Source organism: Octopus sinensis, unplaced genomic scaffold (genome assembly GCF_006345805.1).
Source record: "Octopus sinensis unplaced genomic scaffold, ASM634580v1 Contig07101, whole genome shotgun sequence".
NCBI lineage: Eukaryota > Metazoa > Mollusca > Cephalopoda > Octopoda > Octopodidae > Octopus > Octopus sinensis.
Window position 1 is genome coordinate 503,713 of NW_021829832.1, and position 72,089 is coordinate 575,801.

At 37.6% G+C, this 72,089-nt stretch overlaps 5 protein-coding genes and 2 pseudogenes across 5 annotated transcripts; 2 read left to right on the plus strand and 5 right to left on the minus strand.

Annotated features, from left to right (window-relative positions):
* Positions 1 to 8,978: 8,978 nt before the first annotated feature.
* On the minus strand, positions 8,979 to 10,286 carry LOC115227732. The gene has a single exon (XM_029798474.1). The coding sequence runs from the start codon at positions 10,284 to 10,286 to the stop codon at positions 8,979 to 8,981; it is 1,308 nt and encodes a 435-aa protein (XP_029654334.1).
* A 2,894-nt stretch (positions 10,287 to 13,180) lies between these two features.
* LOC115227733 (intermediate filament protein ifa-1-like) lies at positions 13,181 to 15,226 on the minus strand. Its single transcript, XM_029798475.1, has 4 exons — positions 14,831 to 15,226; positions 14,444 to 14,539; positions 13,864 to 14,081; positions 13,181 to 13,241 (listed from the first exon to the last, which is right to left on the minus strand). Exons 1-4 carry the CDS (start codon positions 15,224 to 15,226, stop codon positions 13,181 to 13,183), a joined length of 771 nt encoding a protein of 256 aa, XP_029654335.1.
* Positions 15,227 to 21,295: 6,069 nt separating this feature from the next.
* On the minus strand, positions 21,296 to 21,840 carry LOC118761066 (annotated as a pseudogene).
* A 1,019-nt stretch (positions 21,841 to 22,859) lies between these two features.
* Positions 22,860 to 29,011, minus strand: LOC115227734 (annotated as a pseudogene).
* A 12,302-nt stretch (positions 29,012 to 41,313) lies between these two features.
* LOC118761067 (S-adenosyl-L-methionine-dependent tRNA 4-demethylwyosine synthase TYW1-like) lies at positions 41,314 to 42,190 on the minus strand. Its single transcript, XM_036498722.1, has 2 exons — positions 41,900 to 42,190; positions 41,314 to 41,868 (listed from the first exon to the last, which is right to left on the minus strand). The coding sequence occupies exons 1-2, from the start codon at positions 42,077 to 42,079 to the stop codon at positions 41,314 to 41,316; spliced, it is 735 nt and encodes a 244-aa protein (XP_036354615.1). The 5' UTR covers positions 42,080 to 42,190.
* A 784-nt stretch (positions 42,191 to 42,974) lies between these two features.
* Positions 42,975 to 43,866, plus strand: LOC115227735 (retinol dehydrogenase 13-like). Its single transcript, XM_036498723.1, has 3 exons — positions 42,975 to 43,110; positions 43,315 to 43,419; positions 43,451 to 43,866. Exons 1-3 carry the CDS (start codon positions 42,975 to 42,977, stop codon positions 43,864 to 43,866), a joined length of 657 nt encoding a protein of 218 aa, XP_036354616.1.
* Positions 43,867 to 65,239: 21,373 nt separating this feature from the next.
* Positions 65,240 to 66,383, plus strand: LOC115227701 (hepatocyte nuclear factor 6-like). The gene is made up of 2 exons (XM_029798453.1): positions 65,240 to 65,897; positions 66,009 to 66,383. The coding sequence occupies exons 1-2, from the start codon at positions 65,240 to 65,242 to the stop codon at positions 66,359 to 66,361; spliced, it is 1,011 nt and encodes a 336-aa protein (XP_029654313.1). The 3' UTR covers positions 66,362 to 66,383.
* The last annotated feature ends 5,706 nt before the right edge of the window (positions 66,384 to 72,089 follow it).

The window sequence follows — 72,089 nt, forward strand, 5'->3', positions numbered from 1 at the left end:
AAATCACAAATAAGAGCATATTCACCTTCAAAACTAAAATATAATAAATTAACCTTCCAATTTGAGATTTAATTCATTCATATGGTCTGTAATGTCCACGCAAAAAGCCAATCTACAAAGCCATTCTGTGTCTGACAAAAGTGGTTCTTTTCGGTTTTTCTTTGTGAGAAACAAATCTATTTCCTTTCTTATTTGAAAAAAATCGTAAAAGAATTTTCCCGCAACTTAACCATTAAATAAGTAATTTAAGTTTATAAATTTTCTCTCGCGTTTCAACAACAAGCGGGCCAGATGCCACAAAAAGATATTTACAACAGCCGGGCCAGATTAAATCACATGGCGGGCCGGGGTTTGGAGACCCCTGATCTAGACCATTGTTTCCATTATTTGGGGATACGTTGGACTCCTCAATAATAACATTTGGTTTTTGAATGTATTTAAAGAGAATTGAATAAAACGGTTTTGATTTATTAAATTTTTCTTTTGACACTGCTTAATAAAATTGAGACATCTAATTTAAATTGGTCTTCCAGATTGTACCTGACAGCGAGAAATCATGCAATTATAGTCATATTTGTTCTTTTTATTTTAAGACCCGCAGGATTTTTGCTCTTCTGAGAGACAGCGTTTTTTTTCGAGATAGGACACAAATTGAAGTAGGATGCATTTATTTTATCTGAGATTATATTTCGTTAGTTTTGCGAATTCGGCCTTCTCGGCCGACGAACCGGGTCGACAAGCCGTTTTTTTATATGTACAATAAATCCTGACTGATATCCAAGCATTGATGGAACTTTGTCAGTGCAAATTGAACCGAATTTATTCCAGTCAATAGAATTAATTTCCATAAATTTGGCAACAACAGCAAAAATATTCTGACCTCGTGTACTTCCATCAAGTTCGATACAAAAAAGAAAATCACCAAAGATCTTGTTTACCTCGACAAACGTAAAAAAGAAACCAACTGACAAATCGAAGTTATATCGTTCGATTCATCGAACTGGATGCTTATCGTGAAAGAACTGCTGTTAATATGATGAGCAATCTTAGACAAGATATCACCAGATATATCTTGAATTCTTCGAAAAATTGTATCATTTGACAAAGGTACTTCTTTGAATCTGGATACAGAATCGGAGCCAAGCAAAATTTCGGCCATTGAAATAATAGAAGGTTTTATTAAAAGTTCGTCAGAAGGATGAGATGCCTTATTTTTGCAATTATATAAACTACCTTTAATTTAAAAAAGAAAAACCTCGTATGATGTGCGAACAGTAGGTTTGGTTTGAAAAAAGAGGGAAAAGAGGTTATTTTTGGCGTGGAATGATAACTTTTTTGCTTAGTGGAGAACACCTCAAAGCTAAGTTTTGAATATGGATGAACAGACTCAAGATGCCTTTTTAACTTTGCTGGTTTAAGAGAAGTATTGTTAAGAATGCATGCATTGAACCTAATCATAATTGTTATTGGAAGATTGATATTATGTGAATCCATATTGATTCACACCGGAATCGTTTCTTATCCGACATTAAAACACGTAATTAAAGAGTACAGAAAATTTATTTTTTTATATTTAGAGCATCTTTATGAAAAAGAAGCAAAGACTACATTAAAAAAAATATTGCAAACATAAAATTCTGTGGACCCCGTTGAGAAACGCTGAGTTTGAGCGTGCTATCGCAGGGGATATCCGCTAAAAAGCCATATCGATTCGCGAGTGTCGCCTGTAAATTTAGACATCCGAGACCCGATCATTTGAACGAAGCTGATTGCCTTTTCTCTCAAGGAACCGGACGTCTCAACTGCGAATGGAAGGAATTGGTACTTCTCCACAAGTGAAGAGTACTTCCGCATCTTTTTGCAATCAGCAGTTGTGGCGATTGATCCAGGGACGGATGCGGACATCTAAGTAACCTTTTAGGTTGCAAAATTTGAAATATTTATTAAATTTTTTTTTTTTTTTTTTTTTTTTTTTTTTTGAATAAAAACTATTTAGTTCTTGTTAGGGTCAAACTACTAAGTAAAGTCAACAAACTAATAAATTCTCCCAGCGAGACGGAGGGAACAGCTGTTGCCACGCATGACAGCCAGCAGGATCCTCTGAATGAGGAAAGTAAATTCCCTAGGGTCCTTGGACCGCGAAGAACAAAGATGTCCCAATTTCTTTAGGGAAGTGAGGGTCCCGGAGCCAAAGACGCCGGAAGTCTCGACAACGATTGGCCAAAACCAAAAGTCATCCATCAAAGACGATATTTCCGGCACTTCGAAAGCTCAGCCTTATTAGCACGAGACCCAGCAAGAGAGGCCGATTCGTTGATGAAAGACTTTGAGAAGGTATCCACAAATTATTAAATTATTTTGATAATTAAATTATTAAAATCCTCACGGTAGGTATAACTAATATCATGATTCATGAATTAATTAAAAAAATTTTTTTTAATTTTCAATGAGGTGTATAAAACACTTTCAAAGCTACATAAGTTTATAGTAATATCAGAAGACAGTTCATTTTTATTTCCTAGTAACAGAGTTCCTTTTCAAAATTGCAGGAAATTTATTTTTTGTGGTTTTTTATTGATTGAATCGGACACATATTTTTTATTTTTTTAAGTATTTATTTTTTTTGAGTGACAAAATAATTAATTTAAAGACTAAAGAAAACTGGTCAAAATAAAGCCTTATTATAAATTAACGTCTTTAGTTATTAATAACTAACTAATCATTATAATTATCCTCCTTTTTGGACCGTTGCACTGGATCTGCGTATTCTCCTCCACTAACACTTCATATGAGACACATCTTCCGGCAAATCTGGTGGATCAAGAAAACTGGTCAATCTATAATTTACTAAAAACCCTGAAAACATTTTATTTAACAAAATTAAAAATCAGGTTTACATTTTTATTTATAGTTACCACTTCGCCAAAATCCGTCACTGTACCACATCTGATATTTAGGGAAATAATCATACGTCCAAGCACCTTCACAATTTTCAAAAATGTTATTATTGTAAACAAGGTTCAAATTTTGGCGAAATATGGCATTATTCTGACTCGAACCATAAAAATTGTCAAAATGATAGGGTTCGATGTATTTTTGATACTGGTTTGGATAATCAAAGTAGTAGTCGTTTTGATAGTAATCCGACTCAATGTGATTCATTGAATGTGAGCTCTGCAAATGTTTGCCTGTCTTTCATATTTCAAATAAATATTTCTTTCTGGAGTGCAGGCATCCAAACTTTCTAAAGCGGGCGTTGTGAGAGTTTTCAAATTTTTTTTCTTAGGGACTGAGGTTGATTTGTTAGTTTTGATATTCTTAATTTTGCTTTTTTTATTTTTGATCCAAATCTAGAAATATTTTCATTACAAAACCCGTATTTTCTGTATCGGCAATTCAAGATCTGCAGCTGCTTGCTCACAGTCATTGAGGAATTCATGTTTTCAAAAAAAAATTCCAAATAATTTTTCTGCTCAGGAGTAAATGTATGTCGACGATTTTTTGTAGAAGAAAAATGACCTATAATATAAAAACCAATGCAAGTTTTTGACAATAAAATTTTTTTACATTTATCTATTTCTGTCAGTTTTTGAGTTTTTGTTGAATCAAAAAAATTATTTCTGCCATTTTGAAAAAAATCGTATTCCACATTGTCATTGTGGTTTATTCTGATTGAACTAACAAAAATGCGGATTAAAAAATGACTAATTTTATCATTTGACCTTCAATAAAAATATAGGGATCACCTGATTAATTAGTTCTATGTTTTTGGACGGTGATAGTTATAATAATAATATAGAAATAGATGCTTATAGAAGAATTAACTATTCTTTGATTAGAAAAAAAGACTAGAGCTTAGATATTTTAGCACTGATTCTTAATTAAACAGTCTGTTTTAAATTTAATATAATTTAATTATTAACCCTTTATTAGAGTCATTTTTCTTTGTAGAATTGCTTATGTTCATTGATAGCCACAAATGTTCAAACCACTTCATGGCGAAAAATATCTATTTAACGACAAGTTTTAAGAAAACCAAGGTCATCAAAATCTTGCGACGGAACTATCAACAAAACATGTCAAAATACATAAACAGATGTGTCTCATTCTGGATCACTTTTGTCCAACAAGGAAACTTCCTGATCTCTTTTTTTGCTTAAAAACTTTACTGGAAATTGATCCTCTTGGGATTGGATCTTGTATACCAAAATATTTGCATTTGTATTAAGGAGGTATAATTGTGTACCATTATAAGAATCCTGTAAAGGTTTACATGTCTTGTTAGATATCGTGTAGATAAAGGAAAAGAATATTAGCTCATAAAAAACAGCCATTGAAATTAAATATAAAAATTGTTGGGGTCATACTTGGGGAAAATGGGTATCTTAGAATTTTTAGGAACAAGTATGGCCAGTTTCCTAATGGAATAGACGTTGAATATTCGCTTCTTTATTAATTAACTAAAAACGAGACATTTCTGGTTATGATTTCAAATCGGAAATTTAATGATTTAAATAAATTTGATTAATTTTGTAAAATTTTCCCAGTAGATACATATCAGATAACATGTCTCAAATAAAAACAGTTGAACGTATTATCCTGGGATTCTGAGGTTATCTTAATTTTAAGTCGTGCACTCGTAGCTGCTATCGACTAGTAGAGACTCCTTTTTACCAGAGAGCCACCCAAAGTGTCAGGTTTGTTCACATAAGATATTGACAATTTGTTTGCTTAAAAAACTTGTAAAATTGGAATTCTGTTTTATTATTTGCTAATGAAATAATGACTTTTACAAGTTTAAACTTCAAAGTTCATAATTAAACACTTTGGAAGTTGGTTAGTCGAAATATCTCAAATTATTATGACATTTAATGTCACAGTCCGATAAAGAAACACGCCGTTAATGAAACGCCAATATCAAATTGACAAAAAATCATATCGAAAAAAAGATAAATTAATACAAATCGTCATTGGAAATGATTAATTAGTTATAAATTTTAATAACTGGTTCTGACTGTCATTTGAAATGGTTGTTAACTACTCAGTTTGAGAGCACTCACTTTGATTGGTCTAGAGATAGGAATGTTGTGGCAGTGGTTGGCAAAGATTCCTCTATCTACATCTTGGACGGAAAGGCGACAAAGAAGGTGTCGATGAGACTAGGCATGAAAAGAATTCGGTGACAGGTAATCTGACAGGTGTCAACATCTGTCATGATAAATTGTAAATTTTTTTTTTTTTTTTTTTTTTTTTTTTTGATAAAGACAGTTTATAAGGTAAAGAAATCACTAATTAAGAGGCGGAACCGCAGCCGAGAGGAGGATCGAGGAACAGTTCCCCCTTAGAACTGCGAGAGAGATGCGCTCAAAAAGCCACATCAGTTCACGGGGGTCGTTCCTCGCCCTTCCCAATGACCTTCCGATCTTCGAGAGGAAACGGAGAGTAGACGGGCCAAGTACACCGGAAGTTTCCACTGACACCGGTTCGAAGATGAAACGGTCCATCAGGGAGGCGTACTTAGATGCCTTCTTCGTCTCCGCCCTCTTGGCTGCTGAGCCAGCCTCGACCGCCGACAAGGAAAGACATGATGATGCGTAAGTATCAGAGCATGTCGCATCCCAGACGATTGCTTTCCCGTTCTTGTAGGGAAAGAGTGTGAGACCCCGTCAGGTCTCTTACCATCCTCCCTTAGAAGGCCAGGAGGCTCCAGCTGACAGGGAAATCCGGCTGCTTCAAGTGCATGTTTTACTACGGAATTTAATTCAGAATGCCTGGGAATCCGGCCAGGGCTTTTGCGACAGGAAAGTGGATGGAGACCTTCCGATCTACGACAGAACCACAGCGGCAAGTGTGTGGAAAGCAGATGTCCAGACCAAGTCTAAGAGAAATGCCAATCTGCACACTTTTTGGGTCCAGCAGGGTTCCCGTATTTCCGGAAGGGTATGCGTTGAGCCAAGCGCCACTCCATTCGGAGGATGCGGCCAAAAGACAAGCGCGCCGGTGTTGATCACAGGAGGATAATAGCGAATTGTATAACTGAAGAAAAATTGTAACCGGGGGAAAGCAAGGAAATTTTTGATCAGGAAGAAGGCAGCATGTGCGTCGACTGTTTTAAGTGTGGCTATAGATTCTTGTATTTTTGTGAGCTTAAGCTCCAGGAAGGAAGGGATAGCCGAGGAAAAGATGGGGGAGCCAAGGACAATAAGATCAGAGGATGTAACAGCCTTGATATTAGGGAGAAGCGAATTAAATAATGGATAGATAGATGTGTTAAAATAATTGGGATCATAAGAGATGTTAAAAATCTCAGATTTCGAAGGGTTTATAGACAGGCCAAGGGAAAAAAGTGCGGGGATTATATTGTTCAGATTCGAGGATTGAGCATGCGGGGCCCCCGATGGTGGCATCGTCCAGATACCAGACGTTGAACTCGGACTGGCATGCTTTAACGGCACTGTCAATAGCAAGAGAGAACAGGAGAGGGCCAAGAGGGTCCCCCTGTTGGACTCCGTTTTCAGAAGAGAGGGCTGAAGAACCACAATCAAGGAACTGGGGGAACCGTAGGACAGATCAACAACGGTAAATTGATGGACACCGAGACAAGCAAGCATCTAATAAGAATCACGTCGGACGCTGTGTTGAAAGCGTTAGAAATATCCAGTTTGACAAGGACTCTGTTCGGTGTTGTGCTGTAGAGAGATACCGCCTGGCGGCGTGGACAGCCGCCTCACAACCGGAAGGGACTCCGACTCCGACTTGAGTGGGGGACGAAGTTTTTGCTCAGGTCGGGGGAAACAGACCAGCAGGCAATCTTGGACGCCAACCGACGAAAGACATTGCCAACCGCGATTGGGCGGACTCCACCATCCTTTTTCGAAAAGGGAAGAAGATTGGCCGAGAACAAGAGATTGCGAGCGAAAGGGGGGGATGTCAGCAGCAAGCATTTGGTTTATAAGAGAATTTACGACATTGACAAGCCGCCTGCCCGATTCACCGATTTGGCTCGAGATTAGGTGCGAGATGACTGGGACGGAGACCGTCCAATCCTCCGCTACTGCTTGGCGAAAATGAGTTTATGGCCTGGCACACAGCTTCGAAGCTAAGAGCCGGGCCAAGTGGAATTGTAAATAATCAATACGTAAGTTTTGGAATAATTTGTGAATTTTTATACAATTTTATTGACTTTCACTAATCTTAGGAAGACAAAGTGCAGTATAAAGGATATGCTACTCTGCAACATGGCTGAGGCCAAGAAGATCCTTGGCGATGAGCCGTCATGATGCTCAACATTATATCAATGAACACAAGCTCCTTGTTTGGTAAAGATTCTGGTGGTCAACGAAACGAAGGTAAAGGCGGATGCGTACGTAATTGATGGCTACAACTGCTTTCACATACCCTGGAAACCGGGGTCAATATGTGGCACGGGAACTAGCTTCTTCTACAAGTCGTACCTCCCTCTGCAAAGTTCAGGTTTATGTTCTTGTAACCTATGTGAATTTCTTCAAGTGAGATTCGCATAGGTAACTTTACATTTTAACTTAGGGCGATGTATTCGAAGAACTTTACAGCGTGTTCCTGGCACGTACGGGGAGTTCTTTGGAAAGCATCCGAAGGCGATGGTTGTTGAAGACCTAATTGGCAACCAGCTAGAGCTTGGTTTCAGGGTAACCAATGCGCATGGTTTGGCTCTGAAGACGCTGGTTGAAGACCTCGGGCTGGAAATCCGGACTTCAAGTGAGCCAAACCACATCGATTCGCGAGGCGGACGAGACTGGCTCGGGCTTGCTCTGGTCACCCCTTGAATGCTAAATTGAGCTAGTAAAACAATTTTATTCCCCGATATTGGGAGCGACCATCTGCCTCTGTTGTACGAACTCCGGGAGCCAGTTCCTCAAAGGATTCAGTGATACTTTGACCTCCGGTCGGGTTCGTGGGCCAACCTGGAGAGGTTCATTACCAATAGGTTGCCCTCACTTCTGGTAGGGAATACCTGTGGCAACATACGTGAGTTGGAGGCGCAAGATAATGGGATCAATTCGTGGCTGGATTAGCCGGCTTCAGAGGGAGATCAGATCAGGAGAGAAATCCGTGAATTCAAAAGTTCACAGTGGGAACGATACAGATGAAATTTCCAAAGCAAAGATCCTGGCAGCGATCTTGTGAAGTAAGAACACCGTGCCCGGTCTATCCCTATGCCCATCTTCAAGAAGGCCCCGCCGTGGTTGATCACCGCGTTACAGGTCTTGTTTAGCGGGAGCTCGCGACTTGGGAAAAGGTAGCCCCTGAATCTGCCCAACCGTGCACTGAACGTGGGGCCTAAGAGGATGAGGTTGATGCAAAAAAACACTACAAATAACGAAAACGGAATAACTATTAGTTAGTTAATGCACGTTCGCGTTGCCAGTAAACAAAGTTTATGGTTTCGCTTGTGCCATGTTTTTAACTATTCTTGCCGTTAGTTCCTTCCATCCCTTCCTTCGTCTTGCCCTCTTTCTGATTTCGTCCAGATTGTTTGCATCCATCAATCGGCCTCCGATCATAGCATATTCCTTCGTGAGTATTCCCGGGAGACAGTCTCTTGGGCGTCCTCTATATTTAGAGTATTCAGTATGGTCGAAAAATTCTTCCATGACCATATTGCAGGGTGTTTCTTTTTTCATTCGTAAAATATGTCCAAACAAGCGCCAGCGGGTTTCAAGTAAATTTAGACTTATAGGCACACAGTTAGCTAACCTGTATAATTTATAATTTGATATTTTCTTCGGCCACGAATAGCCGAGGAGTTTTCTCAGTTGACCCCTGTGGAAAGTGTCAAGTTTCTCCATGTTTTTCTTTGATGTTACCCAAGTACCTGCGTTGTACATGAGGACAGGTCGGACAAATGCATCATATAATCGTAGGCGCAAAGTTAATTATATTTTCTGATGATTTTTAGATTATATTTATATTTTTTTGGTAGTTTTTTCGATGGTGGGTTATCCAACCCGGTGGGCTATAAAACCGGTGACAAATAATATAGGCGATAGTGTGTCCCCTTGTGGGGTTCCAACATTTGCAGGAAATAGTCTAGATTCTTTAGGGCCAATTCTGACAAAAAGTTGAGTTTCCGATAATAGCATATGTATCATGCGTAGACTGTCTTCATCTATAATGTTCTTTAACACGATAAGTAGTTTGCTCCTGTTGATACTATCAAAAGCTTTGCTCATGTCGATTCCCAGGACATGAAAGGATCGTTTATACTTCTGACATATTGCATTGATCCAGCGATGGGTCCAAACAATATCGACCGTGGATTTTCCAGGTCTGAAGCCACTCTGACTGCAAGAGAGATAACGATCGACTGATCTTGATATTCGGCTTCGAACAATAGTCGATAGAGTTTTCCTTAGAGAGGTGACTAATACAACCGGTCTCAGGCTTCCACAGGGTCCCCGTCGTTTGCCTGGTTTCTGGACGGGTATTATTATTCCTGTCCCGATTGGAAGTGGGCAGTGTTGGGCAAACGCCTTGTTCAGTATATGTGCGAAAAAGCTCGCTAGACTGTTGGGAGCGTATTTGAGTAGTTCCCCTGGGACTCCATCATATCCTGCAGGTCTGTTATTGTTCATACGGTGAAATGCTTCCAGGACCTCCGAGGGTGTTATTTCGTTCAATAAGCCTCGCGGATGACCAATGAATGTGGGTGTATAAGTGTCATCTGTTTGGAATTGTCTCTTGAAGTGGTCTGCGATTCGTGATGCTTTATCTTCATCGTCCAATATCATGTGTTCTGACTCATCCCATACCGATATTTTGGTATTTCGTGAGCCTCGATTAAGTAATCGGGTGGCCATGAATATCTGGTTCCCAGGTGGGAGTCTTTCAATTTCAGTAACTTTATCATCTAAGTATTTCATCCATAGTAGGCGTCCCCTGTCTCTAATTTCATGAAGGAGCCTGTTCCGTTTATTCTTTAGCTCTTTTTTGGTTTCCATACCACAGTTTTCGATTCTCAGGCGGATGTCTCTTTGTTGTTCTGACATCTCTCTCAGTTTTGAGTCATGGTATGTGTAATTGTTTGAGCGGTTACTCTTGTATCCGACACTATCCTCCGCGGCTTGTTTAATTTTCTCAAATACTTCTTTTAGGAGAACGTCTGGTCTCTTTTCTGTATTTAGTTGTGTTATAAATTGTTCGATATTATCTTGATATTTCCTCCGTTTCGTGGTATTGTTAATCAATTCCTCCGTAGCGAGCCTTCTTTGTTTTGTATTGGCTGTATAGAAGCGCCCGGATGGCATGTCAATCTTCCCGTTTGAAAAGGGGAAATGCCTTATCTGGGACGCCACCTGTTCCGACACTTTCTCCGCCAAGAACCTAATTGCCTCCGCTGCGGAACCGGGCTCAGTTGCAAAGCAGGCGGAACTAACAAAACAGAAGAAGTACCGGGTCCTGGCAATGAATCACCTATTCACTGCAGTCGCGGTGGAAACCTCTGGAGTCATCGGTCCGCAGACGCTATCGTTTCTCCGCCGCCTTGGATCTAAGCTCGTGGTTGCCACGAAAGATCCCAACGAGTCGATCAGACTCTTTCAAAGGATCTCATTGGCCATCATGCGCGGGAATTGCCAGTCGATTCGCTGCGCATTTTAACTCTTTTCGTTTATTAACAATAAGTTTGTCAGGCTAAAAAAATAAAAAATAAAAGCAATAAATTGTCTCACTAATCACGTTGTTCTGATGCCTAACAAAGTTATCATAAAAATACTGACGAGTACAACATAAAAAAATCCATCCTCGAAGGACAAGAACTGAATATATCAGCAGTCGCATAAAAATTAAACGACATTTTCATGGATCATGGTCCTTGCAAATATTTACAGTCTGATAACGGGACAGAATCCAAAAATCTTCACATTTCTAATTTATGTAAAGAATTCAAAATTACTCAAATTCATGGAAGGCCGAACAATCCTCAGAGTCATTGGATAGTAGAACGATTTAATCAGACAATCACAAGGAGTTTATCCAAATTGATGGCCTCGGATGATAAAAAAGAGTGGATAAAACACATTCAAACGGCTGTGTATTTTTACAATCAGAGAGCTTGTAAATCTTATTCATCCACTTGTAAATTGCAATTTTTTAATTTTCTAGCCGTTAGTCCATTTCAAAAATATAGATTATTTTTATTTTGGACAATCATTGACATTGAAGAATGGCTCGATCACTATCAGAATAACATTGACGTGCCTTTCTCTAAAATGGTGCTCACTTGTGTACTCAATGTAGGCACTCGTCTTTTCTCCATTGCTTCCATGCATTGTCAGATTGTCGATTGAAGTCCTTCTCTTCTGTACGTCTGCGAAAACGCTGATCCAGTAATAAGCTGTATAAAAGTTTTGATTAGTTACTCGTTTTAAAAACATTTTATTTAATGATCAAATAGCAGTAATCTAGAAATGTCCCAAATGTGCATCAAGACAACGCAAACGGGAACTACTTTTAATCAAATTTAATTAGTTGTTGGCATGGTTGTTGGGTAATAATTTAGTATAATGAATTTTAAGTAAGACCTCCAACTCCATTAAAGGGATACTGGTCAACCACACTTTCAAAAATGTCCTACCTGTAGTCAAAAATTGGTCTAAACTGTGAACTGCTCAAAATTACACATTATTAATAAATATTAGTTTATGTTTTTAAATCGAATCTAATGAGACAATAAGTAGTCGAATACTTATTAAAATGACTAAAAAATATTAACAGTAAGAAAAACAAGTTACTTTCAAAAAATTACTGTGAGCCTCCAATAAAGGCAGTCATTGTGAGGTAAATTATCGGAGGGAGAATAAATAGCCACTTTAAGTAGAAAACCAAAGAATACATATTTTTGAATAAAGCTCCTATTATCTGGCGGGTTTTTCAAATTCTCCTCTTCAACAAGTTTTTGTTTGTGAAGAAATAATGCAACCTGCGGTCTAAACAATCATAAATTGGTAGTACTTGGCTCCTTCAGTGTAGGAGTGGACAGATACCGCGGAAGGCTCACAAGAAAAAAATGCATTGACACCAATAACTCCAGTTGTGGACATAAACACTCTGAATTCAATCCCTTGAGTACATCCATGAATATTTTTGATGAGATAAGAAGACATATTTCCTTGAGGAGACGAGTAATCCAAACAAATTTGGGCATCGGTTTGTTCCAATAGCTAATTATTATCTTGTTTAAATACTCTCGTGTCTATCTGAGCTCCACCTTCATCCAGAAATATTTTTCCTAGTTTGACAGAGGTCTTTTCGTGACAAAGTCGATGGCTCACTTGTAAAGTAGAAGGACTGCTTAGTGTGCTTATCTAATCAAGCATTTTTGCCTTATTATAAAATGTACCAATAAGTTTAACAAGAGTGATAACCACATGACAGATTATTTTTAGTTTATTTATTAACTCGAATTCATCCATAATTAATTTTAAAAATTAATTTTCAGTGTGATTTTGCAAAAAATAACTAAGAGTTCGTAAGATAGTCGAAAAACGAGCTGGCTTTTTCAGCGGATATCGTTCGCGATATTACGTGGAAATTGCCTGTCCATCCACTCGGCGACTCATTCAATTTAGTTAACTTCTCTATTTTCTTTGGACCAAATTTTTTTATTGAGAAAAAAAAAGAGTTCGTAATATGACTTAACTTGAGAAGGTCTCTAACCAATTCGGAGACGATGCTCATAAGACTTTTCTCTCGTAATTTAAAATGGTAATATTTAATTAAACAGAAAACCCAACAATTCGGGGTAAATAATTTGATTTTATTTGAACATATCTTGAGAATAGTTTTTGGTGTTTTAGCTAAAATGTCAAGTAATTGTATTATATTTTCCAATTGTTTTCAATTTAAAGAAAAATTAAAACAATCGTGTGAATTTTCATACTAAATTTGTTAACAATGTCACAATATAGTTTAAAAATGAAAGTGAGAACTTCAAATTAATTAGAAAGTGAGATAAATTGAGTAAAGAGCATAGTTTTGTTTTTCCAATTTTTTAACAACATTTAAATTATGAAATGTTTATTATTTATTTAGTGATTTTGTCAGGTTAAAAAATATTTTAACCTATTATTGGCACTAGCCCGATGTCATCAGTCGTGACAAAGAATTTGCAACACAACACGTTAGTTTTTAGACCGTTTTCTCAACTTCTGACAATTCCAAGACGACATTTTAAACTAATGGGAACACTCGGTAAGATTTGCCTAAAAATAGTTTTAGATAATATTGTTAAGAATTATGCTTTCCTCATTTAATCCCACCTTATTTTATTATTAAAATCAACAAATATCCAGTTAGTATGTTTTGTTTAAACGACGCTGTGAACGTAAGTCGTTATTTCCTATAGATTGTTAACATAGAAACTAACATTTCCAGATTTTTCATATAGTTTGGTGATTACGTAATTAGTGGCATCTCTGCGGACGTAATCTTCGAAATAAACTTCTCCCTGATCATTCGTAGATAATGATATTTTCAATGTGGAATTGGCCTTAATTATCCACGAATCAAATGAATATTGATAGAAATATTCGTCGTCAAAATTTTCTTCATATTTCCAATTAAATAAATCAACGTCCTTTAATCACTAAAATATTTTTTACAGTATCTCCTTTGTTTTCCAGCTCGATAAACCCAAAAGCAGAACATTTTGATATTGTAACCATTTTGTGATCTGAAAATTTATTTCTTAGTGCTTCTTTATTATCTTAAATAGTAATTTTATAATTTCAAGAACCTATCGTGCTATTAGGCGAAGTGTAATTTATATAAAAACTTTGATTCTTTATATTTGTTTGATAACTAGAACTTATTACTACTCCTTACTCTGTTTCATCCCCAAGCAATTTTCGATAAACATCGATTTCGGATTTGATAGAAATGTTATTATCATTTATCAATTCCATTTGAGCAAGAATGTCTTCAAATAAATTCCTAAGTTGCTGTATTTCTTCATTTTTATTGGCAATCATTTCTTTTGAGCTTTCATTACAATCTTGAATTTCATTTTTAATGGAATGAATTTGATATTTGAGGATATTATTCTAAAAAATCAAATTAAAAAATACAAGTTCATTTGCCTCATTTAATTCTAACTTTAAATCTAAGTCGGAATCCGCGTTTTTGTATATTCGTCAAAAAATTGAAATGTTTGAATTTGGGGCAAAGACCTGAGTTCAAATGATTGAATCTTTAAATACAAATTATCTGTAAATTCAACTTTATCGTTGTAAGAATTTTCTAGATCTTGAGTAATTTCTCTTAACTTGTCATCAAAGCAATTTTGAATTTCTTTAATGGCAAGAGAGTATTCGTTTGCCCACCAGTCTCTTTTTCCGAAGTTTTTATTTCCAAGCTTTTCTAAATAATCTTGAATTTTCTAAATGGTAAAACATTTAAAACTTACCATATTCTGAACGGCAATCATATACTCTAGCTGTTCACGAAGATCGTTCACATGGTTCTGAAGATTAAATCGTGTATTTCGTTCTTCATTTAATTGCTTTTGCAAATTAAAGGAAAGTTTTACAGTTTTTACTGAAGAAAATATATCTCTTAGCTTTGCTATTTTTATTTTGTCTATTTTATTTGTATCATCAATAAATTCGAGTTTGTTTTTTAAAACTGCAATTTCATTTTCAAATAAAGAAATTTTTTCGTTTTGATATGAAATTTTATTTTGATTTTCTTCGATACTTTTTTCGAGATTTTCCAACCTAGTTTAAAAAAAGTTAGATTTATTAAAATCATTAAATTGTTATAAATTGACCTACTTGGCAATCAAGTTGGATACCACAAATGGATCTATATCCTCAATAAATTTTTGCTTTTCGGATAAATCCAACATTTTTTGGATTTGTTCAATCTCACATTCATACATATTTCGAACGTTTGATGCCTCAATATTTAAATATTTTTTGAATATTTCTAATTCATCTATTAACTCGTGATATTCGGCTTCATTGTATCTGGTTGTTTCGATAAGGGCAGCTAATTTGGTGTTTAAATCTTTGAATTGAGTTTTTTCATCAAGTTTGTCTTCTATTTTTTGCCAAGCGTTAATGTGTTCTAGTTCTGACGAAAATTTTGATTTCTGTGATTTCTTTTGATTGGGCTGAATGTGACCCGTGAACACGTTGGTTCGAAATCGATTATTTCGGGACGATACACGAGGAATATACTGATCCATGATTTTTAACGTTTTTTCTGGATAATGTTTTTATTCAATCTCACGAACGCTAGTATTAATTTTGAGAATTTCATTTTAGAAATTAACTTGAAATTTTCAACATACCATATTTTTTGAAAAGTTTTCCAGTCTTTGTCAAATCTTTTACTTAAATTTACAGTTCCAAGTACCAAAACGTTTTCAAGTTATGATAATTCTTTAAAGATTTATCATTTTTATATACTTTCAAAATTTTAATTTTTATTGAGGTCAGTCAAGTAATTCAAAAAATTTCAACTATTTTATCCCAATATATCATTTTGTTACTGTAGAATCTGCATGATGGTAGAGGATTATATAAAGAAACAATTTCAAATAATTTAATAGTGACTGCGCCGTCAATTAAATCCCATGTTAGTTAAACGGTCTTTGGATCATTTTTAATTATGAATAAAGTAATGATAATTTATTAATAAAAAGAGACTAATTAACTAAGTAATTTTTTAACTAAGTCCAGAGCCTTCGAAGTGAACAGAGGATGGCACTCCACGCACCTCCTCCCCTTCTTCCTCCTCTTCTCTGGCACTGTAGACCCTCGAGAAGGTGCAGTCCAGCGCCTCTCGCTGACTAAACGTCAGAAAAAGGCTGATTGCATATGTAATATATTGCATAATATCCAATAGGAGTCGGTCCCTACGTGTGGAGAGATCTACATGTTAAATGCCTCTATTGAACTCGTCCTTAAAAAAGTTTTTATCCTGCAAATATGAGAACAACCCTTCAGATCTGGGAGAGTTATTTCAATATTTTAGCCACGTTGATGACGACGATACGTCAATGTGCGGGTTGTCCAGGCTGCTAAAGAGGACTTTTATGTTGATCTTTTTAATTAGGGGTTCCCTCTGAAGTTTGATCAACTCCTTCACATTAACTTGGGTAGCACCCAGACCATACTTAGCCGACACGTAGCCTTTTATGGTCCCTAGATGTGTACCACGGGTTTTTTCAGCAGCAAGGATGGCAGCCTTGTTGATAACTGCGGCACAGTGAATTCGCTCACTTAAGTGTACGATGTTACTCAGTCTACGTCCTAACTGCCCGCGAGATAAGTATAATCTCTCCTTATTGCTTGCCAACACGTGGACGTGATTCTCTCGGAGTACTCTTCGGACAATAAGGTCCATTTCATCGTACTCACTCGGCTCGAATTCGATCAGGCCAACTTAGTAGTTTAGCAATAAGATAGCGTACTCGTTCAAGGCATGAAATAAGTTCCCTGCATTAAGGCGAGTTTTGCATAACATTGCTGTCCTACTACGCACACCCTCCACTACATACTTCCTTGTTTCGAGTGTGATTAATGAGGCTGGGCTCTAAACCACGCCAAGATACTCATACCCTTGGTGCTAAATAAGCTTTAAATGAGAAAGCAAAATGATTTTTATATTAGAGACTTTCCAGGAAATTGGAAAGGTGATTAGATTTGTTAGAATCATATTAATTTATATTAAATGGGCGCCTCTTGTGGTTCAATAAGTATTGAATTGATAGCAGCATGCCTTGGCTGCGTAAGAACGTAGACAATAGCATTAGCAATGTCCTCAGGAGCCAATATCTTGTGTTTACTGCTCATATCACATTCACGCTTAGCCTCAAATAGTTAATTAGACAGATACTTCAATATCTGTTGAATGATGCAAAAGTTCAGAATGAACGTCTCCTGGAAGTATAGTGGTCACTTTTATTCCATATCCGGCCACTTCTTGTCTTAAAGCCTCACTAAATCCCTCGACGAAATATTTAGTGCCCGAGTACACAGCCAATCCAGCAAAAGCCTTTTTTCCTGCATCCGAAGATATATTGATAATGTGACCAAAACGATTGGAGAGCATAAAAGGAAGTACTGCTCCCACTCCATTAACAACACCCTGAGTGTAAATTAGTTTGAATAACTTTGCAATTCACATCAATTTGTCTTTCCCACTCGTCCTCCTTCATATTCCGCATGTAAGTGTAGTACATGACTCCCGCACAGTTCACAATCACATCAACCTTGGAAAACACAAACAATGCACGTGAAACTACTTGTTTGACCTGGAAAATGATTGTCCGACTGAAAACCTGTTCACGATTCGATACGTCTGCTTTGACATAAATAGTCATTCCTCCCTTCGACTCGATCAAATGGACTAATTCCTTCAATCTGTGTTCTCTTCTTCCAACCAAAACAACTTTAGCACCATCGGCAGCTAATCGCAATGCAATAGTCCTCCCGATTCCACTCGAGGCTCCCGTCACAATTGCTACCAGTCCATTTAGAACGAGATCCGCCAATCGAAGTTCAGCAATTAGAAAATATGATACCTGAGGGTGGCGGGAGTTGTTTATTCATGACCAATTGAGTAATGTACAAATCAAATAAAGTCTGATCAATCACTGGATACTGCTTGGGGGAGATATATTCGGCCACTCGCCTGTTTGTAAATGTACTTAAAAAATCAAAGAAGGTCGGACTTGGAGGTCAAAAAAGGATTATACCTTTGAATCCACGAGTTTAAAAGGCCTCTGACTGTCGACAGCTCATCTATGCTGTAGACAAGTTCTTTCCACTCAGAAAAAGTGACTAAGTTTAGATGATACCCAAGGAAACGTAGTCTGTCAACACCACACCTGAATATGTTCTATTCAAGGATTACTTAAAATTTAGAGTGGAGTGATTTATGATGTGAAAAGTCTGACCAATTGTGGACATATCCCCACTAATTGAAATGACTGTATCCGCAGAAAAATCGACTGGGGAACCTTCAATCTCCCAAGAAATGTCCGGCACTGCTTTAGAAATAATGCAAGCTCTTAAAATGTGGTAAGTAAAATCTTTGTCATTCCACACTCCATCATTTTTAGCAGGAAATAAATTGCCTACGATTGTAATTAAGGACAGAACCCATTCTAAAAACAGTGGCCGGAATACCCAATGATATAGCATGCAACACGAGTTGTTCTGCCACCCATTTGGTTTGTGAATAACCATCTTTGAGTGACTGTGCCATCATGGAAATGTCCGTGTCTTCACTGCAGTCGTTCATTCCATGTGGAAACACAGCATTCGAACTGGATTATTCTCTCAAATATACAAACCTGATGTACTGCAGTGGTTTTATTTTGTTTTCTGTTGTAAACATTAAAATATTCCGAGTGGCGATGACATTTGAAGTCCTTAGAGACTGTCAATGTAAAAAAACAAAGACCTGATAGTTATAGAGCATGTTGACAACTGCGGCACAGTGGATTACAAAGTCGATTTCATATGAAAAATGAAAGTAATCATCGTCGGACAATCCCATGTTTGTAAGAGTTATATCTCCTGACAAATAGACATTTCAATAAATCACCTTTCACCACATGGACTCGTTCTTGGAAGGCCTTTTTTACCCGCTCATTTGAAATGAGTTTATACTTCAAAAGAACATTTTCCAGTCTATCCCGAACGGATTGTTTCTCACTCGCACGGACCAGGCAGTACACGGACGATTGGGTCCGAGTCAGTATTGACTGCAGCAGGAAGGCCCCGAAGAATCCAGTGGCTCCCGTGAGAAGAATCCTTCCTCTATTCCATCGACTTCCATACTGACATGACCGCCAGAAGGCCCTCAACTGCATATCAAGTCTATAATGTAATAATAGATTAACTTGACGCTGCTTTGCTTGAAATTTGTCACTTCCTGGTCTAAATCAAAGTTCTCCCCTTCGGGAGGAGGTCCTGACATTTCCCCGCGAAGCCAATCAACATATGCGGAAAGGTTGTGAAGACTTTGATATTTGTAGAGAATCTCGACGTCCAATTCAACGTCAAACTTGTTCTCGATTGTGGAAACCAGCCTGACCCCTAAAAGAGAATGCCTCAATATTAATTAATAAACTGACCCTCCAATGTCAAAAAAACTGTCGTAAATATCCATATTTTTGAAATTGAGAATATTTTTCCAAATAGAATACATTGCCTTTTCTGTCGGAGTTGAGGGCTGAGCCATTCCAGCACAGGACTCATTCACGTCCAAAAAAGAGGGAAGCGCTTTCTTATCGAGTTTCCCCGAGGTGGAGTGGAGGGGTAGACTGAAGGTGAAATGAAAGGAAGAACCTTGCCATTTGCACAAAATATGACGGAATCATATAAAAAGGAAGCTTTAGCTTCAAATCTTCTCGAATTAGGGAAAGCTTGTGTTTGTATTTGAGGACTACATAGCACACGAGGAATTTGTCTTCTCCTTCATCCCCGTGAACGATGACACAACAACCATCGACATAGACCAGTTCAGTCACTGCAGTCTCGACAGCCTGCGAATATAAAAAAACAGAAAACGTGTATTTCTATAGAATATCCCCTGATCTTGACCATGGAGTCACACCGACCACATATTTCAAGACTTCGGTCGGCATATAAATATCCCCAGTCTCCACTCCTGTACAGTCTCCCGTATTTTGGGGTCTCCAAAAACTTATCGGACGTGATCTCTGGTCTGTTGAGATATCCAACTGCCAAGCCTGGACCACCGACGTATATCTAGAGTGCTCAGAGTGAGTAATACTTCTCCAGACACACCGATTGGTAGAACATTCATTTCCGAGTCCATAATGTAAACACTCACCTCTTCGTTGATTATTCCGACGGGAGCAAACTTCCTGCTCGACATATCCTGGAGGTATTTACAAGAAGAAGTACATTTTGACTACAAAAGAGAGAAAGATTGCATGTAGCAATATCGTGACATTCAGAAACACTGTACAAGTTGAGTATGATAGCCCAGGGAATGGACTCGATGGACAGATTGAGAAGACTGCTGGTTACCACTTCACCACAGAGCCATACTTGCCTGGAACGTAAATGAATTGTGGCCAACCTGAGTGTCCCTAATTTGGTCCGAATGTCAGTTGCAGTGTCCGTGAGGAGAGAGAGGAGTAAAGAAGGAGTGAAGAGCATTCGTGTTATTTTGTTGTCAAATATAAAGTTACTTATTCTTTTTGGACTGGCAATGACCATGTCTGGAATGATGTACATTGTTATCCCTGAGATTACACAACCAAGATATGCCTTGGTGATGGGTCGAAGCATTTCCCATATGAAAAACACATTGCATGCCTCTCGGTCGTCCTCCACATAGGGATAGTGCTTGTGTCTCCAAGTGTATGAAAATACTGCTGCTCGGTGAGGACACAATATTCCTATCAAAATGATGAAACGATCTACCCTTGGGTACACCCGTAGTTCCAGAACTGTAGACTATGAAGGCCGTGCTGTCGGGAAGTTGGAGAGGTGCCTCACTCATAACACTCACTTTTCGTTGGTCAAACCAATCTTTTGACAGTTCAATCAGACTCATGTGAGAATCTATACGTTCATTCACGAGACAATACTTATCTTGCAAAGAGTGGTAGAGAAAGGCTGAACTGTCAAAACAACTAATGGTTTGGAATCTTCCAATACCATTTTGAGTAATACTTCAGGATAATTTATATCAATCACAACACATGTTCCCCCTATTAAGTCACAATAGAAATAATACCTGCTTTAAGTACAGCAAGGTAGGCGACTACGTATGTGACACTTTTTGAGAGATATATTCCAACCGCAGTATTAACCGTCACTCCACTGACACGAAGATAATTGCAGAGAACGTCGCTGTAAGAATCGAGTTGCTCGAACGTCAGGGATTCATTTTCATCGACAATTGCTAATTTTAAAGGTACTCTTTGGGCTTCTTTTTTGAACAGTTGGTGAATGAGCATGACAAATAATTAACGTGAAATTTGAAAAACAGTTTTTATTTTATAATTGAATAAACGTATATAAATGAATACTAATAGTGTAATCCAATTATAAATTTCGATCGAACATTAAGTACAAGTTAGTCTATTAATCAACCACTTTTTAAAAAATGTTTAATAGAGAACAATTAGTAAGCCAATTAGAATGAAACCTATTTACTCAATATTTTAGTGAGCAGGGCCATTCGAATGTATAGCCCGTTCTCCGCCTGTCGGAAATAGGCAGCCCTATAGTCCGCATCCACAGATTTGCTAAACAACTTATTCTTACGATTCCAACCTGATTTCGTCAACTCTAGGAAGTGGGTGGAGAAGTCGCATTGTTGGTTTAGCCTTCACGAGGAGACTAGGCGTGATGATAAGACTCTAGAAAAATTAGAAAACACATACTTCATAATATTTAGAAGAGGGAATTCGTTCTTTCTGAATGCGAGTTTGATAAAGAATGTCAGTCTCCCCAATGACTTGGTCGATCGAGTCAACAACCCTCTACAGTGACATAATACAACAACCTGTTTTAGTCCTCGTCTGGATGCATATTCGTACACTTCCGAAGGTATATCCAGTCCAGGAATTGGGACGTACACAATCGAAGAATTATATTGGGTGAGTAATTTGACAAGGGAGTGCACCGTTCGACTATTCTTCAAATCTCCACATAAAGTTATCTTTAGTCAGTGCACTATGCTCACCACAAGACCATTGACTGTCCCAATCTCCTCCCTTATAGTAAAAACGTCCAAAAGTGCTTGTGTCGGGTGTTCTCCATTCCCATCTCCCGCGTTGATTACTGGCTTGGAAACCCCTGCCATCATATCCTAAGTTATCATTAACCCACTAACAACCCTAATTATTCCTCGCTGAGGATGTCGAATAATAAGTACATCTACATATGCTGACATAGTCTTGATACTATCTGAACGATATAAACGAGTTTATAAACCTTCCATGGTCTCCCCTTTCTTGGCAGATGAGGTCGAGTCGTTCAAAAAAATGCAGGACCCCCCAAGTCTTTGCATAGCAGAGGCAAATGAACAACAAGTTCTCGTGCTGGCTTCGTAAAACATTAATGCTGCCACCTTTCCCTGAGAAATCAAACTTAAGTCATTCACCTGCAGAATAGGCTGGACTGGCTTGTTAGAATGACTCTTCATTCGATATTCGTGGGCCAAGTTCATCAGATCACTTAACTAAAACATGACTATGAGAAAAGTACTTGATCTTTAGCGAACTGTGAGGCACTGTAGATATGCTTCATATACAGAGAATCGTACAAAACTTCCGACATTGTCCGCATTCGATTTTTCTTTACATCAACTCGAGGAGGCGTGTCCACCGAATCCAAACTAATGTTTTGTGGTATAGTCAATTTAGGTGTTTCGGATAGAAATTGACTCGACCGAATATTGACTCCATACCCCGGTTCTCCAATCATCTGCCATATAGTCCAATCATAACCTCTCCGTCAGCATAAACTAATTTCCCTCTCAACATAACTTTCGAGACTACTCCCTGGACAGGCCAGCCAGCAAAAGGGGTCCACTGAGCTTTACTGAACTTAGGACTTTGTGGTATGATCCAATTTTTGTTAAAGTCGACTTCAATATAAGTGTCCTCTTGAGGTGGGAGGTGGAATATCCTCCGAGGGTTTGTATACAAACGGAGTACAATATCCTAAACAGTCAAGACACTCACTACCTCGATAGTGAGCCTGTTCTGATGGACTGCTGTCAAAAGAAGTGGAAGCATTGTCTCGAGGCCAGGAAATCCGGGAGGTGCATTCGGACCATTCTTTTCCTCAAGTGAATGTGGAGCTGAATTTAATAACCCTTCAAAATATACCGTGATCAGTGGCAAAGCAGTCAATATATTCCATATTCCTCCAGAGAGACTCTTGGTCTTCAAGAGAAACCAGCTTTGGTCGTACATTGTACAGACTGCTAGTTGGTGATGTGTTCTCAGTGCATAGAAACAAATGAGTAGGCGACACTTCACAAGTCACATTCAACCCCTCATTTTTGGCTTCTCGGATGATTTCAATCTACTATTAGACATATATAAACCTCATCTTTAGTCGCCACGTGACAAATATGGACAGGTCGGTCGCACATTTTGCCAACCAAAATCGCGGCCGCAGTCGTGTGTCCCTCGGCATGACAACAAATTGGGAGGTCCTTTGGCCATTTAGAAAAGTGCTTGAAATAATAAATAAGCGATACCTGCATCCAAGAAGACATGCTGTTTAATTGATAGGTTGTAAATGTTTGATTCATGTAAATCTTGAGAGTAGCAGCCAATCCAGCCAATTGGCAAATCTCATCCGCATTTGAGCTGGTCCCACAAAGTAATATTCCATAGTCACAACGGGCACTTTTCTCAGCCAACTGGACATATATCAAAGACCTACCTTTCTTATCATGTTGAATTTGTCCTGATCCACTATTGCTGGGTTTGTGTTGGGCATCATAAACAACATGGTTACTCCACCCGCCAGAGCTGCTGCGGTTCCACTCTCAATGGTTTCCTTGTGCTCACCGCCAGGCTCACGGAGATGAGTATGAATGTCAATAAGACCTCGAATCAGAACATTAAGCATACCTGGGAGTCTTATTAGAGTAGAGGAGGTAATGCTGTCTATTCGAGGATTCATTTTTGGGGGTTCCCTATATTTTTGAAGAGCCTGAATAAGTAAGCTGAGTACCTTTATAAGGAGAATGGCACAGTTGAGATCAGTGATGACTGGAATGGAGCAATCAACCATATATCTCCGGAATTGATGTCCCTTAGCTGCTGAGGACGGAATGTCAATCAAGAGCTCAATTTTAGATTTTGCCACAAATTCCGTATCCACCAACAACTCATCCGATGAATATTCAAAGACAGTAAACCCCATTTCTTTGAGAAGCAGTATATATGGAATAAGAGTACTTCTTGCCTACTATTATAATAAAAGACAGACATGGATACTATCCGACAATATCATAATATTCTTCCGGGGAATAACAAAGCCAGAACTAATCATTGCTTTCAAAAAGGCGTCGTATTTGTCAACTCCAAAGCATCCGACCTCCCCTGTGCTCATCATCTCCACTCCACGAACAACCCCAGAGTTAGCCAACTGAGAATAAGAAAAGACCGGGGCCTGTGTGCTATAAAAAATGTTGATAACCTTCACTCCCACTTTACCAAGCTGTGAATAATCTGGAATGGCAATTGGCTCGTCTGGTTCGCCAAGAATAGCTCTGGTGGCAGCTGCGATGAAATCGTAGCCCAAGACTTTAGAAACGAAGGGAAATGAGCGAGAACAGCGCAGATTACATTCGATGACCTTGAGAGCTCCATCTTTGATTATTATTTGCATGTTCAGAGGGCCAGAGACAAGCAATGCAGCAGCGACTGACTCGACAATGGATCTTATTTTGTCCTGATGAGTGGCAGAAGGAGTTATCAGTGTGGCGTCTCCAGAATGGACTCCTGCATTCTCTACATGCAATGATGTAGCCATTGCTATTAGACGTCCGTCACTGCAAACTGCATCAACGTCAATTTCCTGTGAATAATGTGTTTTGACTAACTTGTGCATCAGTAATGAACTTTGTGATTACGATTGGATGTTCTTTGGATATGGTCACTGCTGCGTTGAGATACCCTTCAAGGTCGCTGTCGGACTCTGCTACATTCATGGCAGCTCCGCTAAGCACGTAGGAAGGACGGATTAAGCACGGATAGCCCACATCATTGCAGAATTTGATTGAGTCTTGAAGTGTGGTGACCTGTTTCCAGACAGGCTGGCTTATATTCATTTGGTCGAGCATTCGGGAAAATTTGTATCGGTTCTCGGCCGAGTCAATGGAGACAGGGGGAGTGCCAAGAATGTGCACATTGTGAAGGTGGAGTTGCATGGCAATGTTGTTGGGTAGTTGTCCCCCCATCGAAATAATCACCCCCATTGGAAACTCAAATTGGCAAATGTCCAGAACAGTCTAAACATGCATTTCACTCACAAACCTCGAGTGATATGTCCTCAAAGTACAATCTGTTGCACACGTCATAGTCCGTACTCACTGTCTCAGGATTGCAGTTGACCATTATTGTACTTATATCAAACTACACTCATCTCACATAAACAAACCTTATTCAACTCCCATACACATCCCACTCCACAACAGTCAAACTCCACACTACTCCCAATTCGATATACTCCCGATCCCAACACCATCACGTGGTCTTTACTACTCTCCACATCGTCCTCCACCGAGTTGTATGTCAAATACAAGTAATTTGTCACACAGGGCCACTCTCCCCCAACCGTATCGATTTGCTTAACGAAAGGACTCATATTCATGCTCCTCCGGTAGTTTCGAATGTGGACTTCAGAACTAGATTCTAATTACCAGTAGTACTACCAGTTTAGGAGTTTTCCTATCTGTTTGTCGCTATATCCTAATTTTTTGGCCTTCAAAATAGTCGAGCCATCCCCCTTTAAACACTCTTCGTTTAGTTCTCCTCGTAGATCAGTGATCTCCTTCATTTGTGTAAGAAACCATGGATCAATCTTTGTCAACTCGTGCAATCTGTCAATCGTGTATCCCCTGCACAGTGCAGTGGCCACATACAATATTCGCTTATCGGTCGGCTCACTTAGTTTCTTAAAATAAAACATAGCCAATACATAATCACTAAAATTTCTTTCCCGGGGCTCAAAGCCGAGGAATGCATCATTCACCATCCTCAGGGCCTTCTGCAGTGCTGCAGCGTAGGATCGGTCAATGGCCATAACTTCGCCTACACTTTTCATTGAGGACCCAATCTGTCATTGCTCATATATTCTAACCTTCTTGTCCACCAATGAAAATTTTTCCAGGTCCCAACGAGGCATCTTGACTACACAGTAATCCAGACTTGGTTCAAAACAAGCACTAGTGACCCCAGTTACTGAGTTGATAAGTTCGTGGAGGACACTTCCAAGCGATAGTTTGGCAGCAATATAAGCCAAAGGATATCCCGTTGCCTTAGAGGCCAGAGCAGAGCTTCGAGACAGTCGAGCATTGACTTCGATGATGTAAAACTAAATAAGCTAAGAATTGTACGTTGGAAGAAGAATAGTCGAGAGCAAACTGCACGTTGCACTCTCCGACAATCCGAAAGTGACGGGCAATGTTAATAGAGACTGTCCTTAGTTTCTGATATTCGCAATTCGTCAGAGTTTGGGAAGGAGCGACAACGATGGACTCTCCAGTATGTATTCCCAATGGGTCCACGTTTTCCATATTGCAGACGGTTATTACATTGTCGTGTTCATCTCGAATCACCTCATATTCCACTTCCTTCCATCCTTTCAAAGATTTGTCGATCATCAACTCAGATCCCTGTGTAAGAGACGGAGTCACCAAATTAGTAAGTTCTTGGTCATTTTGAGCAAATCCTGAGCCCTTTCCACCCAGAGAATATCCCGATCTGACAAGGACCGGGTATCCAATTTTATTAGCCACAGAAATTGCCTTGAATGTGAGTTGAAAAGACAACTTGGTCTATTGTCGAACAGGTAGACGATTCGGCAGTTTTATAGCCAATTTTTCTAATGGACTGGGAAAACAGTTGTCTGTTTTCACAAATATTTATGGATTCGAGAGATGTGCCCAGAACAGTGAGATCATATTTGCGAAGGACTCCCATCTCACTGAGTCGGAGACCACAATTCAGAGCAGTCTGTCCTCCAAATGCCACCATAATTCCATCCGGTCTTTCATATTCAATAACCTAAACAATCTAACTCTACAAATATGCCTGTGTCACATATTCGGGAGTTACTGGCAAAAAATATATTTTGTTTGTAAAACTTGGACACGTCTGTACAGTGGCCACATTAGCATTAATAAGGATTATGTCTATTCCTTCCTCTTTCAGTGCTTTGATGGCCTATGACTAACCCAGTCTATGCTTACCTGTGAGCCAGAATAATCAAATTCCCCTGCCTGTCCAATGGAGACTCCTCCTGAGCCGAGAATCAGTACTTTCCGATATTTTTTAGGTCGACTAAATGTCTGAATTTGAAGACGTCGTTGAATAAGTTCCATCGTGTTAGGTCTCCGTGCAGTGTCTTTACTTTCCATCAACTCAATAAATATGTCAAACAGCCACTCCATGTCCTCTGGTCCCCCTTTGTGTTCAGGGTGAAATTGGACTCTGTTTGTCGTTTAAATTACACTCACCCGAAGAAGGGCTTCTCTTCATGATATAATCCTTCATTCGACCCATCGTTGGCATTCCTGAACAACATGTGCCACCCTGAAGGCAACCAATCGTCCTCCACAGCATAGCCATGGTTTTGCATTGTAATAAAACATCGCTTTGTTCCATTCAGAATACAAGGCTGGTTGTGTCCCCGATTCCCAAAACTGACGATTTAGTCACAATTCGTCACCTTAGTTTATAAGTAGACATGCCACTGGCCAATGCCATCAATTGGTGTCCCAGACATATTCCAAATACAGGGATGGGATCCTTCCGACTAAGTATAGTCCTCAGCCTTTGAACTAGTTGTACACAGTCCTCTGGATTGCCTGGTCCATTTGTAAGAAATATCCCATCACATTCTGCCATCATACAAGTATATACCTTCTTGTGTAATGTCGTAAGTATGTGGGACTAATTTGACCTGAATATCCCGTTGGAGCAAACATCGAAGTTGGTTGTATTTTATTCCACAATCGACAGCAACAATTTTACATTTCCCTCCTGGATTGAACGTCTTAGGCTGAGTGATGGACACGTGGGCTATCAAATCTGACTGAATCGAGAAAGGAGTCCAAATATTCCGTGAGAAACAAATCTTGAATAAATTTGTGGCATTACCCTTCCTTTGAGAGTGCCTCTCACTCGAATGTGTTTAGTCAGAGCTCGTGTGTCGACGTCTACAACTCAAAAATAAAATTACCGCACAACCCTATGACCTTTTGATCCTTCATCCATTTTTCAAGAGTTGTGTGAGCAGACCAGTGGTAGGCCGTGTTGGACAATGAGCTCACAATTACTCCCGAAACGTGGATGCCTTCTGATTCCGACCACAATGGAATCCCGAACTTGTCCTCTTCTTCCGAACCGACTCCGTAGTTGCCAATTATTGGATATGTGAATACGAGGATTTGACATTTATATGAAGGGTCAGTCAAGGCTTCACAGTACCCCACCATTCCACTTTGGAAGACTATGAATGATATTTCTTTGATTAACTACCTACTTCTCCATATGATTCCTCTTGGTGGCCGAATACTCTCCCCTCAAAAACTCTTTCATCTTCGAGTATCAAATATCCCTAAGAGTGTATTTGATTTCGCTTACTTTCATATTCTTTTTATCCATGCCGAAAATATTTATTCATTTTTTGGATCACCGACGATTTAGTTTTTATATTAAATTTATTAGTTTTTATTTTCTTATAATTTATAATTAGTTAAGTTCCCAGAATTCATTTCTATGTTAAACTGTGCTAGAAATTAGTATTCATAGAAATAATATTATTATTAGCACTGTCATAGGAACATAATGTAATTTAAACTATAAAGTTCCCACATGTGCCACATATGAGACTATCTTTTCGTCATAATTTCCATGATGTGCGGTTGTATGCTATACTCCTGAGAGTATCTAGGTCGTCTCCATTTTCAGTTGTCTTTTACGCGTTGTAGTTCTTTTGAGATTACAATAGGTAATGTATTTCGTGGGCGTCCTCGGGACGCAGATCTTTCGTCCTTTGCGTAATATGATTCCATTGCCCAGTTAGCATAAACATCCTGGTCGAGTCTTAGAATGTGGCCCAATAGGCGCCACGTGCTTCGGTAATGCCACACACGGGTCTGCTGTTGCAGATATTGTATAGGGTGGAGTTCTTGATTTTCTTGGCCAGTTGATGCCAATAAGAATTCTTAACTGTCTTCTATGGAATGCATCAAGAGATTTTGATTCAGACTCAGTATTCCCCATGTCCTCCGTTGTACAAAAGTATGGGTTTAATAAAAGCATTGTATAATTTGGCACGTAAGGCCGTTCCAACCTCGCGGTTTCGTAGCCAAGTGTCCGCAGTTGTTAAGTGCAACAGTCGATAGCATCTTTCTCCTCATAATGTCTTCACTATCTCCTAAAAGAGTTCCAACTTTTTTTGAGTTTCGCCATTTTCGTCTGTTCTATTTGCCTCCCGGTTGATTGGTACATATTCGGTTTTTTCTATGTTCACTTTTAAGAACCATTTTTCCAGTGCCTGAGGAGCAATGTTCAGCAGTTCTTCGAGAGTCGACTTATCATGAGACAAAAAGTCTACATCGTCGGAATATACTTCAGTTATTGAAGTAGACTTCACTAGTTTTCTCAGATCTCTTAGTGCCGCTTCAAGATAGACAATGAATAGTACAGGTGATATTGAATCACCTTGGGGCGTTCCAATGCTTGTTTTGAAAGATCTTGATGTACGGGTCCGATCTTCACCGTTAACTCGGTGTCTATAAGTAGTGCTCGAACCATTCTGATCGAGTCATTGTCAAGAATAGTTTTGAGGATCTCCATTAGCTTGTCTCTGCGGATTGTATCAAATGCCCTGCTCATATCAATGCCCAATATTGTGGTCGCCATTTAAATTTCTGAGATATGGCACAGATCCATCTATGTCCCCATACTACATCTGCAGTTGATCGCCCAGGCCTGAATCCACTTTGGCTAGCCGACAGATATTCATTAACAGGGTCCTTAATACGTTCAGTGTTACGAGCGAGAAGATTTTCCTTATTGTGTTCAAGAGTATGATGGGCGAATGTGTTAAGAGGACCTTGCGGCTTGTTGGGTTTTTGGAGAGGAATTAGCGTCCTTCCCAATAGGCGGTATGGTATTTCCATGGAACATCTCGTTCAGATTTGTGATTATAGTTGAGATCTCCATTGGGGAGTACTTTATCAATTCACCGTTGATGTTGTCTGGACCCGCCGCACGGTTGTTTTTTAATTTATGATTTAATTAAGGATTTAATCATTAAAATGACGTTTTTCTTTTTTAATTAATCTGTGGTGGTAAGTTGACCTGTGGTTTGGTATCAGTCATATCAATTTTTGATAAAGATCTGCGTCAATCTTTAAGTAAATTTAGGAGCAAACTTAATATAAAATATCTATTTAATAATGCTTGATTAATTCATTTGGAATATTTATTTTTATGTTTTAATATTCATACAAATCATTTTTTGATTAATATGAACTATGAGTGAATAACTACGCATGTCTTTAAGCCCTTAACTCGATTACATTTTTTAATCTAAAAATTTAATTATTATTAAATTATACATTATAGGTCAATGAGCCTATAGAAATTAGTTTTAATATACTTTTATTATAATAAAAAAGTATTTTAAAATAATAAAATTTGGCCACATTTCTTAGCTTGTTGTGGATGGGAAGAAAGAAAAAGCGAGAAGTAAAACCATGGTGTTGGTACTGCGACAGAGTGTTCGAAGGTGATAAAATATTAGTGCAGCATCAGAAGGCCAAACATTTCAAATGCCACATTTGTCATAAAAAATTTTATATTGGGCCAGGACTGGTGACTCACTGTATGCAGGTTTAGTTCCTTCATTAATAGCCAGGTCCACCATGAACGAATTGATCGAATTCCCAATGCTCTACCCGGAAGGACTAACACGGAAATTGAAATATATGGAATGGACGGTATTCCAGAAATGGACTTGCTAGAACATCTCCAGCAAAGTGGGGTTATTCTGGTTACCCCCCCTCCTAAACCTCCTCCGCCGCCTGAGATTCCCCTCAATCACTCAGCTCCTGGGTGTCGAGTGTGTCACCCCCCGGGAGATATGTCTCTTGTTGTGTTTTGATGTCTATTTGTAGGAGGAGATAATGGCTAAGAGTTTCCAGGCGTTTGTTGGTGTCCATTATCACCCACCTACTCTTAACAGACATTCCTTCACTTTTAATAGAAAACGTTAATTTTGTGTTTTAAAACTTATCTTCTTGTTTAACACAATTTATGTGCGTAATTTCTTATCATTTTAAGGCAGAACTGTACTGGTCATCTCAGTATAAATAGGAAGAATATATTTTGATTGGATATTAACCAAAAGAGGGTCCCTTAGATTATTAACAGTCTAGTTTATGTTGTTTTTTAGTCCCAAATGGATTGAGGTTTTAGTGAAATCCTGAGGGAGTTTTGGCAGAGTTATTACACATGTTTGAAAATATATTTCAAATGAGTTTATATCGACTAACTATGGTTTTTTGAAGGTTTTGATTTACTAAGGCATCAGAGAGATTTATGAATTACATTTTCAATTATCAAATTCCAAATTATATAATCTAAGATAATTCTTATTAATATTAGAATGAAGTAATTCATCGAGATAATTCACAATAACTAATGCTTGTATTAACAAAATAACTTTCAATAAAAACAATTTTGCAAATTAACGAGAATTGGCTGCAATTCTTGAGAGTAGATAGCCATAGGTTGAATGCATCTAAATTGACGTGACATAAACACCTTTTCTCCATAACAACCGCGATAGACATTCGGCAAATTACCGAGAAGTCTCATCGCTTCACTGCTCCACCGTTCGGCTTCTACCAGTAAGTTACGTCTAAAAGTCCCACATGATTGAATACCCTGCCATCCTCATGGCCACATTCCACGTCTTTACCATCAGCCATACCATTTCTTGTTCAGGAAATTGCTACATTTGTGAATATATGTTACTAACAGATATATTCTCCTCTGCCAACGTATATGCCTCGCGGAAATAGAGAGCGACTTCATTCCGTTGAATTTCATCACACAACGAGCATTTCTCTACTGCCATTTCCAGCAATGTCCGCATCAGTCGGCTATTTCTCCTCACCAAACTAATACGCCAAAAGATCCATATTTTTATCATTGTGAACTTGCTTGATTGCTATTTTCAGGGCACTGATTGCCAATTCGTAGTTCTTGCACTCATTTGAAGCGGCATGGACTAAAAAAAGTATTAAAAAACAGACAAACAAGCTATTCTCTCAAGTTCTTGAGGAACGACAGTAAATTTGTTAACAAATGACTCAAGAGAAATGGCAGCCTGTTCGACAACTCGTTGGCGTACAAGCACAATTATTTCAGTGAGATAAACCGAGCGAATTAAGTCAATATCAATCGAAGAATCTGCGAGTGAAGTCGACTTCTGAGAATAAAAGAGAGATTTTTCAAGATAGACTTGCTTATGAACTATTAATAGCCATTTCTACCGTTTCAATGTCGTAGCTATTCTCAGCTAATTGTAAATATAAAGAAGCTGTGAAAGAAGTGCAGTCAAAGTGGAAAGACGAGGTGATATCGTCCACATAAGAGAGGGATATCAACTATATTAGGATAACGGAATCAACGTTGTCGCATATTGTTAGACATGTGACTGATTCATGAAGGCGGAGTGAGTCATACATTCCTATCCCGAGGTTCCAAGCTGTTTATGTGAATAAATAATACAATATTTAATCAAATCAGACACATTTTCGATCAATTCTGCTTTTTCTAGACTAATTTTGGCTAATAAATCCCAGCCTAGTCGTAGGTGATTAAAAATACATTTTTGAAGACAATCCACGGCAGTCTCCCACTGGTCACCCACACCGACCAAATAATGATATAGCAAATATTTTGAAGCCTTAAAATTAGACAGATGGTCTTCTAGAGAGTACTGTGATATACTTTGGAGACAGTCAAGTACTGGTTTAGCACAATTATACTACAAAACTATATTCTACTTAATCTAACTTGGTTTGCTAAAAGTGCTACGTGGTAGAGCGTATGTTCCACCAAATGAGTAGAAGAATTCTCACTTTGACGAGCACACAGCTCGATTAAGGAAGAGATGGCTTTCTTTGCTATCAGTTGAGTATTAAATGTTTCCACCTTCATCAAACTGGTTGTTTTGGAAGGAGACTTTGACAGTGAGATAGAGTTGTAGGACAGAATTGGACTCATTTTGAGAGGACGACAAGGCTAAATGGTCGAGGGCAGAAGTATATTCCCCCAATTCTGCACAACAGGCAGCCATCATTAACTCAACTTGGCTGGTCTCGTCTCTTTTGGGGATATGAAAGGACAATATTCTGGCCACTAACTGCAGCCACAGAAGGGAATTGGAATATGAACGTGACTGAGATGTGATTCTAATCACTGACTTGATAAAGATTTCCAGCTTCTTCCCAAATTAGCACTTTAAATAAGTCCAAAACATTTTCTGTCAAATCTCGGAGTCCTTCAGCTACCAAAGTACAGAAAATGGCCAATACAGCGACTTAGTTGATCAAGAAATGAGTAAGCTTCTGTCCTTTGGTTAGATTTGAGCCAATATTCCACTTTGTTGGATATAACGATATACTTTTCTTCCCTCCCCTCATACTTTTCTATAAGCATGTCCAAAATGTCGACATAGGACGAGTTTCTATGCATTTTATAGACCATTACCTCCCACTGCTTAAACATAGACTGGCAATTGTCAATTCCTGGTCGATCGAGAGGGAATTGGATGTTATAATCTGACAGGCTTCTATCCATATTGAACTACCATTACTCTGCTTAATGACGGTCTCGTCGAATTGAGGCAACATGACTAATATTTTCACTTCAAGAAACAGTCCTTCGATAGTTTGGAAAATCTACAGTCAAGACAGTCAGAATAACTCCATTGGCCTGTTTAATAACGTCCAGTGGTCTGTCCAACTTATCTATTCCAGTTTCCTTCCGAATATAAACATTTGCTAACATTCGTAGTATTCTGGCCTAAGAATTGACAAGAATTGACTACTCGATGTTCCCGAGGACACTCGTTGGGGACTTGTTCGGCTAAATGACTGCTTTCATGTAACCAGGGAGCACATTCTTCATATTTCTGAGCATTGTAAGCCTCACAAGCACAATTATAGCAAATATTGGACCAATAAAGTATTTTTGACTGACAATTCTTAACTAAACTGTCTTTGATGGACAAAAACAGTCTGTAAGCGTCTGTCAATTTTCCAGAGTTACAATTCTTTGTATTAAATATGAAATATCAACTGCTTCAATCAAATATGACTTGAGAATCAGCAGATTTGAATCCACGTCGGAAGCCCAGACAGTGGAACCTCGACTAAGCTGGGGAAGAAGAGCGAGACTCCTTTTTAACTCAGCACTATACTAGTCCAATAATAAATATTAGTCTTACTTCTATCCCCAGCGATGTTACATGAATTGCTTTCCCATATTTTTTGTTTTCTAAAGAATATTGGACTTTATAGACAACCGAGGAGTAGTTTTGATGACTTTATGTACATCTAAGCTAACAGGACATGACTAGTACTGTTATTTTCTTAGTATAGACATTCTCTTGTAGGAAGGTGGGGGACAGGTTGTGCATTATGACGCAAGCACTGTACCAAACTGCTTTTTAATGTTTGTTCTTAACTGTTGGCGTGGATCAACTCGTTCATCTCGACGACTGATGGTCGCAATAGGGGAGCATTCCAGAGGAGCATTGACATTTCCTGTAACTGGTTGACGTATTTTGGATGTGGATACTTTTTTGGTCACGTTTTTATCGGGAATTGAGGATAGTTTTTGGGTTATTATTTTTTCTACATTAGTTGCTAGTTGGTCGGATAAAAGAATTGATTCTGACGAAAAATTTCCTGGTTTTAATATTTCAGTTGACAATTCTAGATTTTTTATTTTATTTATTACGAATTATTCTAGCTATTTCTTCACCAAAATCAACCTCGTAACCACAAGACATTTATATGTATTTTCGCGCCTTTTTACAACTATATTTTATACTTATAGTATTTATTTAAAAATCTAAAAACTGAAATAATTAAACAGAAAATATTAATTTCATGTGACTAATCATGTTATATCTGCACATCTTAGATATCTGTCCATTATTATCTAAAGCCCATTCCGTTATTACTCAAACACTATTTTTTCCACTAACTGAAAATCACAAGCGAGTTGTGTTTTCCTGGTCCTACGGTTAGTATGCAAAAATCGAGATCCTCTTCACTTTGCATTTTTTTGTTTATTTCTGTTAAGTCTTCGTTTAATGCGATAAGTAATGCGACTCTGGGCATTTCGCGGAATGTCTCTTCAGATCGGACAAAATAGATTTTCATCGCGATATTCGCCAGAGTGAGGCTGCCCAGTCTTAATATTTGACCAAAAAATCCTCAGAATTCACATAGAAATCGGCCTTTTGGATAGTTTTCAGGTGCCCCAACCCCGAAAGTGCCCAAATAAATTTTTATTCTTTAAATTTACACCACGTTAAACCACACAAAGCCAAAGGTAGGGTCAAGAATCTTGTCTTGTGATCTTGACATGCAACCTTAAAAAGATACTAGCCGATATAACTCAAAAAATGAAGAGTCGTACTCTCCGCCGTATCAAAGCTAGTCCCGCAAAGGAAGATCAGCGCCTGACGTTTTGTGAAATCATAAATCTAGATGTGCGACCTTTCTAAACCGCGAATGTCAATGTTTGTATCGACATTTCATAATCATTCGAATCGGTTGATAAACTAAGAAAATATGACACGATACTCCGCATTCTCAAAAAATATTCAACATCCCCTATTCTGTTTAGTATCTAGTTTCAAGCGGCTCTTTGAGACTTGAGGCCGGTCATTCTGATATGAATTATCACAATAGTTTATGAAAATGATATTGACTCTAACAATAAAGAAGACCTCAAAGTCCTAGGGAACTGATTAAAAGAAAAGACACTATCAAGAAACCATAAATCAAAACTAAGAAACTGGGCCCCTCTTTTGTGATGCTGAGGATATTAAAAGAAGGCACTTACCTACGCTGCACAAACAAACTAAGGAAGACTTGGCTCGCCCGCAATGTACTTGACGTGAGAGTAAGAGTTTGTTTTTACAATGAACTGGTAAAACCCATACTACTCTACTACTTGTAAAAATAGGCTTGTATAAAACAGAAATATGAAAAGATGAACTCTTTTCACAGAGATCAGCTACGACTAATCCTATATTCGCAAAATCAATCCAGAATGCTGTCTGGAATCCTCTATGAGAGAATGAGAACCGCACCAATCTCCGATGAGATTTTTGAAAGAAGATAGAGCCTATTTGGTCACATCTTCAGAATGGACATAACAACTTCAGAAACCGACAAAAGACATTATTTGTCTAAATCATTTTTCCATTCCTTCCAAAATGATAAAATCAAATAGATCGGAATTCCACTCATTATTATATGGCACAATTTACAAATAGTTTAATTTTACAAAATATTGCAAAAGTCTTGATTAGCAAATTTTTTAATCTTGTTCATAAACCGATCTCTAAAATGATTTAAAACCAATAACCTGCCATCGTTTTTGTTCTCTGAATTACAAATATACTTTATATTCTCACGTTTCTACGGCATAAAATACACAAATTACAGGAAGACGAAACATACGAATCTTGAAAAATTAATCAAAAATTAATTATACCACAAAAGAACGTCGATCCATCCAGTCGAAAGCCCAATCACACAACATATTCTTTTCAATCATCATTTTATGAAACAGTCCCCGAAGGTAAGAATAATCAGGTTTCTCAGCAAATGACAATTGTCGACAATAATAGATATACGAAATGTATTGACCTATAAAACAAAAACACATAGACATAATATACTAGGCAATCCACTACAGAGACGTGCAAGGGACATAGTCCGCTTGATTTCACCAATCTGTTTATAACGCTCCAAGTTAGAGTTTGCTTGTAGTCCCTGCCATGGAAGCCTTCCTTTCAAAAAATAAATAAGAACATATCCAAGTGATTCTAAATCATCTCTACGACTTTGTTCTGATCTATCACTTGTATCTCGAATACCCTTCCCGAGATGCGTGTTTATGCTCATATATCGAGCAGTCCCCGTCAGAGATTTATGTTCTCTGTATGGAATGTGTCTTCCTGTCTCTGAGTCAATGTACTCTTTGGAAAGGCCAAAATCGACGATGTGAATCAAACTTGTGCTCATTGGACATGAAATGTGTCCGACTAAAAAATTATCTGGTTTAATGTCGCGATAAACGATTTGACATTTATGAACAATTTCGAGACGTTCGAGCTATAAAAATACAATCAGGCCAACTAATTGAATTGCCATCATGGCTACTGTCTTATTCGAAAACTTCCGTTTGCAAAAATTGAAGAGAATTTCAAGGTCAGGTCCCAGTAGTTGAATAACCAAAACATTATGTAGCCCGACAGTTCCACGGTAGTAAACCTCGGGGATTCCCTCTGGACTTAAAAATACTAAAATACTGGAGCCTTGCATTCTTTGGTAGAATTTATATTCCTTGAAGAGTTGAGGAGATTTGCACTTTACTGGCTCCTAAGGAAATAGAAATGAATAAATAACCATTTTAATGGCCACATGTGCGTTTGTTTCGATGTTTGTTCCTGAATTTTATCCACAAATAAACCTAAATAAACTTGACCAAAATTTCCGCCACCGATCTTTTGGCCAAGTCTATAGAAAGAGCCGATAATAATTTCCGCTTTTTCACAGTTACCCATCACTAATGAAATGGATACAACTTTGTATAATTACCATAAATTCATAGTCTTGTCCTTGATTTATTTTATTTTATAATTAAGATTTTATTTAAAATAAAAAAATTATATATTAAATAATACCTTTTGTGGTTATTGTCATAAAATTCGATTAAATGGATGTGAAAAATATGTTTCAAGACCTCGAACTAATAGGGAAGGGATCATTTGGGATGGTCTACAAGGCCTACGAGAAATCCACCAAACGACAAGTGGCCCTTAAACTGATGGATTTGAACATGATGGACATGCAAGTGGACGACCTTCAGAGAGAAATCACAGCACTGGCACAATCCAACTGTTCCTACATTACAAAATATTATTCCTCTTTCCTTCAGGTCAGCATTTGTTTAGTTTATAAAAAGGACTCGACTTTGTGGATATGCATGGAATACATGAACGGAGGGTCAGTGGCCGACCTTGTAGCTCAGAGTGTGCTGGGGGAAGTCCATGTGGCTATTATAGCCAAACAGGCTGCCCAAGGCCTGAATTACATGCATTTTAAAAGTGGAAGAATCCACAGGGACATCAAAGGTACCGACACCCACTAAGTCGGTAGCCGCCAATATTCTCCTGTCTGAGAACGGAGATGTGAAATTGGCGGATTTCGGGTCCTCAGGGGTGGTGATTTCGAGTGACAAAAGGAATACATTTGTGGGGACCCCTCTTTGGATGGCTCCTGAGGTCATCCTTCAACAAGAGTACGACTGCAAGGTACATTTATTGGACTTAGAAAAAGATTGATATTTGGGGATTGGGGATTACGTGTATAGAAATGGCCAGAGGGAGACCTCCCCATTCCGACAAACACCCAATGAGAGCTCTCTTCCTCATCCCCAAGTCCGACTCGCCCCAATTGCCTCCCACTTTCTCTAAGCAGTTCAGACAGTTCGTGGATTTGTGTCTGAATAAAGACCCACGTGATGTAATGTACTATTCGTAATATTCAGAGACCATATGCTGAGGCACTTCTTAAACATCCATTTCTAAGGAAATGTAAAAAGAAGCATCATTTGGCTGAGATTATTAAGAAAAATCGCTTTATTGTTTCTCCGAGTGTTTCTGAGTCGAGTCAAAGTGGGGAGTCTGGAAGTCTCCTTTCGCCTATCACTCATTTCAGTTTCAATAACACGATTTGTTCGGAGGTGGGTTCTTTTGGAGACCCCCTCGTCGAACTGATAGTTAATGTTTACTATTTTGATGACGGGGTTTATAGACGAGTAGGTCTTAGATCGGGTTGATTATGAAGATCCAGAGGAAGGAATTGTCAGTTCAGTGAAGTCTCTTTCTTCAAAGTTTCCTCAGTTTGGGGAAATATTTCTTACGAATATTGTTGCCAAATTTCCGTGCTGTCGAACGTGTTTATAACAAATATTATATTATTTTGGAAAAATGTTGTTCTTTATTGAGAACTCTGAAATTAGCGGTGTGTTATTGGGAGATAAATTCTCGATTAGAATTTCGTAACAAAATTTGTCAAATGTGTCGTTTTGATTAATAAAGATTCTATTAAATCGATAAAGCAGCTTGTTTCTATGGCAAATTAAGTCAATTTGTGTCGATTTAAATACAAGCAATTAATAACAAAGCTAAGTATTCATTATCTTTAAATTCATTGTTGTAAATATTTATAGCTGCTCAATATACAATTAAGCCCCTCTATATTGCCACGAAAAAAAACCAAATATTTCATGGCAATAAGCGGGGTGGCATTATAACGCGACCCCATTAAAATTAAATTAGCGCAAAATATTTATTAAAAAACTCAATAATCGTTAACTGCCTATAACTATTTTTTAGACAATCCCGATATTCCCTTTTAATGTTTAATGTAAGTTTTTCTCAACATCCATTGAGTAAACTCGATCCGGCGCAGTATAACTTCAAACGCATTAGTCATTTTATTTTTAGAAGGTCTTTGTCCATAATTAGAAATATTTTGAAATATCATTGATGTCATCAATGATTTAGTATTAAATCTGTAATCCGAATATAAATGATAATTGAAGCCTTTGAAACAACGCGGATTATTACATTTTTCCATCACAAGTGGACGGAGTTTTTCCCATCTGAATTACAAAAAAAACAATTGTAATTCTTTCTTTATATTTTTTAACACCTTAAAATATATAGTTGGTTTATTAAAATTACCTTAGTTTTAGGAGTTGTTAATGATTTCGACGGAATCATTTTATAGTAAAGACCAGTCTTATTCATATTAAAGATATCATTTCCATTATATTTGGCACAAATTTCGTTTGATTTTTCAATCCCATCATAAACTGTCTTAGGATCCACGCTTGAACTCTCTCCTGATAATAAATGGATTCCAATATTATGTCTTCGCTTAAACAGATGCATCTATATCCATTTGAATATTTGAAATCCATAATTCCTAAATCGTTTCCAAATTTTTTTGCTTATACACGTAATATTTCATCATAAAAAACAATATTTTGAGACCTTTGGTTTACAAACCAAATCCAAAGAGCATTCTCCAAACTTCAAAATTTTGACAAATGCCATTTATCGTGAAAGTCATAATAAAATGATGTATGAGATTAAAAAAAATATAACTTACGATTTATGCCGAGAATTAACATAATTTTCCTATTGATAACTTTTCCCGTAACACATACACAAATTAAAATAATTAATGACAAAACAATGATTAAACCAAATGATGTTTATTTTTGCGAATAAAACGTTCGTGTTGAGGATTAAAACCCTTTTCCTGAGCTCCATACTGTGCCCAGCTGGGGGTTAGTTTTGAATACTCGAGAGGTTCGAAACCAACGCCAGTTTCGCTGAATCGGGCGTTGAGCTCATGAAATCTCTCAAAGTCAATCCACGTGTGCCAACCGTCATCAAACAAGAACTAAAATTATCAGAAACCAAATGCCTTTTTATTAGCCACAAGAACACAATTCGAGTGCTCATGCTCACTCGCAATGGCATAACTGTCTCCAATAACAGAAACAAGTTTCTGAGAAAACTCCAACACCTCGTGATGCCAGGGAACATTTTCCATGGACATTCCATCCTCGTTGTCCCCAGAGTAAGTCACTCCCTTAATCTCTATAAAGTCCGGACAGCCGACAGTGACGAGAGATCCATACCCAGCCATGTCTCGATTGTTCCACCCCTTCACAACCGTCAGTCTATAAACACTCCGGTCAGACTAGACGTATAACACCACCAATCAACTCTATTCGAAAGATGTTGTAAACTACTGACGAATCTTTCCCAGAAATCCCTAAATAAAGGTCTGTCAATTTTCCCGAGGTCATCCTTGTTACTGGCATCAATGCTGATATACAGTTGAGTTACAGGAACCAAATCCCTGCCGAGAATGAGTCAGAGCACCAACCGAATTGCATCCGGGAACTGTCCGTTAGTAACAAGAAAAGTCGAAATCTTCTGGTTGTGTAGTAACTCGATGACTTTGTTGATTTTGGGGTACATTATTGGTTCCCCCACGAGGGAGAGAGCACAATGACGAATTTTCACTGCTTCCTGCATTCTTTCGACTGTCACTCCCGGGACTCCTCGATAGGACTTGATCATTTTCTTGTGGTTTTGAACGAATTCGTCAACAATGACTTGTGGCTCGTCCATCTTCCATCTCCACTCAGTCCCCGTCGGGTTTGTGTGGTGACTACTCACTCAAACAACCCAAATACCGCCAACAAAAAACACATTTATTAGCACAGGCCAGACTGGGGGTCGCCTCCATACACTGGTGACTCCCAATTCCGTAAAATGAGTGTTTGTAACACCCTCCTCGACCTCTCAGCATGGCCTTCGTCCATCGACATAATTTTACTCCACTATGCGACCCCACCAGTTTGTATCCCTGCTTTTGAAGGTTTTGACGGATTTGCGCAGACATCATTTCCGGTTTGACTCCACTGGGTGTCGGCTTGTCCACAATTTTACCCAAATCTTCAATATCCACGATTTTTTTGTCCTTGCCTTTACTTTCTTGCAAATTTTCTCTTTTTTGCCCATGGTTTGAATCTTTGGCTTGGTTGGAAATTGTTTTTGACTCAATTAACGGGGAAAAGTCATTTTTTGACATTTTTATCAAAAAGTCGAGGAAAGAGCCTATCGAAGTCTCTGATCTCACTTGATCGGCCATATCAATTTTTATGAGGTTACATACTCGTATGAGTCCAAGTAAACTCAGCCAAGAATCGACTTGTTCAGACGACTGTTAGTAAAATCACCCAAAAAAGACAAACATGACAAAATGTGTTCTTGTAAGTCGAGTCGCCCAATCCAACCACAAAAAATGAAATATTTTTGAACATGTCTTTGGGGAATCGAAAGTCAAAGGCCGAATCTTCCAGTGACTTATAAAACCAGGAGGCATTCGGAGGCACGTGGGTCTCTTTGTATGTGGGGATAAACCAAACGATCATACAAAAGTTAGACAAAAAATAAAATTTTTATTCTAACCCAATCTTTGAACTCCACCTCAGGGTTCCAGTCCCTCAGGTCTTTTATGGTCACAAAAACGTTTTTTTGCTGATTTAAAAGCTGTTTTGCCTTGACGGCCAAATTCTGGTAGTCGAAATATTCACGAATTATACCTTTGATGTGCCGCCGTGAGAGGCATAATAGATTAGGATTTTTCTGTGGTATTTTGATGTATTTTTTGGCAAATGATCGTTTGAAGGTAAATATCGGAGAATAAACAGGCCGAATATAAAAAAGAAACCGGCAATTGCAAGGATAGACAAAACCATTAAATAGTCAACTAGAAATAGAACAGCAATAATTTATTAATAAAAAATATTTTATCTAGTAATTATAAAAACAAAAAATTATTTAAATGAAATAGATTTAAACAAGTTTTCTGTGGTATTACAAAGCTCTTCGAGAATGTCTGCAGCTTCAATACAGTCGCGAACAGCAGTGTCGGTAAATTCTAATGAAGAACGCATAAAGTCTATATTTTTACGATGTAAAATAATTTCATCCTAGTGTGACTAAAAATAGTACATTTTTATTAGCGATTTTTTTGATTGATTTCATAATATGGTTTTTGACACGAAAGAGTCCCGACATGGACGTATTGGAGGTTAAATATTGTGCAGTGATTACATTTTGCACGACTAAATTTAATAATTAAAAACCCACAATCTCTCGATCTCGAATTCATTTAAATTACAAATTTTTTTATTTTAAAATAATTGAATATTATTTAAAATTTAAATGTTTATTTTCACATGAATATATTGAGGAATAAGTGGGTTTCCTTTGCCTCAACGTCATTTGTCTGCGCTTTTGGGGTCGTCCTTATAAAGTAGGCAAATGTGCCACGACAATAGAGACTATCTCTCCGGTCCTAAGTATGTCGGAAACGTCTCTCTCGACGGAAAAACCGCAATAATCACCGGTGCTAACAGCGGTCTTGGAAAGGAGCTGACACGACAATTGGCCAAACGGGGTTTAGTGTAAAATATGACGGAAAGGTGCCCGGATAATCATGGGTTGTAAAGACGTCAAAAAAGGGAAGGAATTAAGGGACGAGTTTGTCCGTTCTGGACTCAAGGCTGAGATCACCGTGAGGAAATTGGACTTGTCTTCCTTTGATTCGGTGACCTCCTTTGTTGACAAACTCAACGAAAGTAGCCTTGAAGTAATATTTTAGAAAATATTCGCGTGGACTTTCTTGTCAACAATGCCGGGGTTATGGACTATCAGCGGAAGGTCTCGGTGGACGGAATCGAACAGCATTTGGCTATAAATTATCTTGGTTTTTTGATTTTTGGGACTTTTGTTTTAAGGGCACTTTTTATTGACGAATCTCCTGATATCTAGACCAGGGACTGAACCAATCGGGAAAATAGTTAATGTACTTTGCCGTCAAAAAATCAAAAAAATTGATTTTGAAGATCTAAATTGTGACAAGTCTCCTTATGATGGAAGGGTTGCTTACTCTCAGAGCAAATACGCTCTTTTTTTATTCACCAAAGAGTTAGCAAAGAAGGTTCAGGCAATGGAACTTCCCACTGTTGTTTGCGGAGTTTTTCCGGGAATAGTCAACACCAGTTTGCCCAGAAATCTCGTGGCGTCGAACAATTTTGTGTTTAGAATAATGTACAAGCCATTTTTGTGGTTATTTATGAAGTCCCCATATCAGGGTGTAATGCCTATTCTGCGGGTTCTCTTAGAAGAGACTCCTTCGGGGACTATTTACTAGTATGTCGTGCTTTATTTACTTTAGTCTGGACAGTCCTTATGACATTGTCGAACCAAATGAGTCGAGTGATTCACACAGACTGTGGCTGACGAGTCAAGTCTGGGCGGGACTATCAAAGTAGTATTCTCATGGAGATGAACTAAATTTGTTTATTTAATACTTTTTTGTTTTTGAACTGGTTCTGTGTCTCACTTTAAGATATTTTGTGATTTAAGACATTGGGGGACAAATCATTCATTTGTCTAATATAAACAATTTTTGAAACTTGAAATTTAAAATCGAAATGTTTTGAATTGTTATTCTAAACAAAAATGATTTTTTAAAGGTAACAATTTCAATACATTTTATAATCGGAAAAAAGAAATTTGTCCATGTTCAAGATTAGTTGTTCTGAGAACTACAAGTTAAATGAATTTTTATTTATTTAACCGCCAAGACCACGATAAGAGTCAGAACAAAAGTCACGTGACCCCGATCCACTCCACCAGGGACCTCATCTTCGCTCGGTGATCTTTCCACGAGCCCACACAAAATCGCACCGGGCGGCAGGCCGTTTTTGACGGAGCATTTGCTGACGGACCGAGATTCAGCTTGATAAGGTCTTCCAGAGAAGCTGGACCGGGGCGTTCGCTATCATGCGACCAACGATCGGTTAATCTGAGGGCCCTCCTCGATTCGCCTCCTGTTGGACCACGATAACCGCGGACCCCATGATCCGCAAGCGTAGGCAATACAAGGTTCGAAGTACTGGCGGTAGATATTCGCCAGTACCGGGTGCGACCCGTTTTTCCATATACCGGATAGAGTTCGGAGGATGTTCAATTTTTTTTGCATTTGCGAAGGAGGTTGTCTGCGTGTGGGGAGAAACAGAGGTGCATGTCGAGGGTTACCCCTAGAACCGTCTGACTCCTGTAGAAGGGTACGGACATATTATTCAGCTTTAAGTCGACTGAAGTCCTTCCCAATCTTTTGTCGGAAGTGAAGAAGGAGTCAAAAATTAAATTATTTGAGTAAAAAACTAAAGCTTTCGATAGAGAAAGGAAAATTTGTATAATTTTTAGTTTTTTTAAATTACAATTAAAATATTCAATTTAGTAAACCATAAACAAATAGATATCAATATTTTATCAAATACTAAAAAAATGCATTCAACTCTTGGTATTTTCAAGCCTATAAAAATTTTTAGCAATAGGAATCACACTCTTTATTCTTCAAACGGTATTGTCCAGTATATTTTACTAAACCACAGATCTCTCAAATATCTATCCCATCAGCTCAGGTTTTCTTAGTTATTCCAATTTTTAAGATGACCGACAGTATGCGTAGGTGTCAGCAGTGTGTTTTGGATACTGTTAAAATGCTGAATAATCTGGTATTTTTACAATTCAGTAATTCTCTTCAACAGAACAAAAATACAGGCTCCACTTTGGATGTTAGCAACATGGCTTCAACTTATTGTTTGAGATTTAACCAATGCTCAAACGACACTGATGTCATGATTGTATCGCATGGTCAAGAAGCTATTTAGATATCTTCTGATCAAATTGATTGCCCTGGATGTATGGGAATAGTCGATACGTATTTGCCGTTGTTGACCGTAAGAATTGGGATATTAAATAGAATAGCAAATTATCGAACCAGCTCTTGGATATATTTGCCAACAGTGGCCAAATAATTGTCTTGCAGTGACGCAAGCGGTTAACAATATTACATCTCTGGACTCAAGAGGAATCTGTGCACTTGTTGAGTTGTGTCCAGCAAGAAATCCAAATTAATATTTTGTTTGGTATTACTTACTAATTTGTTCGGTGATTAATATAAAAATGATATTCAATGAAGAATAGTGATTAATTGTGGTTCATGAAATTTGTAATTTTTGATTAAAAAATCTGATAGTAGTTTACACTGATTTTAAATTTTTTTAAGTTAAGAAATTCATTAAAAATGTAAACAATAACTTGTTAAAAAAATGTCAATCCTCTGAAGCAGCTCTCACAAAAATTAAAGGGCGATGCTTGAATAATTTAGTTTCTCTTATTTTGTTATTCATCATAATATAATCTTCCCTTAACGAGAAATTATTATAAATGCGGCCCTCGAAACAAAATGAGTTTGACACCCCTGGTCTAAACCGTTACGACATGAAAGTAGTGGTTAAACTGGTCGGTTCGTATGCGGATTGGTGTCTGATCTAAACGGATAGACCAATGCGTAGGTAGTTTTCGATTCTCACTAATTCGTCGTCCAAAAGGGAGCCAGTTGTCACACAAGGAATAACAGTTTGGGCAAGCATCGCTCATGGGGTGGCTATTCATTCTTACCCAGGCCAATTTGAATTTTTATGTGTTTATTTAATTTTTTGTACGTTTTGGAGTGAATTATTTATGTCATGATCTTCAAGTTGGAATGGATCAATGTAGTTGTATGAACCGATAACATTTTCAAATATTTCAAACAAAAAATTTTCGTCAACAGCAATCGGGAGGACGAGATCTTTTCCCAACACACCCTAGACTATCTTCTCGACTACTCTCCACTTTTTCCGTCCCAACTCAGCAACCCTGCTCTCCCCAAATCAGCAGAGGACTTTTTATCTCCGAACTGACGTCCTTTTCTTTCCTCGCCGTTTGATTTTCAGAAAAAAATGCTATTTTTTAAAAATGGCTATTTTCCGATTTCTTTTCTTATCAGTTAATTTATCATCCAAACAATTTGCTGCGATTGGTTGTTAAGCATTGGACATGAAAGATGCTGAGGAACATCACTTCTCTAGTATTAGCACTGCCCTTGGTGGCATGTATTTGAATACATCACATATTGGTTTACCTAATGAATAAAGTTGATATACCAAATAAGACACCCAGTAAACTTTTATTATCCAATTACTTTACCGTCTGATTTTATTTTAATAATCCTTTTACGTTTGAATTTAAATCCTATTTCTAATTGTTTTCAAATTTTCAAAAAATCATTTTATTCGAAATTTCGTCACCACATATTGCCCGTTTGTGATTTTTACATTAGTTCATGTTTCAGACCTGCATACATGTTTTAGTTAGTTTCCGTATAAAAGATAAAAATTAGAACAAATAATCAAAGAAATCTAACAAAAAGAAATTGAAGTCATATTTAATTAGCAGCCCTCTCTTTCTTGCCAGTATAAAGGGCATGCAGAGAAACGTCTTTTACTTTAACCACCTTGAAACGAACTCCCGGAATATCCCCAACGGCATGTCCCTTCCTTCCAAACCCAGAAAGCATGACTTGATCATTTTCCTCGATGTAGTTTAGACATCCATCTCCCGGTACGAAAGCAATGACCTGCTTTCCGTTCTTTATCAGCTGAACTCGGACACACTTTCTTAAGGCAGAATTGGGCTGTTTGGCCTCCACTCCACTGCGGATTAGATATATAGAAATTACATTTTTTTGAGAACGATTCCTTTGGCTTGAGAAGCCCCTCCGAAAGGGTTACACTTCCAACGAGTGCCAAAATGAGCACGTCGATATGACAAGTCGTGCCATTTCTGCTTCCTTCGGTGAGTCTTGAGCTTTCTTCCAGCAAGTATACCTCGAGGTTTTCCTAAAGTGAAAAATTAGTTATCCTTAGTGGAATATAAAATTGTAACAACAAGACAAACCCATTGCACGTTATGAAGATTCTATTTTTTATAATTAATTAACTCAAATTAATTTTTCTAATGTTTATTTTATATTAAATAGTCATGACTGGGAACTAATTTAATTGATTTATTTTCTAAATAATTTCTAAAAAAATTTTTTTTTTTTTTGAAATTTTTTTTTGAAATTTTTTTTTTTCTAAAGGAAAGCAAGAAAGAAATTAAAGATAGCTAAGTTAATTAAAGGCCTCACGAGACACCCGACCAGCCTCGCGAATGGCGAAGCCGTTCCCTCGGATCACAGCAATCGACAGACGTTCCAGGAGCCAAGAAAACTCTCTTGGATCGTGACGTACTCGTCAACAGTTCCCCCACAACGGCATTTGTGCGTCTGGCAGATTTTCAGCCCGACACGGAGGGAGATTGCAATTCTTAGGCATTCCTTGTCCAACAAATTCCCGATGGAAGGGAGAGGGAGAGCCTTTAACCAGACACCGCTGCCTTCACAGCGACCTGTACGGAGGCAAGCGACACGGTGTTGATTGGAGACAGGAAGCAGGCCTTCGAAGATTGCCTGACAAGAGATTTCGTCCCATTGACGCTGTGCAGATTGAGAATTGGGCAGCTTCGAACCAAACCGAGCCTCCCACCGACCACGGGCTGCAGAGTAAACTTCAGACAATTTCCGTTCGGGGAGGTTTCTAAGAACGATGTCTGAGAGAGTACGAGAAGCGTGATGAGCGGATAGGAATGCCGGGAGGGCAAGATCGGAATAGGATCTCAAGCCAAGGCCGCCCCAGCGCACAGGCAGGGATGCCTGAGTCCAACCTGGATCGTCGAAAGCCAGATTGTAAAGAGAGCTCGTACCGAGCCTGAGGATATTGTCAAGGTCGGAAAGAAGGTCGCCTCTTTGAAAGCAGGGTGCGCATCTTAAGGTGTAAAGGATCTTAGGGACGGAAAAGTGGTTTCGGAGGAAGAAAAGAGCCACATGAGGCTCGATGACTTTAAGCTTGTCGATCATTTTGGATAAGTGGGAAATTTTTCCAGAGAGTGAGCATTCGAGGGCAGAAGGCCCCATGGGGGCACCGAGGATCGTAAGATTTGATTTGTCCGTAATCCGGACATCTGAGAGAATGCCTCGGCACGTGGAAATTGAAGCAGTGAAGTCACTCGGATTTAAGGCAATGTTCACGATTTCGGATTTATCGGCGTTTATAGATAGGCCGATGTCCAAGAGGGAAGGGAGGATAGAACGAAGGTCGTCAAAAACAGCATCGGGGGGACCGCAAATGGTTGCGTCATCCAGATACCATATGTTAACTGGGGATCGAACAGAGTGAGCGATACTGTTAACGCCCAAGGCAAAAAGGACAGGACCCAGGGGATCTTCCTGTTGGACCCCGGTGGCCGAAGAAATAGGTATATCGTTGAACATAAGGATACTTGAGCAAGCATAAGAGAGATGCACAAGGGGATAGGCGAAAGGGACTAATTCACGACAGCACTCCAGAAGGTGGTCCCGCCTGATGGAATTGAATGCGTTGGAAACGTCCAATTTGACCATAATAAACTCCTCAAATGATTCAGTTAAGTCACGAATTGAGTGGACAGCAGCTTCGCAGCCGTTAGGAACGCCGACCCCGAGTTGGACAGGCAGAAACTTCGAGGACAAGCAGGGAACAATGGCTCGACACAGAAGTTTAGCGGAGAGCCTCCGGAAAATATTGCCCACGGCGATGGGCCTCACGCCGTTGTCCTTTTTCCCAAGGGCAGTAAGGTTGGCGGAAAAGAAAATATCACGAGCAAAATCGGGGAGGGAACCGGAGATGAAGCGGTTGCACAGATTGGTGATTGAGCGTAGGAGTTTTCGACCAGCTTCGGCGGTAGTGGGAGACGTCAGGTCTTTCAGATGACCTGGTCTCAGACCATCTACACCACCACTGTTTCCAGGTGAAAAGTCCCTCAGGGCATTCAGTACAAGAGTTTCCGAGACAGCAAAAGGATTGAGAGCGAGGGTGTCAGGGGATGGCTGAGGCCGGAAGTCGTTTGGCTGAGGGGGATGTTTTTCCCTGAGGGAATTCAAAACAGCAGGGGTCGTGGGCAAAAGGGAACTTGTCGAGGTAACCAGCCTAACTGCACCACGAACGTCCCCGTCCAAAAGTTTACTATTAATCTTTCTGTTGAGGTAATCGACGTCATTCGCGTGAGAGGACACATTATGGGATGGTGAACCAGAGGGAAATTCGGAGCTAGCGAGGTGGTCCCGCAGCCACCGGATGGAAAAAAAGTTCTTATCGTACAAGGCCAATTCTTGTTTGACGGTTGTAGCCAGCGAGATGGAGGAGGTTTTCACACGGGCTCTTAATGGGGCAAAACCGAGACCGAAAGAGGCGAAGCAAAACAGCTTAAGCCAATCGGAATGGCCATCAGATGCCAAAGCCTTATCGATTGCGGCGGACAAGGAGGAGGCTGCAAAGATACGCGCAGCTTTTGGGATTCTGGATGGGATTTTCCGGAGACGACGGAAGAGCTTGATAGATTTGAGAACTTCCTCGGCAGACGGGGATGTTGCGAATGGCGGTTTTTCGGGGGGTTCTTGCGGGCTGGAACACTGAACCGGCTGGCAAGTGCGGCAGGAAGGACAGTCCCAAATTAAGAGAGAGGCAGAAACGCGCCTGGAAAGACTCACGCAAGAAAGGTGGAAGAATCTGTCGCAACTAGAACAGACTCTCCCTTTCTTGCGGTTGTTACTAACTTCGCAAGTAGAGCATAGAACAGAAGTGGGTTGGAAACAGAAAGACATAAAAAGAGAGCAAGATAAAAACAATGAACAAATGGATGACAAAAAGAAATGGAAAAAGAGAGAGAATAAAGAGAAATGGAAAAAGAGAGAGAATAAAGAGAAATGGAAAGAGAGAGAGAATTATTGAATTGAATAACAAATAGCAAATGAACAAATGAATATAAAAAGTGAACCACCACAACAACAACGCGTGAATCTAAAAATTAACACTGAACAAACAGAATATACAATATTCAAACAATCCCAACAACGATAGGAAAAATGAAAGCACATAAAGAAATCTGCAATCCTTTTAGGAGAACAGAAGACATACTACAAAGAAAATCACCAGCAGCTTTCGCTCTTAAATAACATATTGTTACAAGTAAACAATTTTTTGCCTTTTTAAAATCAAATTGTACAACATGTTCTTAAAACCAGTTTTACTTACAACTCCTCTACCTGGGCACCCACAATGCATGAAATGGAGAGTCTGAACTTTTTCCACATCCTAGTAGTATTTTGGCCAAAGAACATCTCAAACAAATATATTTACTCCCATTACAATACACACTCCTAGACGGAGAAGTAACAGATGGAACTTATTCGGTCACATCTTAAGATTAGACAGGAACACTCCTGGTAATTTCTCGATGGAACACCACAAGGCTCCTCATCCAGAATCGACCTTTGTGGGAAGACCACGGATTACGCTCCCAATTCTTCTAAATCAATTTTTTGATTGGAAAAGGACTGGCATCGGCAGACGATCTTAAGCTCATAAGGGAACTATCTAAAAACAAAGGGAACTGAAAACAATTAACGAAAGGCATTTAGAAGAGGGTGGGATATGCGAGATAACTATTCCAGACATGGAGAATCGATCGTATCACGAATATAAAATTATTTTATCAATTGAATTCCACAATGTTCGAGAAAGAGTCGCTTTTGATTCTTTTCGACCAAAGAACGAGCGTAAAAAAGAGAAATGAGAAGGCTTACCACTTTTTAAAGCAATCTTTGTGTAATTAATAAGAAAATTAGCATAAATTAATTAAAAAATTGTTAGTTTCTGAAAATTATCTCAATAAGTGACAATAAAATCTTATAAGAAAACTCTCCTATGACCTAATTAGATACAAAGTCACCCCCAATCATCAAATCTCGAGTCTTCGTCGCACATAATCGCACAATTTTGCAACGTGGAAGAAAAAAGGCTTAAGTAAAAAGAAACTAAAAGTCGTAAAAAGAGAAATGAGAAAGCTTGATATTGACATGTTTGGAGTAAAGGAGCTTTACTGGATTGATAGTGGCTTTTTTGTTCTGATTATGTCGTCATATATTATTCTGGCTTCTCAAAATTGCGAATGATCGGGAAAGGGGTGAAAATTGGCTTTGGGGATTTCCAAGGGACGAAATGAACACAATTTGATAACCTAACCTAATCTAATTAAAAAATTAGCAAATTAATTTGTGGAAATTAAGCGGTTTTAAATTTCATTTCTCATCGGGTTTTCGATAATTTTTTTCATTTTTAAATTTTTAGTTAGTAAATCGAATAGTAAATACTTCATTTTAAAATAGAAAAAATAACAAAAATCAAATTAAAAAATAGATTATTGATTTGGTAAATCATTTCTTTGTATGATCCAAATTTCAAAAAGGAAGATCGCAATTAAAGTAGTCATTGTCGGCGATGTAGGGTAAAAAACCAAAATGTGAACTTTATTAAGAGTCGGGAAAACCTCAATAATGAAAAACTACGTCAACAAATATTTCTCTTCCTACTACAAGCCCACAATCGGTGCAGATTTCTCAACAAGGAACTTGACCGTGGATGGAGTCGACATTGTGATGCAGGTTTGATCAGTCATTGCTTTTTCTGATTTGGGACACAGCCGGACAGGAAAAGTACAACGGACTGGGTTCGGCATACTTTCGTGGGGCAGACTGTTGCATCCTGGTTTATGACGTCACGTGTCGAACTTCATTCCGGTCGCTCTCAAATTGGAAGGACCGATTCCTTATTTTGTCGAGTCCTCCTGATATCACAACATTTCCTTTTGTGGTTATTGGGAATAAATTGGATTTGGACAGTCATGAGGTTTATTGGAGTTGTCCATGGAAGGTGCCTCCCAAGCAGGCCGAAATGTGGTGCAGGGACAATGGGGTTATGCCTCATTTTTCCGTTTCTGCGAAGGAGTCCCATAACGTGGAGGAGGCTTTTTACGAAGCTGCTCAGCTGGCATTGGAGAACGATAGTCTTTTTAAAGGATTGGAGGATGAGCCTGAAATCCCATCTGGTATTGAAATTCCTAAAATCGGGACGAATAGACGTTCATGCTGTTAACTTTTACAATATATTCTTTATATTTTTTCCAAGTGACTTACATATTGTTCAATTATTATATTTATCCGTAAACTTATTCCAAAAATCTAGCAAAAGTATCTAAAATTAGACAGTCTGTTTATTATTTGGGTTTAAATACGAAATTTAAGCTCTAGATCACTTGTTTAGAAAAGTGGAAAATTATCTGCAGAGCTGAAACTTGTTAATTTTTTTGAAAAATAACGAAATTTTAGACAACAAAACAAAAGGTCATGCAGGCGGAGCTTCGATGGAAGGATCGAGGCGCAGTTTCCCCTCAGAATGACTAACGATTTTTATTCCATCAAATAATTACATATTATTTAGGGAAGGATTTTTGTAGAGACAATATTTTGAGTTAAATAAAAAAGGATTTTACAAAATTTTTAGCCAACAATGAAGTGACTCCCTAACTTGTTACTAAGTGTGTTAATGCAAAACGTTCGTAGAAATTTAGTTTTCCTTATGTTTAGAATCGTTGTTAAAATCCTTTTAAAGGCTTTATATTTTGTGCGGTTTTTTTACCAATCAATTCCTCGCTTTTTAGTTGTTTATTTATTCTGAGTAGATCACAGTTTAGTCAAGTCGGCCGAATAAGAGACTCTTATCCTGGAATTAATTTAATGATAGCTACTGTACAAGCTGCAATTAACAAGAACAGTATAAGAAAACTAATATTCAAAGACAGAAACATCCCCATAATATTTTCGAATCTTTTGCGAATGATGGATATCTAGTTCGAACAGCCTAAGAAATTCTCAAAAACCATGTGTTAGATAGCAGTCTATGTGACCTTATCCAAACCTATTCAAACATTCCAGGTTTCCAAATAATGTCACTATTAAAGATATTATTACTAAATTTAAAGTACACGTTTCACAATTGAACAAGCATATGTAGTTTAAAATCATTCGAATTTGGAAATGACAACAAATTTATTAAAAAGTACATAAATAAAAGGCTTAAAAATGATTTTTTAAACATAATTAAAATGACCAATTTACACATATCTTTTGTAGAGTATTCATTACTTCTGAATTCTCAGCCAACTTTGTGCTCGGGTGAAAGATGTTTCTCTTAGATAAAGAATTTTCTAGGATCCAACAGAATTTTTCTACTAGAAAATTTAGAAAATTATGTCATTTGTATGTGTAACAAAAAGTTTTATTGTTTAGTTATTAAAGGTTAATAAAGGTTATTTTATTATTTTTAGGTTAAAAATTGCCCTAGTTATGAATATTCAGATTTGTCATGCTTTTAAGTGTCACTAAAACTTTTGAGGCTCTACTTATTAGATGACAGTTTTGAATTATTTATTTTAAATAAACTAATAAGTCGTTACTTCATTACTTCGTTCACCGTCTTTCACAATGGTTATCTCCTTTTTTGAATCGCGAAACTCCAAATTACGTTCCAAAATTTTAGTCTTGTTCTGGTTAGTTTTCTATACTACAAAAATATAGCAACTTTTCTATTTTCCGCGACCAGACCAATGACCGTTATTTTTAAAAATGTAGCCACCTTATTCTGAACCAAATAATGAAGGTAGTCGTCAAAAAAAAGTCGCATAAGGTGAAAATCACCAAATGTTTTACAAGATCGGAGCGTCAAGTCACGTATGATGGCAGACCTAAAAACATAAAATACAAACGACAAACGTATAAGCAGACCATTTGAGGAGCAATTGTTGAGCAGCGTTTTCTAAAGCATTCTGAGTCGAATGTGGAGCCAAAACCACGTCAACGATGTCTTCAAGCCACGTCGCCCACTGTTCTATACTTGTAAACTGCGACAATGCAAGTGAAAATTTTCCTTGAATTTGCTGTACAAAGTCGCTTTTACAATGCGACAGCCAAATCATTTGTTCCTAATATATTTGAGTTTATATGAACTTGGATTTCAGCGAGATCAATTTGGGAAATTTCGGCGGACATGACTTTGAGCTGGTCGTGATCTTCGAGTATTCCTTTTGTCGCTTTCGCCAGATGTTGAAGTTTGGTGTGTCTCCTCAATGTTTCCGCAAACGCAGCCACCGCATTTGACTAACGAAATTAATTTATACACAAACTTTAAGTGAAATTAGTGTTTTGTTTAATTTAGTGGGAAATAAGACAGAATCGAGCTCATCTTTGATGGATTTTGCGAAGAGTCGAATATCTTGTACTTTTGAACCTACATTGGTTTATAAAATCGAGAGACCTGTCTCATGTAATACGTCCGGAACGAATATGGACACAATGTGTTGGTATAACACACAGTCTGCTTGATAGACGTAGTTTATGACCTCCTCGTAAGACATTAGTTCGTAAAATCTATCAAGTGGCATTCTATAATTGAAACTAAACGCATTACCTTTTGAAATTGGACCAAAAATCCTCCCAAAGTGAAGGAATCCGTTCAAAGTTAAATTTTACAAAAACTTGTTTGATTTCCTGTTTTTGAGCATAGTTAAATTTACAGTGCAATGCTGTCTATAAACGGATTCAAAAACGTCCAGACTTTCCTTAATATTTTTACTAATCACGGAATTCTCAATTTTTTGGAAAGGCGGGATTTCCTCAGACACATCCGGGAGTTTTCTAGGTGTATAGTTCCTGGCCGAAAGATAAGGCATTTCATTTGAAGTTGCGCAAAGAATGACTTGTCTTGGGAAATTACTGTTATTTTTTGGTCTACAAAATATGTAAACACGAATACTGGCTGAGAATGCGATATGAACGTTTAGTTGGGATAACCTCTTCTATTCGATTCAATTTAGAATTTGGTTTAAGTCTTATGCCATAATAGTGGTATTTAGAATTTCCCCTGCCAAATAATCGATTTTTGATGACCTAGTGCCTAATCTTCGTGTACGCAGTCCCAAGAACACAGAACGAATCAATTTTCCGAAAGATGCCTGATTCATTGGAGGAAGATTCATTTCAGCACAGTGAGTTTTGTAGTGATAGTAGAGAGTGCAGCGAGGAAGACTGACTCCATCAGCTGTTTCGTAATTATCTAAGAGCCAGGTGACCTTCCGTAGTGAGTATAATCATATACCGTTGTCGAGGAGGAACGAGATGAATTGCTGGAATATGATGGATAAATTTCTTGATGTTTTACAGGATAGTTTTTACTGTTTACAAATTGAGAGTATTTTTGTTCATTTTGATTAGTGTAAACAGGGGACGAAAACGTCTGAAATATAGTGATCAAATAAAACATGATTATAAAACTCGTCTGCGTATATCATCGGTTGATTAAATTCGTAGGATCGTCTAATTTTTAATTATAAATAATTCACCGCTTATCCGTCCTATCGAAGACTTCTACTGAAGGCGTAGAACAGAACGTACTCGCACTAATGAGTTTATCACGTTTACAATCCATTGAAGATTTACTCACTGAATATTTGTTACATGTATATACACATACTCTGATTGATATAGTTCATCTCTGAATTCTCATGCAACGTGTTTGTGTCGAGAACGAATGGAGAATTTCTTTTATTCTTAGCAGTAACATGATTAGTGATACCAGAGATAAACCGTAAAAGTTTGATTGCATATATGCTGGATTCGTTATATTCTATAAAATATAATTTATTTACATATTTATGATACTGCTCTAATAAGGGGTTATGTTTAAAAATAAAAAAAACTTAAAGGTATCATGGATATAGTTGACAGGTTACAGGGAATATGCATGGCGAGTTACAATGGAAATAGTTGCGTAGATATAGTCGGCAGCTACTAATGATGGAACTAGGCAACACCTTCTATATAAATGTGGTTTTACCACCGCATATATCATGAAAATAATAATTATTAATTTTTATAATAACAAACGAATTAACCTACTGTCAATAAGAATTATTTTTCCAGTTTTTTGAGCAAGATCGTCGTTCATTCGTTATTAAAAAAGTAACTAATCATGTACAAAATTAATTTTGCTTTTTCAAAATCTTATAATGCTTATTCTTGGAAATGATAGTCAAAATATAAAATAATTTCACTTTCATTTAGTAATTATAAATAATATTTTGAAATGAATTAAACAAAATTATTAAGTGTTTTAAATGATTTTAATTGCACTATTTTAATAGTTTATTAGTGACTATTGTTAGTAAAAATGAGTGGCTATTGAAAGAAAGGAATATGTTTTTGAATTTTTTAGTCGAAATTAAACTAAACAAAATAAAACTAAATTGATTGCTGTTTAAATAATTTAAAATTTTTTTACTGGGAAAAACAAACCAAATCGAATACTATCTAAAATGCATCAGAATCATGAAGAAAATATTTAGTTATATAAAACTATTTTTACCTATCCAAAACGATAAAAAATATTTGAAGACACCCGCCGATAGAGGTCATACGTCAAATCTTTTGTAGCAATAAAAGACGACCCAGTTGATGAACATTGTCGGTCGTCTCAAAAGATTTCAATGTAACATGGCTATAGTCACAATATCTACAATACTAGAGTTTGCATATAATTAAAAATATATTGACTAACACCACCCTTAGAATATACAAACACAGATATAATCTGTATGAAATAAAAAACAATGTTTCCTGATGAAGAGAGGTTTAAAATCAACATTATTATATTTATAATGAAATGGTGGAATTCACTATCTACGACTTCTATGTTTCTTCCTCTCCCGTGACTCGTCTTTCTTCCTTTTACTACTCCTCTCATCTCGACTCGAATCACTGGACCTCCTTCTCTTTTTCCTTTCTTTATGTCTACGAACATCTCCCAAAGCAAACAATACTTGCTCGTCTTGTTAGAAGAAACGTCCGATCTATGCATTAAACAGCTCAAACAACTGAGGAACTTTGGCGGGAGGCGGAAAACGAGGATTAAGCTCAGGAGGGAGCATTGGCGGATGGAATGAAAGAGGTCGGACTCCAAAACGAGGACCCATAAAATTGTTTGGGTAAATATGCGGTCCTCCGGGAAAAAAGGGCGCCTGTAACCTGTGGAAATCAAGGGAAGTAGATCCAGGAGGTGCCATCACTAAATATAAAAAATGCAAAAACTAGAAGGCGGGTTCATTAGAGGTTCAGGTACTCTAAAATATAGAATCACACCCAAACAGCATAGAATCGGAGTTGAGAACCATAATTCCGTCAGATTGAGCCATAAGACCCTCCCTCTGGAGTTTGGAGGACTGGGATAATTAGATCACTCAACCTCCAGTCTCATTCTCTTTTGTTTTTCTCGATATATATTCCACGTCTCTTCCACAAACCCATAATTAAAATAATCCGTAATATCAGCCCCTTAAAGAATATATTTGGCAGTTACCTGGTTTATTCCAGGGTCTGTCGTCCACACTGACTGGATCCAAATCATACAGCAACATATTCTTGTAGTAAGGCTCTGATTGCTCAGTTTTCATTTCCCCCCGTTCTGTTGTCCTTGGTCGTCTGAAGTTGGAATAAAAATTTACTCGAATGGGGTAGTCCCGACTTCACCGATTGTTATTGAAATGTCGCCTTCGGAGTCAAAATCGTCAATATTTCCAAAATCATCTTTGTGTTCCCCAATGAGCTAATTTATAGAGAAATCGTCTTTACATCGTCGTTGTGCATTGAATCTAGCAACCCCATTGAGTCGCTTAAAGTCGGAATTTGTTCATCTCCATTCATTTTAGTCCCCACTTCAATAACACAAGACGAATAAATATCCTATTTTTTAATTTTTTTTCTATTTATAAATTTAAATAAAACTTTATTTTAACTTAATTGTCCTTCTTTTATGAATTAAAAATAGAAATTGTTATTTTTAAACATATTGTTTCGTTCTAGACAACCTTGAAAAACGTGTAGATCTTTCAAAGGCATTTATGGAATAAGTTGGTAAAAAACTTGTAACGAACAAAGGATTAAATTGTTATTTTAGTGTAAGAAGCAATTATTCTCTGGCAATTTTTGAGGCAAAACTGGTCAGAGCAATGCTAAAGGCCTGGACAGGAGTGAACGGGTATTTGAAATCAAGGGAAAACTTGTTTGGCGATACTTTTCCAAATTGAAGAATAACATTATCAGCTGTTAATAATCAACAAAACTTTTCTAACGTTCATCAGGTTTTATCAATTGAAAATTCTTGATAGAAGCCTGACTGACACGTCCATAGAAGTTTAAAATATACGATTTGTAGTCTTTTAATTACATTTAAGTTAATAAACCTTCACTCCAAACTGGAAATTTGTTAATAAAACGTTCTGTAATTGGTGGATTCTTTGAATCCGTATATTTTAGCATTGTAGGAATGATCGCCTGTATTTTCCTTGGCCCGTTGAGCCCCAACAAATTGTATCCCTGCATAAATATATAAAACAGATTCACATAATAAATAGTCGCCAGCTCTGTCCCTTCATTCCCTATGAACTCGAATTTTGTGCACATCAGATTAGCCCTGGGAATTAATTTTTTACTGTACTTTAGTTTGCCAATATAAGAGGAATCATTTTTATAGAGACTTACGGGATCTGCAGATATAATATAACTGATTTTTGTTGTTTTTTTCCTTTTTCTGGCTGCCAGTAAAAAGAGCTAAGCAAAAAAATCGACGGGATACTTTTTTGCCATTGATGTTTTCGTGGTAGAGAACGTACACTGGATATATAGCTCGATCCAGACCATTGACATCTCTTGTGATTTGACATTTGAAGGTGATCTCAGACTTGATTATTGGGCGAAATACAAAGCTCGGCACATCTTCAAGTTCGTTCATTTTAATATCATTTGGATCCTATTTTATCATCATCTTTAATATAACTTGGCTAGAGAATTCATCTTGGTTTGTTGTCGTGTTTTCAGGAAATATTTTTAAATCTTGCTGATTATTGGTCGGTTTCTCCTTTTTTTGGTTTTTTTTCCTCGGCGAGCTGATTTTATCAGGCAATTCTAAGTGAGTTGACAGAGGTTCTTCTGAATTTGATTTGCTCAGTTGTGTTTCAATTTTTGTTCGTTCATCGATATCATTTTTACTTGTTAATAATTTTCAGTAATTTACATTGAAGGTGTGTTATCAACTGTGTTTATTTCTTCAATTTGGCTTGTTTCTGAAATATTGTTCATTTTATCGTCGTCATGAGAAATTTCAAGTGCAGCTGATGTAATAATTTTTACTGGATGAGAACTTTCTTTTATGGTTGAAACTAAACAGTCACAAGAGAGTAAATATACTGGTTTGAGGAGAATCTTCTGGATCAATTTCGTGCTCACTGTCCTCAGTATATTCAAGTATTTTAGATTTATTGTTTGACTTTTTTAGTTTTTTTTGATAAGATGAAATCTGTGTACTTAAATATTCATAAAATATATACAAAGGAGTCCATTTTATTCCTTCTAAAATTCCATTCTTCTTCCATTGCGAAATTCTAGCAACAAAACTAAATTGATAATCTCTGCGTTTCTATGGATTTTTAAGTACGCAGCATGTTATAAAAATTTGTAAAATAAATTTTATAAATAAATATTAAAAATTACATCTTGATTTAAAATTGTGACTTATTTTATACTTATAAATTTGACTCATAATATAACTTTTTTCCGCCTGTAAAGCAGCTTTCTGTCAATGAGGTATGTTGGCTCGATAAAAGATTGGTAAAATCATCGGATTTATTTCATTAATTAACTAATTTGTGGTTAATAAATTTTGTTATAATAAAACAATGGATATTGTTAGCTGTAACTGTTGTGCCGTTTTATTTCAGCAATTTTGATAATCCAGGCTTTATAGTACATTTTTAACAATTTACCAGTGACCTCAGATTTTAAGAGAAAATCACTAAAAATAACTTTTTAAAAGATAAGAAAACTAAACATAAAGTAAATACATAAAGACATAGCTTGAACATTACAGTTTGATGACTGATTTTCCAAATTGTCAAAAAAATTTTCCATTTGCCATCCTGCAAAAATACATTTAAAATAATTTTACTTACTAATTCGCAATCTTTGACCATTTTGTTTTTTAGCTATCCAAAAAATAGCTCTATAAACACGGATGTTCAAGAAAATAATTTTAATTTCAGGAAATTAATTAATGACTATATTCATATTCTTTGAAATTATGTGATACGTTAATAATTGAATTTATTAACAGATTCAGTACTCACGTGTGATGCTAAAAGTAATATTTGCCCTTATTTTATGTCAAGTTAATCCTGAACATCAATTTTATGCTGGACAAGCAGATACAATAATTTCCTTCAGCATTCCGAAATTGACTGAAATGAGTTGCCCTGGCAAATCTATCAGCCAACTCATCAATATTACGGAAATCCAATTGATGATTAACGTAACTAATTTCGGAGCAGCATTTCAATCAAACTGTTATAGTTATTATAACTCTATGGAAAATGCCCTAAATCTCAAATTACACACAGACTTGCAGAAATTAAATATTCCAGTAGTGATCGAGTTGGGAGCATCTGCACTCACTTCAAAAATGACTTCTATTTACTCGGAATTGGAAATTTTGCACTTAACATCAGATTTCTTTCTGACTCCAATATCTGAGAAATTGGTAAACTATATTTCTCCTGCGGAAAGTCGATCTAGTTCGATTATCGAGTTTTTATCCCACGGAGAATCAATTACAGTTATATACGACTTAGAAGAATATTCGAAAAGCATATTCGATCATTTTATAGCAAAAATTACTAATCAAATTTACATCAACGATAAAATAGTGGCGGAAACGCTTGAAAATGTATGCGATCTAAATAATAATGAAATTATCGTGATATTTCTCACAGATCAAAATGTGGAATTATTGCTTGAAAATGCAAAGGGAGATTGCAGTGATATTTCACTACTGGTTGGGACTAATAATGAAGAGAGCTTATTTTATGAAAAATACAGTCATTTCAAAAATATTTTTCTAGTAAAAAAAACTTTTCGACAATTAAAAAATGACTTTTTATCCACTACAAACATTGTAATTCAAATAATGACCAATTGTTACGAAAATGGATGCGAAGGCTCATTAGAAAATAAATGTCAGAATTTTTCATTAATTAAAGAGTGTTTTTCGAAGCTTACTAAAAAACATTACATTACAAACGAAATTGACTTTTTGAAAATAAATGGAAACTATGCGTCAAAAATCGGATCACAACGAGACACGGATACAATTTTCGACATTGATATTAACACGTTTCTGACCTGGAAATGTCGAAAGAAGTGCAAAAATGGAGAAATGAAACAGCCGAACGTCTATAACAACTGCTGGAAATGCGAAAAGTGCAGCAACGAAACTATTTTAAAAGAGAACTCATGTCAGAATTGCCCAGTTGGTCAGCAGCCTAACGAAGAGCAGTCAAAGTATGCTCAGTTATTGCAAACCGTAGATGCTTAGATATACAGCTAAATCATCTCAGTTTAAAATTTCCTTTCTTTGCCATTTTGTATGCCGGTAATTTAATATTCCTTGCGGAATTATTGGTGGTCTCAGGGCTGTATTTCAAGAATTGGACACATCCTTTGATTAAGGCATCTGGAAGAGAAATGATATCAATTGTGATTTTAGGGATGTTGATACTCCTCATAAATCACATATTTATTATAATAAAGCCATCAGAATTATTTTGTCTGGTAATGTATACTACTTGGAGTTTTAGTATTTAATTAATTCAGATTTTTGCTTATTGGTGCTAATCTTAACTGCAGTACTTTTTAGATCGGCACGACTTTTTTATATATTTAGAGCAAAAAATATAAACGAATCCAGACTAATGAAAATTATTACTTCTGGAAAATATTTGATTCTGTTCAGCATTCTACTGGCACTAGTTCCGGTACGATGATTATAATGTATGCAGATTATTGTAAGAATATCAGTGAGTATCGGACAATCGTATGTACAAAAGGATTTTAATACGAAAATTGTAATTTGCATGTATAATATCAGCACTGCATTCAGCCTTTTCTTTCTTTCCCTTATTTTTGTCATCAACTCGATCACTTTGTATTTCACTTTCAAGTCGAGATCAATTCCGGCAAACTTTCGGGAAACTTTTTTTATTTTTATGGTTACAATTCTGTCGCAAATTTTACTTATTGTATATTTCGTGATTTCTGAGCTGACTCTTGATTCGTACAACAAATATGTTCAGTACTTATTTCAAAAACTTCTCTTCAATGTCATGTCCTTCAACTTTATCGTCTTTAGTCGTATTTACGGAGTCTATTTCGTCGGCAAAGATGATATCCACATTAGAGACTATAGCACAAACTAACATACTAATCACACTTTTTAAATAAATTTGATAATATTTAACCTTTCTTCCACAAGCTAGCAATCCACGCAATTTCCCCTATCAATGTCATCTATAATTTCCTACAATTATGGGAAAAGCGAAAAAATAAATTGATTTAACAAAAATGTCTCAAAATGAATGTTTTAATGCATTTCCCACAGCAGACATCTCCAAATCCACAACTCTCTGTCCCAACAAGCCCACATACTCAACCAATTCATCCATCTTGCGACACTGGGCCGACAGCATTTCAGCCAAGCCACCATCGTCGGCACTGACCTCAACCCTTGTCTTTGATACATTCACCTTTAACTCGTCAATAGGCACCTACCATTCCAAACTACCAAAACCTGAAAGTTGTGCCAATTATTGACAAGCTGATACGACTGCTTTATCTGCATAGTCACCTCATCGGGAGGATCCCTCGTAGACATGAGGGACACCACACGACTCAGTCGACAGGCAAGTCGATCCTTCCGTTGTGAGAGACCATTCAATGCACTGTTCGCTGAGTAAAGTCCTCGGTTTATATTCTTTAGACGATCAGAGATATTCTAAAATAACAAATAAGACATTACCGCGATTCTCTCACTGTGAAGACAAATTCTTTTCTTTTGGAGAAAAGAACGACGGGAAAGTTCTGCCAAACTGAACACACTCGTCAAAATAACACGTGATTTTCGCGGATTTTTATCAAAGGCCTCTTTCCACTCAATATTTGAGAAGCCTGAAAATTTCAAGAAAAAACAACCTTCTTCTCCACGGAGATTATGTTCTCGAACATTCTCTTCCGTGATTCCGCGACATTTAAAACAACTGAAAACGGTGAGGTTTTTCAACTGGTTGATTATGGACTGAGTCGAATTTATTCTCTGCAACAACAAATCAGCAGAGATTGTCTCATTTCCACTCCTGCAGTGAAATGTGACCACCGTCCTACAATCATGACTGTCCCTTACGAGCTTGGAGACAATTCTTCAATAGAAAGGACATGAAGGGTCGCCTGAGAATTGTACGTGATTATATTCGCAAGTCGATTTTCCACTGTCTCTGCTATTTGGTGGCTGGGGAGACTGAAAAGGAGACTGACCTCCCCTTCTGAGGATTTCTTGAGGTCGACCTGGTTGTAACAAATTCCCTGGGTGTTAGGGAGTGTGGGTACTTTAAAAATCTGTAATAAATTGTTTCTGGGGAAGAGAACACACTTTCCCTGTTCGTATAGTCCTCTTCCAGTCCCGATTGAAGCCAGGTAACAGTTAAGCAGTGTTAGTACTCTGTCACGACTGTCTTTAAACTCTGTCACTGATTTACATGCACGTAATATGTCTGAAATATTTTTAGAAACCGCTATAGGGTCTAAATTGGAATTTGTAGAGTACTTTGAGGTTGACTTTGGGTATTAAGTCCAAAATTGAACATATGGACCTACAAGAATGCACTTTTTCAAAAGTTTATTTATTAAATATCATATTTTTATTTAATAAATCTAATTATAAAAATTAATAGTTCGATTGATTCTTAATTTATTGTTATATCGATAACGCATTCCACGCAAAGATAGAATCGAGTTGCTTAAATTCTTATTTAATTAGAGAAATCAATATTTAAATTTCTAATAAAAGATAAAAAAAAATTTCGAAAAATAGAATTAAAATAATTAAATAAAATCTGAAAGAAAGTGTTTTTGTGTTGCCATGTCTGACCTTAATGACCTTTGTTCGGATTATTCGTTGTTTAAAGTGATCCCTTGAAATATCAAAGTAGGAATATTTGAGGAATTCAAGAAAGTCTGACGACCTTCTAGTCAATGCATTTAACGCCTCTGCCGATGGAGTAAACGCCCAGGCAGAGTGTTCAAGTCTGTTCTCGAGACTCCAGAACTCCCACCAAACTCGTATCCACATGATCGACACGTGTACTAACCAGTCATCGGAAAACCTTATCCGTCTTAAAAAGGAACGAGAGAATAATCAGGAGGACTCCAATACCCAGAAAAGACTGAGAGCCAGTCTTTATAGGGTAATCAGCAATTTTGAGCCTTTTTAGTTTAATAATATTGCCAATGAGAAAAATGTGGAGGAAATCGTGCTTTCCAGTTATTATAAGGTTTCCGTGTTTTGTGTTTTTGCAGACTTTTTATGGGCGGTGTAAGAATTTTTATCTTCCACCAGAACTGGAGCACTATCACTAATTTTGATGTCTTAATTGTTTTTGAATATTATTTTTGATGATTTTTGTTTTATTATTTATTTGTTTAAAATTGATTTTTTTATTTACGAATAGAGATATGAAATAGTATCTTTAATTTTCAAGCGATTTTTTGTTTATTGTGTAACTATGAAATGTTAAGAGATGCGCCTTCCGATTTTCGTGTCACCGATACTCCCGATGAGTCCCATTCTTCTGCGGCATCGCTTCCTCCATCTCTCGAAACTACCCAACATAACTCAAATCTGGACATTCCTACCGTATTAAATAATTTTAGCAGTTATATGCCTATCGGATATTTCGGAGATAGACCGACCATCCCTAATATTCATGGAATGTATCATTCTTCCTCATTAAACCACGTTCAACAAACACAGAACTACGCTCCTGTATTTATGGAAAACTACCAACACTCATTCCCATCTTACTACTGCGAACTAAAGCCTGATTTGCGAAACAGTTACTCGGAACAGTACAGAAATGACTTGTACAGTCACGACCAAAGCTACTCGGGAAAGGACTCTGTGGACTCGGACGGGCCATGTGGGGGGTCGGAGGAGATAAATACGCGGGAATTGTCTATGCAAATCATTGCCGAGTTGAAAAGATTCAGCATTCCTCAGGCAATATTTTCAAGTCGAGTGCTGCGGAGGAGTCAAGGAACTCTCTCTGATTTATTAAGGAACCCAAAGCCGTGGAGTAAACTAAAATCAGGCCGAGAGACCTTCCGGCGAATGAGAAGGTGGATCATGGAACCAGAAAATGAGCGAGTGACTCAGCTAAGAGATGCAGGTTTTATTAAGTATTGATTATGACATATTCGATTAGTTATATTGATTATATATGTTGGCAATTAGTCCAGCAATATGCTCTCATAACAGTGCCATATGTTAACTTTCGTAGTGCTCCACAGAAAGGATTTGGACCACCATCACCATTCCAAGAGGAGTAATACTAATAAGAAGCCCAGACTTGTGTTTACTGACTACCAACGTCAAACACTCAATGATGTCTTTAAGGACTGTCGACGCCCCTCCAAGGAGATGCAGACCACTCTTGCCACAAATCTGGGACTGGAAGTTACTACTGTCGGCAATTTTTTTATGAATGCCCGACGAAGGAGTGTCGACAAATGGAATGACGACCCCCTGAAAGAGGATCATCCATTTTTGGCATCTTCTATCAACACGGACTTTCCCCAACTGTTTCATAAGGAACACACATTAAGTCACGTAGATAATCTTAATGACCAATAATAATTCTTTTATTTAGAAATGATAGTCTTTCTCGTCTGTACACGTTTTCTCTGGATATTAGACTTTCTTTCATGTTATCGTGTTTTAAATAGTCTATTGGATGGCATGTCGGATTAATGCGTCTACTATCATCAATTAGTATGTTCAGGCATGGTAATGTATAGATACGACTTAAGTAATTATTCAGGTATTTCCTATTCGTTCACATAAATTCAACGACGTGATTCATTAGTATTCTTAATTATAAAATACAATAAAATTTCGCCGTAAGATATCAATTATTCACAGTAGGAAACTGTCGTGAAAAATGGAATAAAATTTCGTGAAGAATGCTTTAAAATTTAAAGTTTAAATTAATAAAAAACATACTAAACGCAATAATTGTTGCAATAGTTCATGCAACAAAATATTAATGGTGTACTATGATAACAATTTTTTTATAAAAAACACTAATAAATCAAAAAATGGTAATATCTTAACCAATTATTAAAATTTTAGGGATATAAAAATATTTTCAATGTGATGAAACTGTTTAATTTTGTAAAAAATGATTAATGCTAAAACTACTTTATCTTTAAATAAAAACATGTAGAATATTAAAATTTATCAACTGGTGCTATGACTTTTCTGAAACCACGGTAAATAATATGCCTGAATCAAAGAAAAGAACATTTTAGTTTTTGTTTAAGTTTAAAAAAGTGATAAAAGATTAATCGAAGGGAAGGCCAGCAGCCTGGCAGATCGCCAAACTGTTCCTCCGGATAACGACGATCGAGAACCGTCGGAATAGCCAGTCCACCTCCCGAGGAGTTGTAGAATAAAATTGTGTTGCTGCACTAAAATATGAAAAATTTTGTTTAATTATTTTATATTTCAAAATAAAATTGCTGTTGATGCACAAAAATATGAAAAATTATTCAACTTTTTCAAATACGAGTACGACTAAACTGGCTCCATTTTCCATTACAACTTCCAGTACTTTCACTACAACTTTAACACCAACCACTACTACAACAACTACTAGTCCGATCACAACTCTTTACTTTTCTATGAGTGAGTAGTAGAATAGTGTAGGTTTTACCAGTAGATTGTAGAGACGAACGTCCAGTACTCTGCGGGCGAACCATGTTTTTCTCAGTGTGTCTAGTGTGGCGTAACGCTTTAAACTAGATAAACGGCATTTCTAGTCATCATGTTAGGCATGCCTTATATCACAAGTGCCCTAACAATTCTGACAGTCTATTTTTACCTATCAATAAAAAATTAAATTTGTTTACAAAAATGGCATGGGAAGACGCGTCCGAAGAGACGACAGCAAATTGTTTCAAATTTTTGCATTAATCAGATAACGAAATTCTCAAAATGGATATAAATGATACAACAGTCTGAAGAACAGAAATTTTCGACCCTCTCAAAATTGAAGATTTTTTAAGCATCAAATATACAGAAATTGAAACATTTATTAAAAATCTAGATTCGTTAGAAGATTCAGAAAATAGTAAACGAGAATCTGAAAAAACAAGGCATATGGACAAAATGGATATTGCAGCTAGATTAACTGCAATAGAAAGAAATTAACTGCAATGTTAAAAATAAACATGAAGTTTCTCTTTATTATTATTATTATTTAAAGACCAAACACGGGCAAAGCCAGTTAATTATAGTTATTCCCGTGATCGCCGATCCAAACGAGGGAGATCCTTCTGAAAGGTTCAATCCTTCCCGCAAGATCGGCCTGAGACGACGATGTCCCAGGGTCTGAGAAGCTAAGAGTCCTTTTTCGGTAGGCATTAAGTGCCTCCTGAGCGTTGCCATATCCGGAGGAATTTCCAACTGACATGGTGGACCCCGTAACGCCACGCTAAGCCCGGAAGGTAAGAGATCCCCATTTCCAACTGTGTCGTGCCAGAAGTACTCGTTGCCTCACGGGCAGGGGAACGATAACGAGAATTTGCCCCAGGATGAAAACTGGCCTCCTTCGGAGTCGAACTCACGACCGTCCAAATCCATTATCCATAGCCTAGTCTTCAGCCAAGGGGGCATAGCTTTAATAAGAAACTACAAAGCGAGTATTATTGTGACCGGTTGAATACGAGCCCAGGTTGAATACGAGCCGTTAAACGAGCCGTCAAAGTGGCGTTATACGAGCCGTTAAATGGCGTGAATGCCGTTAAATCATATTAGGGTTAGGGTCAGGGTTAGGGTTAGGGTTAGGGTCAGGGTTAGGGTCAGGGTTAGGGTCAGGGTTAGGGTCAGGGTTAGGGTCAGGGTTAGGGTCAGGGTTAGGGTCAGGGTTAGGGTCAGGGTTAGGGTTAGGGTCAGGGTTAGCGTCAGGGTTAGCGTCAGGGTTAGCGTCAGGGTTAGCGTCAGGGTTAGCGTCAGGGTTAGCGTCAGGGTTAGCGTCAGGGTTAGCGTCAGGTTTAGCGTCAGGGTCAGGGATTAGGGTTAGGGTCCTGTTTTCTTTTAGTGTCTTTTTTTATGATGAATATGTTTATAAATAACGTTGAAATCATTTATAGTTAGAGTTAAAGTTAAGATTAGAGTTAAAGTTGTTACAAACTTGTAATTTGCTAATGTTGCAATTTATAATATCAAAAATAAAAATAATTCACATTATCATTTGCTAATGTTGTAAATAATTTTACTATTTTAAAGCAAACATGGTTCAAATATAAAACAATCATTTTCAAAATTTTAAAGTTCAATCATTAATTCGGATGTTTTTGCATTTATTGAGGTTTATGTTTAATTGTTGTTGGACGGGTTGTTGTGGTGTAATGTCAGTTTTCAAGAGTGAAAATAAGGCAACAATAAAGACAGAAAACGAGCATTTATCATATGAAAACAAGTTTGGAGGCAACATTACTGTTGTGCTTAAAGTCAATAACCCCTCGATGGGATCTATTAATATTTTTAACACGCTATGCAACATGAAATCGATCAAGAAGGCACGAGTTTCTCGCCGACAGTCAGGAGAGTTTCTACTGAATTTCAAAGTCGAAAAAGATGTGGAAAACTTTCAAATTGAATTAGAAGAAAGCAAACCTTTTGGAGAGGGAGGCCACTCTCTCAAAAATAAGAAATTCGGGCCAGTGGCAATAATTCTAAAAAATGTCCCAACTTGGATCGAAATTGAGGAACTCGAAGACTTCCTGAAGGGCAAAGTGAAAGGAAAAATGACTCTCGAACGCTTTGAGAAAGGGGAGTGAGACTCCCTATTATTAAATTGGTAACTTCTGATCATGGAGAAGCTCAATCGCTTGTACGATTTGGGCTAAAGATTGGCTTTTCGAATGTAAAGGCCGAGTGGTACAGAAAACCGGAAGTCCAGTGCTATCGATGCCAAGGGTTTGGCCACATAGCACGCTTCTGTAAAAATCAGGAGAAATGTCTATTTTGTTCGGGTACACATGCTGGAACAGATTGCAAGGACTCTAACATGAAAAAATGTGTCAACTGCGGTTCTTCGAGCCACTTGGCAAATTATCGGGGCTGTGAGAAAGCTAAAGAAGCTTCAAAGCTGAAAAATGATAAAATTCTAGTTCAGAAACTGTTAAAAGAAGCTTCGGAGAATGCTAAAATCAACCAAACAGACATAAAAAATTTACCCTTGAAGCCATGGGCGGGATGGAACGTTCCAAGAGTTAGGAAAACAGTTGAAGCTGGAACACAGATTGGAAACGACTATATCTCACTCTGCGGTGCAGACTTTGTCGACTTCAGGAGCTGGGTCAATGACGGGTCGACCTCGAGCTGACTTAATTAGTGAGCTCGAAAGATCTATTAAGGACGTGACCAGAACTAAAAAAGATGCCAAGCTTTTACTCGGTTTGGTGGCTCTCCTAAAAGAGGGAAGCAGCCACCAAATAAATCAAACGTGACCAGGATTACCCTGGTTAATGCCCGCTCTCTTCGAAAGCGGGCAGCAGAGCTGATAGCTCTTATCAGCACAGTTCAGATGGATGTATTTATCATTAACGAGACGAAAATGAAGAAGTCTGGAAGTATCACTATTCCTGGATACAGCTCGATTGATATTCCTTGGCATCCTGGTGCTAACGCCGGCACAGGAACATCAATATTTTACAAAAAGTCTATTGACATTCGGAATCCAAGAATAATTGAACAGAATGTATGTGAATTAGCATCCATTGATTTAAAAACTTCTATTGGATGGATAACCGTTGGAGGTATACTCCAAAAGGTTGAAAGATTATTCGTCGATTGTCAAAAATTTTATGGAAGGAAATGAGAATCCAATTCTTGTTGGAGACTTAAATGCGAAGCATACTGCATATGGGTGCGTGAAGTCAAATCAGGATGGAAATTGTTTACTTAAGATCAAAAAAACCTCAAATTTTCAAATTTTAACGTCTGAAGAGCTTAACCACTTTCAGCAGCAAGGTGGTGATCGATTAGGATTGTTTATTGTTGCAAATGCCTTAGTGGTTTGTGTGACCGGCCTTATGTTGAAAATGATGTTGGGAGTGACCATCTTCCGCAAACGATGAAACTACGAACGGGAGCAGTTCTCACTGAGGATGTATTTCTTGGTTATAATATCAGCAACATTAATTGGAATCATTTTAACTTTTATATGTCTATGAAATTTGCAAATACTCAAGAATTGAAAATACTAAATCTTGACGAGATCAATTATTTGGATGAAAGAATAAGGAACATTATTCGAAATTATCTGGAGGACTATGGAAAAAAGAGGTTTCTCTTCTCGTACAAAAATCGATTGATAAATGAAGAGCAATCCAAACTACTTCGTGAAAAAAGGAACTTGGAAAGTAAACTAAAGCGGTGTTGGGACCCGCAAGACGCTATCTTCCTCAAACAAAGAATAAAATCGATTAAAAACTTATCAGAGGAATTCTAAGGATATAGTAGAGGAGAGCTGGAAAAAAGAATGCTCTAAACTCTCTCATAAAAATCCGAATTTTTGGAAACTTTTCTCAAAGATGAGTTCTGATAAAAAGGGTGGAGAGATAAAACTCAAGTCCAGTGATGGCAATCTGATTCCAAGAGAGGAGGTACCTGAGAAGTTAAAAGAGCAGCTAGCTAAGATTCAAGAAGTGGACCCTTTGTCTATGATTTCTCAGACTATACAAAATGAGACGTGTATTTGGGAGTTACTATCGCTTACGGAGGGGCCATTATGTGGAGCTATTTCTATGGAAGAAATCAAATCAGCAATACACGGATGTAAAAATAAATCCCCTGGTTGGGACTACATACCGATGATTATCTTCAAAAAGGCGGGAATGCCTTTGTTATATGAACTATGGAAGCTATTTAACTCTTCGTGGAGTATTGGACATGTTCCCCAAGCATGGAAGAGGACAATTGTTCGCATGATCCCGAAGAAAGGAAAACCGAGTTCGGATCCTGCAAATTACAGACCAATCAGCCTCATATGTTCTATCTCAAAAATCATGGAAAAAATTGTCTTTAAAAGACTATCAACTTATATTGAAGATAAACAGTATCTCTTGAAAGAGCAATGGGGTTTTCGGCGGAACAAGGGCACTGGAAATTGCTTTTCACTGTTAAAGGAGGCCATATCTACAGCACAAAGGAAAAAAGAGTATCTTACGGCTGCATGTCTAGACATATCAAAAGCATTTGATAGCGTCTGGCATGCCGGGCTATTACGAACTTATATACAATTTAGCGTTGGAAAGACAGCCCTAGTTTGGATGAAGAGTTTCCTCTCGGAAAG

Coding starts and splice junctions, on each gene's coding strand:
- LOC115227735 (XM_036498723.1), top strand. CDS start 42,975: ATGTGCCACGACAATAGAGACTATCTCTCCGGTCCTAAGTATGTCGGA. Junction 43,111..43,314: donor ACGACAATTGGCCAAACGGG/GTTTAGTGTAAA, acceptor GTAATATTTTAG/AAAATATTCGCGTGGACTTT. Junction 43,420..43,450: donor TTTGGCTATAAATTATCTTG/GTTTTTTGATTT, acceptor TTTTGTTTTAAG/GGCACTTTTTATTGACGAAT.
- LOC115227701 (XM_029798453.1), top strand. CDS start 65,240: ATGTTAAGAGATGCGCCTTCCGATTTTCGTGTCACCGATACTCCCGAT. Junction 65,898..66,008: donor GACTCAGCTAAGAGATGCAG/GTTTTATTAAGT, acceptor TAACTTTCGTAG/TGCTCCACAGAAAGGATTTG.
- LOC118761067 (XM_036498722.1), bottom strand. CDS start 42,079: ATGATCGTTTGGTTTATCCCCACATACAAAGAGACCCACGTGCCTCCG. Junction 41,869..41,899: donor ACAAGAACACATTTTGTCAT/GTTTGTCTTTTT, acceptor TTTTACTAACAG/TCGTCTGAACAAGTCGATTC.
- LOC115227733 (XM_029798475.1), bottom strand. CDS start 15,226: ATGGATCAGTATATTCCTCGTGTATCGTCCCGAAATAATCGATTTCGA. Junction 14,540..14,830: donor AGGATATAGATCCATTTGTG/GTATCCAACTTG, acceptor AATTTGCAAAAG/CAATTAAATGAAGAACGAAA. Junction 13,242..13,863: donor TTGCTTGGGGATGAAACAGA/GTAAGGAGTAGT, acceptor AACTATTTTTAG/GCAAATCTTACCGAGTGTTC.
- LOC115227732 (XM_029798474.1), bottom strand. CDS start 10,286: ATGCCATCCGGGCGCTTCTATACAGCCAATACAAAACAAAGAAGGCTC.